This window comes from Bactrocera dorsalis, chromosome 4 (assembly GCF_023373825.1).
Source record: "Bactrocera dorsalis isolate Fly_Bdor chromosome 4, ASM2337382v1, whole genome shotgun sequence".
Lineage (NCBI taxonomy): Eukaryota > Metazoa > Arthropoda > Insecta > Diptera > Tephritidae > Bactrocera > Bactrocera dorsalis.
The window spans coordinates 35,237,368-35,309,456 of record NC_064306.1 but is presented as its reverse complement, the minus strand read 5'-3'; the positions used below and the strand labels follow the sequence as shown (position 1 = coordinate 35,309,456).

Genomic DNA, 72,089 nt, shown 5'->3' with positions numbered 1-72,089 from the left:
CTCTCAGCTACGGCTGCTATGAAATGTTTTTTACTAGCGTAGTGCTGCCATCTTATTGTTTTCAGATAATTAAGTATTTCACAGGAAATGACCCTAAGACTTATATAGTATACATATTTATTATATAGAAAATAAAAGCATAATGTCATATAATAAAAAAGTAATTAAAATTAACAAAACCTCATGATAATGTATAGATATTTCATATGTATACATCTCTACATATAAAAACAAAATTAAACATTACATATTTCTATGTTTTGTAGCTGCATAAATCAGAGGAAGTCAATAAATATTTAATACAATTTTTTTTGCCAAATCATTCATTGTTAAATCCGCTTTCGTCTGCTTTCTTAAAACGTATTGCTTTAAGTTTTATTGTTCTTTCTGTCGAAGCCGATCTTTCATGCGATTGAATGACGATCGCGCACGTTTTTTGACGCATGAGTATTCGCACCAGTGTATGTACAGTTGTTTGCCTGTAAATGAATACAGTGGTTCCAACAGCAACTAGTATAATATATATAATCAATAAATTTTGCGAAATTACTCAAATGTTAGCATCTTAAATCAATCAAACCGATTTTATATGTACGCACATTTATATGCTAATATATATATACTTATGTACGTATGTATGTATGGGCATTTAATATTACGACTTAAGTTCGCCAATATTTGTTTGTGGAAAAAATTATTATCAGCAGTCTCATTTCATTTTTCATTCATTCATTCATATATTTGTTCCGTTGGACATGAATGAATATAAATGGATCTTATTATCGGAGTAACGAAGAATTACGGTAGCGTGACATTTCACTTATATATGTACATACATACATTGTATATATTGTCATCTACCGAGCATATTAATTGATATAAGATTTGACGTCAAAGTTGCTGTTGATAGTTTGTCGTAGAACTGGGCATTTTTGAAACAGTAACATACCTGGTTTTGTTTACTGCCAATAAGAGTGATATGATCTCTTTTCAAAAACAAAAACAAAACACTAATTGTTAAGGAAATTTAAATGCTTTTTATTTAATGTGAAGTACAATCGATACAAGTTCTGAATATAACATCATTCAAGTGATTTTCACGACTTCTTTTGTAGGAACGAATTCAATGAACCCAATTTTCGGGTACTTTTTCCACCAAATCGAGTCGTATGTAATGAATGTCAGGTTCAATATTGGCTTCTAAAGCTTGAAGAGAGTCTCGTTTCTTGCTAAAAGCCAATGGCTTCAAATAAGCCCACAAGAAGTAGTCTAATGGTGTTAAATCACAACTTCTTGGAGGCCATTTAATGTCATAATATTTGAAATAATCGAATAACCAAACTTTTCTTGAAAAAATTGGGTTTTTGCACATGATGGGTGGCACGTAGTCCCGTGTTGTTGGAACTAGACCAACTTCTTCCAATTGCGGACACAAAAAGTTGACCGCTCTCCATTGACGATAATGGTGTCACAGACGTCATTACGAAAGAAGTACGGCCCGATGATTCCACCAGACCAAAAACCAGACCAAACTGGCAATTTAGTTGAATGTAATGGTTGTTCATGAATAATTTGGGAATTTTCTTCGCACCAAAATCGACAGTTTTATTTATTTACCGCATCACTCAGATGAAAGTGAGCCTTATCGGAGCAGATGATTTTCTTAAAAAATGCGTTATCGTTTTCAAGTTGTTCCAAGGCAAAATCAGAAAATTCATGACGTTTGTAGTGGTCCGATAGCTTTAATTCTTGAGTGAGAACAAGTTTATATGGATGCAAGCCCAAATCCGTTCTTAAAATTCGCCGGGTTGTGGTTTGAGACAGTCCCAATTCTTGAGAACGTCTTGGAATCGACAAATCGGTATTCAGCAACACTTGCATGAACGACGGCAATATTTTCATTACTTCGAGCAGTTCTTGATAATTCGACGAAAAGCGAGCACAGTTGGATGACTACTCCGATCATTAACGATTATTTTGATAATAAAATTGAATATTTTGTTAACGTTGTTCTTGTGTATATCTTTCCATCATTTAGTTATATTATATCCTTCCATGATGAATTTGTAAACATTACTGAATACAATGAAATAAAAAAGACATTTTAAAAATGGTCGAAATGACACTTGGAAATCATATCATCCCTATTGGAAAACACGATATAGGATATAAGAGCTAGTCGTCTTCGATTCTCTATTATTTTACTCGTTTTATCTGGACTCTTCTCTTTTGTCAAAAAATACCATACGAAACCACAAAAACAGTTATCTATTCAGATAACTCGTTGAAGTAGTACAATCTCCTTCTTTTCCACTTTTTTTTGATTATGGCAGTATATTTGATTTATGCCAGTTGTTTATTCGATTTGACACTATTTATATTTTACTGAATCCGCGGCAGTTATTGTTGGCTAATGGGACTTTCATTTCTAGAATTATTTATGTATATATATATATATATTCGGGGACAATACCCGCACAAAAATAGATCGCAGAAATTCCTTAAACAATTTAGAGGCAAGAGGTAAAATCTTTTTTTTTTAATTAATATAAGCATACAAGCCCCGAATTGAGAGAGTCAAACGCGGGCGAAACATCTAAATATTGTTTTTGTGTACTTTATATTTCAACATGGTGGCAACTCTGCCAATATTGCTAATCAATTCGTTAACGAATTTGTTGATTTCTTTTGTATCACTTCTTTTCTTTACTCACAGTGATTATCTGCCACCGAAGCAATACATTTTATTATTTGTTTTGTATTGTTTAACCTAATTAAGCAATTCACACGATTGAATGGTGAAAATTTGAGCGCAAAATCATCAATGAAATTAAATGGGTTATCAAGCTTTCGAAATCGCAAAGTTCACACCGGTTTTGTTTTGGTTATACAGTTGTACAGAACGTAATACCCTTTATAGGTACATTTTAATAGCACCAGAGCTAAAACGACTTAAATATAAAAACGTAACTAGCCAACGGTTTTCATCCAATTGAAAACGGAACGGAAAACATATCCTTTATGAAGATCTTTATCTTGATTTTGATGGGATAGTTTTTATGGCCGCTATGTGTATACTTTAGTGGTCGGAACTGAACAAAATTTGAAGATTTTAGAGTTGCCTTGGACAATGACCCATGTAAAATTTTGTGAAGATAATTTGTCGAATAAAAAATGTTTTCATAGAAGGACTTGAGCTGGATCAGATTCTATAGCGGTGGAATCGACAAGTGACCTGCCTCTGAAGAAAGAAACGATATGTGTAATCAGATTGATATTTGATCGCATACATACATAAGTATATAGAGATAGAGGACAGACGGGCATGACGTTTCCTTTGGATGCTACAAACTTCGTGAAAATTTAAGACTTGTTTATGAAAAATCGACCTACTAACCAATTAAAAAGAGTTCAACACTTTTTCAATAATTCAAACCACAAGTATTTTACACAAATAAGGTCTCAAAAATACCGTCAACTTATTGTCAAAAAAAGAAAAACAGCTTTTCACAGTGAATATCGTACTGACGATATTTTTCAGACATTTTTGTATTTGATTGACTCTATAAAGGCAAAAACGTCAGGCAGGCGACTGAAATTGACCGATCACGCGCAACTTCGGTTTCGTCGATTCCGTTTCAGTAATTTGGATGCCAAAGATATACCAGTAATTTGGATGCCAAAGATATACTGGTCGACAATATCCCAAAAATAAAGGATATCGTTGAACCCGACCGTTATTTCAGACTTTTTCGATTGTTTTTCTTTCTATCAATCGCTGCTGAATCCTAACAAAATCGATCAATCTCTGAAGCGGATGTTACTGGCGATGGGAAGTGAGTCATACTCTTAATTCGAACCGGTACGGTAATAATTTGACCGGCTAAAGGAAGTAATCACTCAAAATCGACCAGCTTTGGCCAATAGGAGAGGAATTGTGTTCCAACAGGACAACGCCAGGCCACACACATCGATAGTGATTCGCTAGAAGATAAATAGATAGTAAAATTGAGGTTATGCACTGCGACCGACGTTTAATTTTGCCCTCCCCCATATAACATATGGTCACCAAGGAGGATGCTGAACAATTCCAGGAGCTTGCTGGGCGCGACTGAGGTGATGTTATGCCTTGATCTTGCTTCTGCAAAATGCTGGACAATCCAGAATCAGGTGTTCTGAGGTTTTCTGCTCCATGTCGCAGAAACGTCAGTTTGCGCAAGAGATTGCGCCCATTTTGGAGAAGTGCTTTCTGAGCCCTATACTCGTATATAGCGCGACAACTAAGCGGAATTTGTCTCAGGAGAGGTTGATCACTTTCTTAAACCCTGCAAGGTTGTACCCTCCGAAAAGCAGCTTTGCATGGCGCATTCCTGCTGTCAACGCTGTTCTCTCCCCACTCTCTCCTCTTTGCGGAGCAGCTCCTTAAAAGTGTGGAACCCCACTGCAATGAAACAAAAAGTGTGGGGAATTTACTCCACAGGATACTAACTTTAATGGACCTCACTATCATGTTCCTTATTTTCTGTGTACTCAAAGCGAAATTTCTTTCTGTAAAATCAGGTGCATATGTGGTACTTATCTAGCATAATCAAAATCTATCCATTCTGATAAAAATCCCAGAAAACCCTCTCCTCATTAAGACCCTTTTTAACTATATTTATTTCATATTTTCATAAAAATGTTCTAAAATAATTAAAATTGCATGACATCACATTCATCTGTGAAATAAATAAGTTAGGTCGCAAAAAACTGCCTGCTCATTGCCATGAAAAGCTAGTTCTGACCGTTCTCAATTTCGTATGATGCAATCGTGTGCGCAAATGTCTGCATCGATTGGTGGTCCTACCTCAATGGCTTTTATCTTGCGCACACGCCTTGATGCCCGTCGTCGCGCTACTCGTTGTTGTGATGAATGCAAAAACAAAAATAAAACTCGAACGACGCTTCTGTTGTGGTTGCTGGTCTTCGGTACTTTTTAGCGCTTTATAAACACTCGTTCACCTTTGTTGTTGTTGTTTTGGTTGCTTGCACTTTTGGGTTGCATTTCGTCTTGCTGCATATTCATACTTGCATTTGTGCCTCAGTGTGAATGTGTGGTGTCGTAGGCATGCGCGTATTTGTAGAACTCGTCGCAACGTAACACACACATGCATATGCTATGCCCTTCGGTTTTTTGTGGCTGCATGTGTTTATCCTTTCATCCTTTTTGTGCTTTTCATGCGGTAATGTGATGCTTGATTGGTACTCCAGTTTCGACACTTCGTTTGCTTGTTAATTTTGCATTAGGTCAGTTTCTTTGCCTTCCGGTCTAAAACTTGTGGAACGCATGTAGCAAAGGGTAACTTGCGTATTGCTCTCTTTACAGTGTTTTGCAAGGGTTTCCTAATTTTTATATCCATATCAAGGTATATTAAGTTTGTATCATCCAGATGGAAACGTCGGATATATAATACCTTATATACGTATATGTCTATGAATGATCAGAGTGGCATGCTGAATCTATGTACATATGTATTTAGTCATACTCGTCTGTCTTTATATACGCGAGCTAGTCCCTCAGATTTCGATATATCGGTCTGAAATTTTCCTCACATTCTTTTTTCCCCGCTCTCATTTCTCGCAACTGCCATTATCGGACTACTGAACTATCTAAATAAATTTCTTGTTTGGAAACTTTTTTTTTTATTTGTGAAGGGTATTGTAGTTTCGGTGCATCTTTTTCTTGTTACTTGTTTACAATAAAGACATTAATTATCTTCGACGTGACAATTTTTTTGTATTTGAGTAATTGCTTAGAGTTTCGTTTTCCAAAATGACACTGATCTATTCGAGTATAAAGTTATCCTGCTCCTTAGATCCGACTAAAACTGGCCGAAGGTACTTAATAACTGATTGTTGTAGTTTAAGACCTGGAAAATTCCACCGATTTGAAATCCCACGATCGTGTTGTTCTGCTCACTATCTTCCTTGCGAAATTTAAAATAGATCTCCATTCAATTATTTACATCGCTGCGTTTGTTAAGAGACCTAACAGTACCACATATTGTATCTTCTACGTATGAGATTTGTACAAAAAAATATTGCGAATTCTGAATTTTCGCGGGCTATGTGTTCGATTTTCGATTGCGTTGTTGTGTTATGTTGGTACTTATGTATATACTTTACTTATTCTGACAAGGTGGGACATTTTGCATGTTTAGTAAATTTTTGACAACTCTTTTGCTTGGATGCGTTTTGGTTCGTTTTTGACTTTTGCTCACTTTTCATCAAAAACAACATCGCGTTGACATAGTGCGGGAGATGTTGGACTCAGTGCGCAAGGATCCAGACCTGCTCCAGAGGATCATAACTGATGATAAATCATGGGTTTATGATTATGACGTGAAAATCAAATCATCCTAATGGAAGCTGGCTCATGAGCCAAGACCGAAAAAAACGCGCCAAGTTAGATCGAATATGAAGGTTTTGTTACTATTTTTCTGCGATTCTTTCCAAAGGATCGTACGGCCAATAAATAATATTACCTGCAAGTTATGCGGCATTTGGGCGAAGCTTTGTGCAAGAAACGCTCGGATTCGTGGGAGATCAGAATGTGGATTTTGACCCATAATAATGCAGCTGCTCCCGCATCATTGTTTGTGCGCGAATATTTGGCTAAAAGTAACACACTAATGATGCCGCAGCCACCGTATTCCCCGGACCCTGTGACTCTTTTGTTCCCAAAACTAAAGAGGCCCAAGAAAGGACAACGCTACGCTACATTTGAGGAGATAAAAATGCATCGAAATAGGAGCTAAACAGTATCACAAAAATGTATTTTTTAAGTGCTTTAAGGATTAGAAACAACGCTGTCAGGAAAGAAATATATCTGTGGGTTAATAATTTGAAGATTTTTAAACTACGTATCGGTATTCCGAAATCGTGAAGCATGTAACGAGTTTTCCAATAAGAGCGCTACAAAAGGCTTGGGATATCGATGAAATTCTTTATTCCCGTGCAAGTACATTCCATGCCATTATGTATGGAACTCGATCTCTTTTGATTTTCATGGCCACCCAAGCACGCTTGTAGAAGTCCAGACGCTGAACCAAATTTTCGACGGATTTCATAAATCGGCCGATACTGCTGCAATTTCACGTTCTATATATGTACGTACGAAATTGATAAATCGTCGTTGGCTTGATGGTATATAGATCGCACGACCATGCGGTCAATTGAGTGGGCCATTTCGTGAAATAACACGTTCACCAAACTTATTTTTCAATAAATCGATTGTAATATTCGCTGTGTGGTTTGTGGCATCGTCATATGTGGTTCCAATATTGTCCAAGTCCATATCATCCAATTCGGGCCAAAAATATTCGGTTATGATTTGAGCGTTAGCGATCCCCATTCGCAGTAAGGCTCAATGACGCGGCCGGCACATAAACCAGTGACTCATAGAGTACCTGTGGATTGCTGCCTGACCAATAACGCATATTTTGCTTATTGACGAAGTTATTCGGCCAGAAATGAGCCTCATCGGCGAACATAAGACCATTCTGGTGTTTAAGAGGCGTCGATTCTTGCGGATGTAGGGAAAGATCTTTTCACAAAATACGCCACAAGGATGTCACAGAGATGCCCAGCGCTTGAAAACGACATGTGACAGGCTGATTTGGGTCTTCCTCAATTGATGCGCTAGTGGCAGCAATATTCTTGACTCTACGTACAGTTTCTTGTCTCACTGGCACGGGGACGCTCGTTGTATCGTATATATTTCCATGATGAAATGGCAAACTTTACTGGAAAGAAATGTCAAAAGTGCCTATTGGTCTACTTTTGTAGCTTGCCTATTGAAAACCCCCTTTATATATATGCGCGGGTTTTCGCCAAAAGTTAAGTTGAAAATTCGTTTTTCAGAACTACTTTGGAATTTGATACTAGCGGTCATATGCTACGAAATAAAAAGAGGCAAGCTCCGGCAATGTCAAATCTAAACTATCAAACCACATTTTTAGTTAAATGTCTTAAAAAGAATCACTAAAAGCTGCATAATGGTTGAGGTTAAAGCATATTTAATCAGTAAAAAAATTGGTTGGATATTTTCCGACCGGGCTTGCATGGAAAATGCTATATAATCAGCTAACATAGTTATCAATATGAAACAAAAATTTTTTCCCAACATGCTTTTTATAACTCCTGCCGTCAGCATAGTTGAAAATAGCACGCCTACTTCCAAACTTAACAACCTCTTTTATCAGGCTTCAGCTCGTTGATTTTCATTCTCCCCGTTATAAGCAGCCGTGGATTAAATAATTCATTCTAGAAAATCAAGAATATTTCTCATAACGAATGAATTTCTTCCCGTGAAGTGTTTTCTTTATATTGGAGGGCAGAAAAAAGTCGCCGTCTGCCAGATTTCGAGGAAGTGATAACAATTTGGAGCAATTTTTCCCGCATTTTTTACGCGGATTATGATACATTGTCCCTATTATATGTACACTGTTTTTTCATATCTTTAGTATATTGAAAACGCTAGCTACCATGATCAACTTCAACCTTCAAACTTTGTTTTTTGGAATAAAGATTTTGTGCGTAATGGCCTTATTATGAAGTGTATTGCGTTCATGGTCTTCAAGGTCTCATTGGCCTATTTTGTATCTAGCAAACCACTGCTTCGATAGGCGCAGACCCAAAGAAGTGTTTAAACCTTTGAGTCAGTGCTGTAGAAGTTCGTAAGCTTCTGTTGGAAAGAATATAAAGGGTGATTTTGCTTCTCCAGATCTTCTTGGAACTTTTCAAGAGCCCATAAAACGAAGCGATATCGTTTGAGAAGATTGAACTGCTTCAGTTCTTGCACAAGCTGTATTTTGTACGCTTTCAAGTTAAGATCTCGTCGTAAATCGCGCCAAATCGTTTCATACGTAAATCCGAGTTTCAGCAAACGGCACCGAATCGACTCTCCACGGCCTTCGTGTACACTCCCAGCTACGGCTGTTATATTTTCTTTACGTCGTGTTGGACGTGAACTATTCGTCTAGTTTCAGTTGAAATCCCATACATATCGAACTTCGCAGAAATCGTGTTTGAAAATGGGACAATTCTCTTTTGAAAATGGTCGAATTCGCAGTATAACTGACTATGAATACTTCCCATTCCTATGGCTGACTTTATTCTGTATGTATCAGTAAATATGTGTGATATTTCAATGAAATTAAGTAAACATGTCTTGACGCGAGATTATACGTTCACCGAAAGTTTCGTTCAATAAAATTCAATTATTTCGATGGCTGTATAGCATGTCTTGTATCTTTTTCCTTCGGGTGTTTTTTACGTGGCGGGTCCCAAACTCAGTGCACAACCCTAAGGAGGGATGATTCGTCTTCTCACTTTGATTTGTCTTTAAACGCATGTTTTTTGGATACCCAGAGGATACTTTGTCATGACCGGAAGTCGTGAACTGCTTGAGCCATATATAAAATAATTGTTTGTGGGCGCTCCCAAGTGAATGGTATTCAGGGAACTTTCCTCACTTGAGTGAACTTCTACACATGGCTCCACCCTTCAAGTCACTCATCCTCCCCGTACGACTATATGATGCAGAGGCAGGGACCATGACAACATCTGATGTGCCGGCATTACGAGTTTTCGAGAGAAAGGTTCTGTGGAAGATTTATGGTTCTTTGTGCATTGGCAACGGCGAATACCGCAGTCGATGGAAGGATGAGCTGTATGAGATATACGAAGACATTGATATAGTTCAGTGAAATCAGAGACAGCGGCTACGCTGGCTAGGCCATGCCGACCGAATGAAAGAAAACACTCTAGCTCAGGGAGTATTCGACGCAGTACTCGCCGGGGGAAACAGAGGAAGAGAAACACGTCCACATCGTTGGAAAGATCGGGTGGAGAAGGACACTTGGAAACACTGCACTTGGAATCCCCAATTCGCGCCAAACAGCGAAAAGGAAGAACGGTTGATTCCGGAATAAGTCTGTTCATCATGAAATGACAAATCAAACTGAGTATAAATCATGTATCCTCTGTCAGAAAGACCAACTCTGAAAAAGTGCTGCCCCATTAAAAGCCACACGCATGTATAAAAAACACCCATTGCCTAAATTTTTCACAGCACCTGAAAATATTTTATTAAATATTATTCCTTGCAAATTTTAAGAGTTTTTAGTGTTTCTATTGAAATTATGTACTCGAATTCTTATCACCAAATATAGCTGCTATTATTTTGTTTATAACTGTACTTATGTGTTCCTGCATTTCACTAGCGTCTCGATATCCATTCAGAAAATGAAATTTTATCCTCAGCCACTGCGACAGACATGTGCACTTTCAGCTCCAGCTGTCCTCAATGCGGACTCGCACTTCCTTTTTTCTTAACATGCGAAACCTACTCTCATTTTTTTTTCTTTTTTTTTTGTTAAATGCAGCTTACAAGTGCGTAGACAAAGCTGATTGCAGTGCGTGGTTGGTGAATTTATTGTTGTCTCGTCATAAACGCTTAACCCAGATATGCACGAGTGTATGAATGCATTTCACACACACACACATTCACATGAAACACCACACACTCACATGAAACACCACACATTCACACGCAACTTCACACATACACTCGAACCTCTGAGCTTGCGTGCATGTGTGGCGATGGAGGTGTTTGTCGGTGATTGCGTAAACAGCGAAGGGACGTTCTTTCTTTCAACCCTTTTCTTGATTATTGTTTTTTCTTCGATAATCATAGCTTGTAAATACTTAAATATAATGCGGCGCACAAAAAGAGTGTCATGCGTGTCGTAGGTTAGTGCCGTATTAAATTTCCTTTCACGTTCAACGCCCCGAAGATATTCAAGTTAAGTTGTTCATTGGTGTTTATTAACTTTCACACCTCCGAGTCCTTTTGAATTTCAACTTGTTTCTGGTAATTTGATAGTTTAATGACATTTCAATCGCTTTCGGTTGTCTTACTCGCACATTAGGGTAAGGCAAAAGCTTTGTTTTGGACATGCGTTAGTGCGGGTTCTGATTATAGGCGTACGGCAATAAGTTTCACTTAAGAGATATCCGAATTCGAAATTAAGAATCTGAGTATGTTTCCTTCTTAAAGCAGTGACGTGAATGAATTTCGTGGATCCCTACTTTTTTGTTTAAGAAAAAACACAAAAACTTTAAATTTAATAAGTATTGTTTATTATCATTTAAAAGAACATGCTTTGGCATTTAGTTTTTGAAAATTATTTCTTTCAAATGTTGGCCCCGGCTGCTCTCAGATGGTCCATCCGTTGAGTCAAATTTTCGCTGAGTCGTGCGACCATTTCGACTGGTAACTGGCGAATGACACGAGTGATGTTTTGCTCCAAGGCCTGAATCGAAGCGGCATTGTCCGCATAGACTTAAGACTTTACATAACCCACAGGAAAAATTCTAACCGTGCGATATCAGACGATCTTGATGGGTAATCGACTTGCCTAAAACGTGAAATTATCTGCTCACCGAAGTGGCCTCTCAATAAATCCATTGATTGATGCGCTGTGTGGGAAGTGGTGTCATCTTGTTGAAAACAAATGTCGCCGAGATCGCAACCTTAAATTTCAGTCGGTTTAATCGGTTATCATGGCTCGATAACGGTCACCATTGAGGGTTACGTCCTTACCGGCATCATTTTTGAGGAAATATGGACCGATGATTTCACCGGCCCACAAACCACACCAAAGCGTTAGCATGAAATGGCAGCTTCTGAATCTCTTCAGGTTGTTCTTCGTCTCAAATGTGGCAGACATACGCATTGGGCGAGAAATGAACCTCATCGCTGAACAAAATTTGGCTCGAAAATATCAGATTCTCTTGAAACTTTCCAAGAGCCCAAAGAGCGAAGCGATGTCGCTTGGGAAGGTCGTGTGGCTTCAGTTCTTACACGACCTGTATTTTATCGTTCTATAAATGAGTCCGAGTTGCTGCGAACGGCGCCGAATAGACTCTCCACAGTCTTAGTGTACACTCATATACGATCGAATATTATCCAATAATGAATGCTGGGTCTCAAGATGGGTGATGGTTATGTTGACGAAGTACGCGAAATACATTCTTTACAGAACGTGAACTCTCGTAATAAAGTTGAACGAAATGCCAAACAATACTCAACAAAAATAACATAGATGTTTGCCACGATTCACGCTTAATCTGTCTGAAAAAAGAGCCTCTACATGGATCACCCGTTATTACCTCTTGTATCTTAATTGTAAGCAAATCTAAAGCTGTCCTTTTTTTCATTTTTCTCCTTTAGTGTCCAGTTTTTGCAATAAAAATAAAATTTTTGCGGTCACGTTTGTGGTATTAATGGTTTGAAAGAGAATCGTAAGGAAGACGGATATTAATAATAATAAAATAAAAAATTTTAAATAATAAAAAACTAAAAAAAAAAAACAAATAAAACTTTAAACATGCAAAATAATAAATTGAAAATTAAATTAAAACAAATAATTAATATAAATGTAAGAAATAAAAACTTACTATACTACATACACAATCGCTCCTATAGCATTTACTCCCTAAACTTAGCCCTTTCTCATAATTATTAAATAGGAAAAACATTAAAATTTCATATTTTTAACGTTTCTTTTTATTTTCAGTTCCACAAGATCACGAAGACTACTATCGACTGGACCCCAGTAAATATAACATAGAAAATGCCTATGATATCTATAGAGCGCTGTGTTGCCGCAACACAAGCGATACAAAACTCCTATTTTTGCTTAATGGTCTGGCAACACTGTGCAAGCAGCAACAGACGGAGGCGCATAATCCAAAAAATTATTTAGGCTTTAACACAGAAGAGTTGCTCTATTGGTAAGTAGACGCCTATTATTTCGGTTTATTTTAAAAGTCTGTCGCCTTCATCACTAAATTTAAATTAAAAAGTGTTACTATTTCTTGCGCCTAGTAGAAGGATCTTTAAATACTATGAAAACTATTAGAAGTGAATTTTGTCATGATAAAATAAGGATAAAAACACAAAATTGGGATTCCTGAACCAGGACAGTAGATCGCATAACGCGAAAGAATTCAGTTTAATGTAATATCTTGCTGAGGGCTAGTAAAATCAAAGTCAAATTATCTAACAGGTTATGTTAGTCTGGTAAGCTCGTGAGCCAAGCATACACCAGTTTCGGTCCAGAGGAGGACCATTACAATATTCAAGGAGTCAGTTCAGGATGATAGCGCTTTGAATTTCAATAGGTTTTGTGTCTTCACTCTCGAACTCTTTCAGTGTTGCATAAGGTAAGGCTCTCAAAAGCGTAGTCTTGCCAATGCGGGACAAGTTCACAAGTGATGCACCATTATTTTTGGTAACTCGTTCTTTGCATTTTCTGCAGTCGTCTCTACTTGTCAGCCCCATTCTTCAGACAAGTGCGCCACCAGACAGTGAGTAGTGAGAATTCCAGTCATGTCCCTAGAGCCTCTTCTATAAAGAATGAGCAGTAACTTTGTGTATTTTTTATCTACCGCTTGCACTGTACCCTTGCAGTATGCACAGCGCAGCATTGAATTTGAACCTTTACCATTGGCTACCAGTAGGTGAATTTCCGTACATCTGTCTTTGCACCGCGGGACGGTCAAGAAGGAAGTGTTGAGTTGTTTCCACCTCGTCTTTTTCCATACAGCTTATGCAGATGGCGTCTGCTAAGGTTCCATGAACGCAAATAGGGCAATTGTCGCCTAAAACCCCCACAGCTAGAGCTCTGAAAGTATTCAACGCAGTATCCGCCGGGGAAGCAGAGGAAGAGGAAGTTCTCCACTCCATTGGAAAGACCAGGTGGAGAAAGATCTGGCTTCGCTTGGAATCTCCAATCGGCGCCTTGCGAAAGGAAGAAACGACTGGCGCACTGTTTTTTAACTTGGCTAAGAAGAAGAAGAAGAAGAGAGGGACTAACCTTACTGAGGGCAAACAGATCACTAGATCTTTTGCGATCGATCTTGGGCAAAAAGGATTTTGCGACATCGCATGTACCGAGGCCCAGCGCTGGTTAAGCTCTCGCGAAGTCCAGTTAGTATCTAGTAGTAGAACATAAAAGGATACGGGAGCACCGACCCGTTCCCATTCTACTGTCAGCGATTATTGGAAGCGTTTACCTGCTAGCTCATCAGCTTTACAATTTCCTGCGATTCCGCTGTGGTCTGGCTCCCATACCAGTCTTATCACAAAGAGATGCGGTGTTACTGATAGCTAGGGTAGGCATTTCTTGACCAACCATTCTGCACTGTTAATGAGTTCAAAGCTAGTATCGCTGTCCTGCTATTTGAGTGGATGGTCACTTTTCTGAAGGAGGAAGCACTCCGGAGCAGTGGAACTACTGCTACTTTAATGGCTGCAACGTCGGCTGGAAAAAACACTACAATAGTCAGGATGTCTGAAGCTGGAGTTGATAGAGAGCTCCTGACAGTAAATCCCTCCACCAACCTTCCGCCCAAGTTTTGACCCATCCGTAAAGAAACTCATTGGCCCTCTCCTCCTACGGCTTCTTCCCACCCACAACTCCCTCGCTGGTATTTGGGCAGTGAAGGAGCCGCCAGAGTTCGGTTTGTTCAGAGAACACGTAAGCGGAAACGTTCTCCATGAAGAGCGGCGCAATATAGTTGTTTAGGCATTCATTTTAACACATTGATGTCACATACCTCAAGATTGGATTCCATATTTATGTAAAATGAAAGACAATTTGCAAATTTCCTAGTATGACATCTTTATTTGACTTGATCGTATACTTTTTTCTCATTTCGAATTATTTCTGGTTAATTATTGTTAATATCAATCAGTGTACACTTTAGTAATAAATTTATGTGCATTTTCACTTTTCTAGTTTGAGCGTCTCGCTAATCCACACATTTACGCAAGTGCGTGCTGCCGCGTTGCGCACCATCCGTTATGTGCTGGCGACACCACGTGATGTCAAAATATTCAACTCAATGCAGCTGCAACATTTAGTATGCCGCTCCATCGATGTGCTACTGAAGAACGATGATGAACGCGTGCAAGCACTGAAATTGGTGGGTACCTACAAAATAAATTCATCAAATTAATATTAATTCTTACGAAATTTTTATTTCATTTACAGATTCGTAAGATGCTGGCCATTTCGCCGGTCGACATCAACCCGGTGCTCGTGCGTTGCCTGGTGTCACTGGCCGATAGCGGCATTGAAGACGGCGATAACATGTTGCGCGCCTGCCTAGCCACACTATGTGAGTTCGCGGTGTTGAATCCTGTGCTGTTGATCGTTTGCGGCGGCGTCACAGCAATCACACGCAACGTCCTGGAATGTCACAATCCACGTATCGCCGAGAGCCTGTGCGGGGTACTGCTGTATTTGCTGGAGTGGCCGCAGACGCGCAACATATCGGGCGTGCGGCTGGATTGTCTCGCGGCGCCCTACTGCGATTTCACATACCGTTTGGGCATCATGAACAAAAATAAGTATGCACAGACTTCTTTATGAAAATTTATTTTTTACTAATTGTTTGTACTCTACCTGTTGCTATTTTAGGGATGCACGTGAGCTGCGTTATACTAGTTGCCGCCTGGCATTGCTGTCGGTTTTGCGCAGTTGGACCGGTACAATTGAGTTCTGCAATCCCAGCAAACCCTCGGGGTTAAAAGCAATAGTGGATACGCTGTATCTAAATCAAATGGAAGTGAGAGTAAGTAATTGGATTGAGTTAGTGATTACCGTCTCCGGGTATTTATTGTTTTATGTTTCTTATGAGGTGATATTTTTATTATTTATTTTAACAAATTTAAAATTTCGCTTTCAGAAAGCAATATTGGATTTGCTTTACGAGCTTTTGAATGTACCACAACCGCCCTGGACGGATGATTACACGATAGCCTTGCAGACTGTCGATCCGTCAGACTTTCAGGTACTAAAACAATAAAAATAAATAAAAAGTAGAAATTTTTCACCACAACTTACTTCATTGCAGGATGCCTGGTTGCTCAGCAATGGCTTTGTTGCAATGGAAGGACGCTTTATCTTGCCGAGTTTGGCCGCACGTGCGCCAAATGTTTGCGAGCAACATTTGTCATTACTGTTATACTGTTTTCTAGAGACTGGACTCTTAAATGCACTCGTCGAGGTGATCAGATCGAGCGATACGCATCTGTCGGTGCGCGCCACTGTGCTAGTTGGTATGTTTAAATCCTTCTGAAACTAACTGTCCCGAAATTTTATATTTTTTACTACATTGTTGCTTTTGTAGGTAAAATTCTGCATTTAATGCATACACATTTACCGGCGGATATCTGCAGCACCAGCCCGGCACTGCCGACACTAATTTCGCACGCAACTCAGGGTAATCAAAACGCCACCGCCGCAATATCAGCTTTACAAAATTACCAAAAAATGCTACGCAATCGTCCTGCATCATGTAGTTTATTTTTGGATAGTATTATACAAGGGGGATGTAAGTATATTAACAGTGGTCTGTAAAAATCCCCTTCATCACAACTAATAATTGCCACTATTTCAGCCTTAATACAAACACGTCTGTTTCGTCGTGAAATCAACGCTCAGGATCATGCACGTTCGTTTAGTGGCAATGCATTGCAATCGCCACCAGTCGGCGGTCATTTGACCAGTGGCGGTACACTGGGTATTGCCACTGGTGGTGGTCTGCTCACCAGTGATCGGCAGCGTCTCGACTCGGTCTCATCCAGCGATGAGTCGAACGTGCAACCATCCTCATCGCGGCGTGCAAGCTTCCGTTTCAAGCGAAAACTATTACCGTTCTTCGAGAACCAACGTGTGGCTAAATTAATACGTGATTCGAATGTATTGTCGTCGCCGGACGATAGTGGTTGGGACTGGGATATTATTATCACCATATTACGCGTAAGTTGCGCCTAAAATTGTGGCATTATGATACACATTTTATTAATTTTATTTTTTCTGCAGTCGAACATAATGCGCAGGATCGACGATACGGTCAACAATTTCCTCAAATCGCTCTTGGACTATTACAAGCCGAGTAAAAATCGCTTTTCTCACCAAGACTTGGGCCGACCTGGAAGAACTATGCCAGCGTTCGTTATTGCAGGCTTGGATTTCATTGATTGGCTGCTGGCTAATCCGATGGTATAACAAAGAACTTTATAATAATAATTTTTTTTTTTGTTTAACACTATAGTCAGCTTAAGTAGTTGAGTCGACTTAGTCATGTTCATCTGTCCGTCTGTCTGTCTTGTCAGGCTTTGAGATATTGATCTGCAATTTGGTACACGCATCTTTCTCCTTAAAGAGCTGTTCATTTGTCGGCACCATCGACATCGGACCATTATATGATATAGCTGTCATACAAACAGATCGTTCGAAATTAAGTCCTTATATGAAAGCTTTTTCGGGGATTATTGAACGAGACAATGCTGCAAACTCTAAATATATTATATCGATCGGACTACATTAGCATATAGCTGCCATACATACTGATAGATCACAGTCCATCTTTGGCCACGACAGTCGGAACGGACCCGATTTTTTTATCACCGTCCTTAAACTGGGCAGAATTCTACCGCTACAAAAACCGATTGCAGACAAAGAGCTCGAGTTGCTCCCAGAATTTGGAGTGACCCTTGCCCAACTTCGTTTTGCATACTGTAGCAACTTAAACACCTACTTTTTTATTATACTTTACTGTTTTTTATTATATATTTCTGCATATATATATTTTTTATTTTTTGTTAAATTTTTTAATTATTTTTTTTTTTAATTTTTTTGTTTTTATATTTTTTTAAATTTTTTTATAATTTTTTTTTTATTTTTTTTTTATTTTTTTTTTATTTTTTTAAATTTTTTTAAAATTTTTTTATAATTTATTTTTAATTTTTTTTTAATTTTTTTATATTTTTTTTTTTTACATTTTTTTAATTTTTTTTAAATAATTTTTTTTTTTTATTTTTTTTTTAATTTTTTTTTTTTAATTTATTTTTTAAATTTTTTTTTTATATTTTTTTAAATTTTTTTATATTTTATAATTTTTTAAATTCCTCTATCCAATCATTGAAAGCTGTCATTTTAATGTATTCACCTTTTTCACCATAGATGGAGAACATACGCATACTCACCGATTACTTTTCGGACATCAGCAAACAATTGCTGGCGGTGAGCACATCAAATCGTGCACACGACTGCCTCTTTAGTCCACAACACATGAGTAGTACAATGTGTCAGCAGTATTTTTTATACATTGGCCGCATGTGTCGCGCACAAAACGGTATTCGTATACTAACCGACACGGCTGTGTTTGAGCAGTAAGTAGCGCTACCCGCTGCCAATACTGATTTTACACATTTGAAATTTTCTAATTAATTTCCCATTTATCTTCCAATTGCAGCTTGAAAAATTTGGTGCGCAATACGGATCATGTCTGCTATGTGAAGCTAGCTGTCTCCGCTCTAGATTACTCCTCAGAATCGGTGACACTTAAGGTGTTGGAGAAGGCTTTAACTGCGGCAAAAGTGCGTAGTGGTCGCCTGTATGCCACACAATTTTTGACCGTGCTACTGCGTGCACGTTTGCACAATTTCGAGGTCTGGGGCATACCACTGATCATACAGCAGACGAAAGATCCCGATCGTAGTGTCGTTTTGGCGGCGTTAGATGTGCTTGAAGAGGCTTGTCACGAAAAGGTGCGTTACATCGCCTGTTTTTATTGCTTAAAGTCTAATAATTAAATTCTTCAATATTCTTAGTATTATCTCGAGGAGATTGTTAGCTTATGGCCGGATCTAAAGGCACTTGGCGATGGCGGACGTTTAATAATGGCGCGTTACTATTCACTGTCGCGTGGTTTGAATCGTTTGCAGGCGCGCATACAAGAAGAGATTGAGTACTGGAAGAGCGGCTATAATAAACGGTGAGCAAGCCTTAAATGCGTACACTGAAAAGAAAATATGGTATAATAATAACTGTATTTATATTTGTAAAGCTATGTCCTGCTTGTCGAGGCTAATACACATTCCAGTTTAACATTGCACATACGCAATGAAGATGGGCACTATAGTCGTCGTAATTGCAATACCCGACCGATTATAATTCCTCCAAATATTCCACCTCATCTCTACGGGCAAATGGTACAAACGGCTCAAGGTACAACGGCATTGCGCAAATATGGCGATTTACCGCATTTGGTTGACGTGATTAGTCGTGGCAAGTGCACGGATGATGCCGAGTGTCTGGAATTGAAGTCGGCCATTTGGGCCGTTGGACACGCATCGACGCACTCGAATGGAATTGAATATTTCGTAGAATCGGGATCGAGGTAAGTCTGAAAATATTATATAGTTACAAAATTAAAATATTGTGTGGAAAGAATTAAGGGGTTACATGGGTTTCCTTAGGTAAAAAAAGCATGTTTTCAACATTTTTTTTTTAAATTCGGCCATTGCGACGCCATTTCTGGTGACACCTCGGGAAAAAGTTGCGCCCGCGCTGACAGGATAACTCCTTACAGGATCATCTAAAAGGAAAAAAATACGTGAAAATTGGAATTTTGGAGCAATTTTTTACAAAAAATTAAAATTTCAGTGAATAGTCCGCGACATGTTTTTTTTCAAATACAGGGTTTGTCCGGAAAGTGATAGGACTGATTATCTTCCGTCGCGACTGCACTACGGAGCGTGCGCGCATCGACTGGATTCGGTAGAGGGCGTTCCTTGCTAACGAAAGAACGACTGGCTAGTTGTCTCCGAGCACTTGGAATGTCAGGACAAACATTTTCGCGCGACGTGTTTCTGGGAATGGTACGCGATTAAAATCTGTGTGAAACTCGCTAAATCTGCGACAAACACGTTTGATATGATCAAGTATGCTAACCCAGAGGCTGCTTTAGCAAGAAATGGTATATTTCGGTGCCTTTTTGGAGGGCCGGGAAAAGGTGGCTGATGAAGACCGTGCTGGGAGGCCTTTTTTCTTTTATGACATCAAAGGCATCGTCCACCATGAATTTGTTCCTCTTGGACAAACCGTCAACGCCAAGTTTTATGCGGAAGTTCTCAAGAGGCTCAAACGAAGGGTAAATCGGGTCCGACAAGACATCGCAGCGATTGGAAGTTGCACCACGACATCGCCCCGGCTCACACCGCCTTTCTTATGAACAGCTACCTAACCAAGACCGGCATCCCAACGCCTCTACAGCCGCCCTACAGCTCAGGTGTGGCCTCCCGGACTTTATAAGTTTCCTTGCCTAAAAAGGCCGATGAAAGGCACGCACTTTGACATGACAGAGGGGATCCAAGCAGCATGCACCTCAGCTCTCAAGGCTATTTCGGAGAATGCTTTCCGTGCCTTCAACAAATTGGATTTTTTGAAACCTGTAAACCCCTGTACTCCTTAAGTTCACCCATGTTCTAAACTGTAGATTTAAGTGGTGAATTTGTCCCTTAAAAAGACCTTTTTGGATATTTCTTCAATTTACAAGAATTGCAATCGTCTTTTTAACAGGTTTACAGGTTTATCTTTTAAAACAACAAACAATGATTTGTTTCGCATTTCTTCCAGAAAAATCCTTCTTTGCATTCATAAAATTGATTATACTGGGTAGTCGAAAAAGTCGTTTCGTATTTATAATCAAATTCTTCAACTTCTGCATTGGTCGAAATAATTGGTAGTCTGATGGTGCAAGGTGAGGGCTATATGGTGGATGGATTAAAACTTCCCAGCCAAGCTCTCCCAGTTTTTTCCCCAGTCATCATATGTGTGTAGTCTAGCGCCCTGATGGATCAGTTCTAGCCGTTTTTTTTCGACTGCTTGCTTCAATATCATCAGTTGTTGACAGTAAAATGTAGAATCAATCGTTCGACCAGGTTGGATCAGCTCATAGTGAATGATTCCTTTCCAATCTGCGTCAATCCTGGCTTTACGACCATTTGTTGAGCTTCGCCACGCTTGAACCATGATCTTTTTCACACATTATTGTCGTATTTGATCCACGATATACGACTGCAACGACATCTATTGACAAAATACGAAAAGGCTTTTTCGACTACCCATTATAAACAATATTGGCATATTTATTTACCTTATTTTGATTCTTGGATCATTTTCTTCAATAATTTTTGTTTGTTGCATTGCAGAATCTACGAGAAATTGGTCATACTGGCAACAAAATGTGTCGTATACTCAATACGAGCCACTTGCTTCAATGTGCTGGGTCTGATTGGCGGTACAAACGACGGTGCTAATATACTCTACAAGCTAAGTACGTAATTTCGGCCTTTTCTATTAAATATACACATTGCTTTGAATTTATTGTTACACATACTCTTCTACAGATTGGTTGAGTGTGCGGCACGATCGCAACACAGTTTGGCCAGTGCATCAGCCGGAAGATTGGATGTCGAATAACTACACGCCGGTGCGGCATCATTACGAAGATATGCCCCCGTACAATTACACAGGCATTGATGATCAAATCGACGGCTCATATACGGGTAGCTATTGGAATTTGCTCTTGAGCAGCAGCAGTACGACGGGTCATGATGGCGGCGCCGCCAGCGCTAGCTCCGAAGCGCCAGATGCTAATACCACGGCGGACAGCAGTAAGACTTGCGATGATATAGCCACGACAAAGCCGCCTCAACCGCAACCACAACACCAGCCGACGCTGCAGCAAACGGTTAGCGCCAAATCGAAAACCCTACCGGAGAGCACATATATGCGCCATAGCAAACATCAGCGCTCACTGTCGGAGTCGAAAACCACGGATGTGATCAGTCTAATAAGCGGCACGGCCATCGGCGCTATGGGCGTGCAACATCCGGCGCATCGCATACGTTACAACTCGTGCACCGATTCGAATACATCGGGTGTGAGCAGTTGTGAGTCGGTGACCATGCGCATACAGAATGTGGGGTGAGCGCTTGTTTGCAAAGTTTTTCAATAAATTTTTGAAAAGTCCACACTATATTAATGAAATGTTCAATCTTGCAGCGATTTTCAGCAATTTCCCTTGAGTCCTATACCGAGCATGTCGAATCTGGTTGTCGATGTGCAACCGCAAAGAAGTCTCCTACTGCGTGGCACCTCCTTGGTTGGTGCTTCATATCTGAATACCTCACTCAGTCCGGCGGATATAAAAGGCTATGCGCAGCTACGTTCATTGCGAAAGTACTGCCGACCGATGGTCTCCGAGTCGGCGACAGACGTTTACGACATTATCGATCGCATCGAGTTTCTCTCGCTCGGTTCGTCGGTGATGCGTCCACGCAAATCTTCCTTTGGCGAATCGCAGCGTCGCATGAAAGTGCGCAGCTTGGATCGGCAATCGTCGCTGCGCATACCGTAAGTTGTATTTGGAATTGGCATCAAATATGCATGTTTTTATTTACTATGTGTGGACGTATATACTTTCAGGCGTTTGGATTTTGAGGAATTGCAGCAGGTACCGTTGCCAACACTGGCGGCACCAAAGTTTTTAGCACAAAACGATTTGAAAGGCCCTTGCTATGCAGGTAAATTAAACATTGGCGATTATTAAATATTGTCAATATTTATTATTAGTACAGTTACTTAAGAAACGAGTAGATTAAGTAGCAAAATAATTTTAATTTTATTAAAAAATATATATTTATTAAAAAATTATTTCTTGGCATTCATCTGAGTAAATTTTGTGAAACCTTTTTGGTTTTGTTTTTGTAATTTCATAAAAGGTTTTGAAATAATTACGAGTAATACCATTAACTTTCATTTGCGTAGTTCCACAGACTCGTATAGAACTAACTTTCTCTAACCTTAAATACTGAAAATTGGTGTGCATGTCGCTCTAAAAACTTAAGTTAATCTTAGAAATAGGGTAATTTTAAAGTAAAATATTAAACGAGTGTACTAGTTTACTTCAATCGGCTATCTTTTATTCCCGGTTATTTGTTACAAATTTCAGCATGAGCCAGTGCGATTGCCCTGGAAATTCCCTTTCATTTGACACCAAAATCATCAAAATCGGTGCAGATTTAACCGAGTTATTGCCATTCAAAGTTCTCTTGTCTCTCATACAAAGCAAATGCTCTGCTCTGCTCAGGTGGGCAGCGCTGCTTGGGATCTGCGATTTTTGTAAATCACAAAATCGTCGATTTCTACCAGGCGCCCATAAATGAGCAGCAGGTGGATGCCAAAAAAAAGTGGCTGGTACATATAAATATGTATGTTCATGGGTGTAGGTATGTAAGCATATATGTGGGTAAGTATGTATACATATATGCGGCCGACCAGCAAGTATGTATGCGCATATGTGGGCCAACGGATGCGACATGGATAACGGATGTGACCCAAGCGGAAGTGTATAAACCGGAACCGGAAATGTGCCATGCACCAACCCAAACCGGATATAAATTCCCGGATGCGGAAGTTGCCAACCGGAAGCGGAAGTGGTCGTCCGGATATTCATACAAGCGGATGTAATGTCTGGCAGGAAGCTGCTTGGTAATCGGATATTATGAGCCCGGAACATCTACTAACTTCCTGTAACCACGCACCCCCCACCGCAACTTCCGGTTAATAATTTCCACCTCCGGTTGGTCACTTCCGTTTCCGGTCATTCATATCCGGTTCGAGTTGGAGCATGGTGCATTTCCGGTTCCGGTTTATACACATCCGCTTGGGTCACATCCGTTATCCCTGTCGCATCCGTTGGCCCACATGTACACTTACATACGGCTGGTCGGCCGCGTGCATATGTGCATACATATATCATGCTTACATACCTACACCCATGAACATACATATCTACATGTACCAGCCACTTTTTTTGGCATCCACCTCCTGCTCATTTATGGTCGCCTGGTAGAAATCGGCGATTTTGTGATCTACAAAAATTACAGATCCAGAGCAGCGCTGCCCACCCGAGCAGAGCAGAGCATTTGCTTGGTATGAGAAAAAAGAGAACTTTGAATGGCAATAACTCGGGTAATTCTGAACCGATTTTGATGATTTTGGTGTCAAATGAAAGAGAATTTTCAGGCCAATCGCACTGGTTCATGCTGAAATAGACAGGACAATCTGATGAGAAATGGTTATATTGTTTATAGTTCCAACAAATATTGAAGATTTTTTGGGTTATGTATCGTATCAAAGCGAGGAGCATCTGTCAGCCTGTATGTATATACGCGCACATATGTAGGTCTCACACGATCTAAATGATCAAAATCAAGTTATTTTTTGGCATCTTCTGTATTTGTGCAGTGTATAGCATCGGTGCAACCGTAGTTTGATGTTTCTTCTTGTCTTTATTATATTTTGTAATTTTTCCATTCATTTTGTTATATAGAATACCAAAACTAATTCCGCCTCTTACTTACAGGTATTTGTCTTCCGAAAAATCTGCTTGATCTCTTCCCTACCCGCAATGTGGGACGCACCTACGTCTCACGCGACATACAAGATCAGGATTTGATGGATATAAATTTGCTTACGGCGAATCAACAGTTCCTCAACGATTCTCTGAACAATGAATGCGGCGATGAATCTTCGGTTATATCGTCGCTTTCGGACGTGTCGTCGGTGAGTAAGCGTTCGAAATGGCTGGGCGCCAAGCACGGACGCAACAATTGCCTCCACTGCTCACGTGCACGACGCAATCGCACACATACACAACGCCTGGATAGTGACGCCGCCGCCGCGGGTGCCGCTCTCACCACAGGCGGTGAACTTTATACCAGCAGTGGTACGTTAGTGGGTGCCACAACAACTACACACGTTGCGCGTAAGACCAACAAACAGCCACCAGTCGCACAACAACAACTGCCAAGCATACAACAGTCGAGTACGAAGTCACAAGCGCCGCAGCAAAACGCGCAAAGCTCCTCCACAATACAGCTATCGGACATCTCATTCAACTCACCGGAAAGCATACTGAGCGAGGAGAGCATGCCCGATCGCCTGACCGCCAACATATTGTTCAACGTGCAACGTCTGGCCAACCCGGTCAGTGCGCGGCTGACGAAGAAGGCACTGCTGGAGCTGAAGCAGAAGCATCCGGCGGCCTTCCAAGATATTTGCCTCTATTCCGAGGTGTGCAAAACGCTGGGGCGCAGCAGTTATCGCATGAATGCGCGTCGATTTCTACAGGAACTATTTCTCGACTTGAATTTCGACTCGTTCTATGCGGAGCCCTCTGATATTCTACTGAAAAAGGAGAAGTATATGGATTTCGAGCGCGACCGCAATGAAGTGGAGCGCTTGCATGAGCTGAGCGGCAGCTCGCGCGCAACCAAAGGTAAGAGTGGTGCGTCCGCTGCATTGGGCGCTATTGGCGCTGGTGGTATTGGTGCGGAAGTAAGCGGTGGCACTACGAAGGTATTAACAACACAAAGCATAGCCGGCTTGGGCTATATGCCGACGCACAAGACGGTAGCGCATCTCAGCGGCAAGCTGCAACCACTGGCTAGTGTTTACGAGACCAGCTGTGAAAACCTGCTGCAGGATGGCACAACAAAGGCTGAACTAAATGTGAAAACGAAATTAAAAGGTGATAATAATCGTGAGGACAAAATGGATGCGCGTACAAAAGCCAAAACGCACGGCAACACATCCGCCTCGGTGAGTGTCACTTCGTCGTTGGGTCGCGAAATGCGCAATGAGTTGCGCATCACCTCCGATAGCGATGAAAGCGATTATGAAGACACGAATCGTTCGACGCAGTGGATTGCGGCACCATCCGTGTTGACCAACGACGACGTGGACGAAGTGGATGGCATTGCGATACAACGGTGTTCCCTCACGCCTGCCTCGTCGACGACGGCGGCATTTTCATGCAATACGACCGGCACAAACACCGCCTCCAGTCAGCCGACGATCAGTAGCAGTAATTGCAGCAGCGAACAAACGACGAACAGCAGCAATCGGAGCAGTATTTGTACGATATCGCGACAACCGACGATGGCCAGCGGATTTTCGGACAACAATATGACGGAGCACATTAGTATAAGCAGCAATAGCAACATCAACAACAACAATAACAACAATGCGAATGCTAATGTGAATACGAGCTGCAGCAGCACGAATTTGAATGCGAATATAAGTACGAGCGTGAGCAGCGGCAGCGTCGGCACGAGCACAAGCACGGGCATCAGCAGTTGTGGCGCCGGCATCGGCATCGGTGGCGCGAACAACACGGGTGGAACGAGCATATTAGAAAACCAAAATAAAAAGTATACACGCGGCCGTTTTTATACGCTTGAATTGGACTTGAGTTGTACGAAAAATAAATTTCCCATTACAGATCGTAGCCGCAATAGTGCAAATTGGAAAACGGAAAGTGCTGTCGCCGCCGCCGCCGCTGCCGCTGCCACAATGCCCGCCGCCAACACCACCACCCACATTGATGGCGCAATTCTGCGGCGTAGCAGCTGTACGCAGCAAGGAGTTGACGCAAATGGTGGACCGTTCACGATGGGCGCAACAAAGCAAACGCCAAATTCACTAACAACAAAAAACACCGGCACCACGTCGACAGCAACTAGCAGCAGCAACGCCAATTTCCACTATCGTCTGCCCATCATGCGGCAATCATACACAGCGGGCATTACGCCACAAATGCAATACATACACACTGAAGAAGGCAGCACTGAAACGACACTCGGCACCACTACAACCACTACCACTACCATTAGCAACAACAGCAACGCTCCCGCTCCCGCTGGCGTCGCTGCGATTGACCCATTGAACGCGAAACACAATGTTGCTGCGTGCAATCAGCCAACAACGAGCGCGACGAGTAACGCTAATACACTAACAATAACTAAGAGCTTGGCGGCGTCGCTGGCGAAGCCCATCGGCAGTTTGTACTGTGAGAAACGCTTGCAGGCGCATAAAATGGACACAAAAGCCACTGACACTTAAATGCACCAAAACAAAAAACCAATCGACACTTCTCAATTCAATATTATTTCCCGCTTACCCACCACCCCACCCACTTTGTTGGTCTCCTGCCTGTCAACAGCTGATTGAAACCGTATTTATTTTTGAGTTCTTGCTTCTAGCAATAGGGATTGAATTATGCCTAGTATGCATGGGACTATAGACTAAGTTCTAAAAAGTGATTTCTTTTGTCAAGCTCAAGTCGAGAGCAGTTTTATAGTGTTTGCTTAGTTCGGTTGGCTTATTGAAGTTTGTGTAAGAGCGTACATTTATTACACGATTTTCGAAAAGTATCTGCAATTGTTAGCACTGTACATTTATATATATTTATAAGCGACTTTATATACTTCGCTATTAGATTTTTTCGAAACTGCTACTACTTTTCCGCTTAAGTTCAAAGTTTTTCATAAAATCACTAAGCTAATAGAAACCGAGCTTCAATTAACTGTGTAATTATAGCAAGAAATATATTTTCAAACAAAAATTAAATTAAATAGTAAACAAAATTATTATTAAAAGCAGGCTCTCCAGCTAGCACTGGGTATCACTAAATTGAAAATGAAAATGGCTTGTATTTTTCTTGAAAAATTTGCTAAATTTGTGTTGCAAACGTATATTCTAAAGTCTAGTATATGTAAATACATATAAACAAAATGTATCCGAAGCAATGATTGAAAAAAATTAAAAAAAAAGATATAAATGCATTGTATAGTTACAGTTATATAACAATTAAGACTACTTTGGTTGATGATATTTCTTTGATTACACGCCATATATTGCATTATTAAGCGCATACTTGCTGCTAGCGTGTGCAAAAAGCAAAAATAAATCGGATTTGTTGAGATGTTGGCGCCGTGAGTGATGTAGTTACAGTTAGAAAAAATCGTAGGAATAAATAAGCATAAAATTTTGAAGTAAAATAGGCACACTGCAGGAAAGTAGTGGGAGAGTACATATGCAACTGTTATATATGGTCCATTTAAAGCTACAAACTGTTAGGATTACAGACATAAGAAAGGTAGAACGTGGTTAGTAGACGTTTTATGGCTGATTCACATACAAAATTTGCTACATATGCTAAGTTCGATGCATGCTTTTATATGATTTCATTCACATCGAAGCAATGCAAAGCGAAGAACAATGTTGGACAATCCCAACTTTTTACGCCTTTCCAAGCACCAAGCAACTGGTCGTTTTTATTAGACAGAAGCACGGATTCGCTTTCTTCGCTGTTGTTGCAGCATGAATTGCTGAATTGTCAAACACAGCAAGTGAAGTTTTGTGTGAATCGGCTATTATTTCTGATATTAACATTATATTGTCATCATTTAACAAAATTTTTGTATGAAAAATTTAATTCCACTATCTGTTTGCAGGAAATATAAACATTATGCAACATTTAACGTTGAAAAACAATAATTTGTGAACGCATAATATGTGGTTAATTTTCTAGGTTGCCTATAATTTGCATAAAAACTATATTAATATTATTTTTGACTTCATCGAATTTTGTACTTGTAGCCGGACAATTCTAATTTAAATATTTTTTTCCAATATCCTGAACTCTCCTAGTTTTTCCTGTACAACAGTTGTTCCTCGATAATGTTTTCTAAAGCAATATAACTACATACATACATGCATATTTGTGTACTTTGACGGTGGCGAATAGCTATTTTCGAATTTATTTTGGGAAAAGCTAAGTTTTTTTTTTAATATTTAATTTCAATTAATGTTTAACGCGAATCGAACAGACAATTGGCTTAAATCAGATAGAGAAATGCAGAAAGAAAAAAACAATTTTATTTTTTTCTAAAATTTTTGTTTTTCTAAACTCAATTATTTTTCTATTTTTTTTTATTTTTTTTTTTTTAATCTTTCTTTTCTAAAATGATTTTTTTTTCTAAATTTTTTTCTTTTTAAAATATTTTTTACTAAAATTTTTTTTTTCTAAAATCATTTTTTTAAAACTTTTTTTCTATATTTTTTTTTTGAACATTTTTTTTCTAAACTTTCGATATTCTAAAATTTTTATTTTATTCTAAAATCTTTTTTTTGTTTTCTAAAATTTTCTTTTTCTAAAATCATTTTTTTCTAAAATCTATTTTTTCTAAAATCATTTTTTTTCTAAAATCTTTTTTTTCTAAAATCATTTTTTTCTTAAATATTTTCTATATTTTTTTCTAAACTTTTTTTTCTAAACTTTCGATATTCTAAAATTATTATTTTGTTAATTTTTTTTTCTAAAATCTATTTTTTCTAAAATCATTTTTTTCTAAAATCTTTTTTTCCCTAAAATCATTTCTTACCAAAATCATTTTATTTCTAAAACTTTTTTTTTTTAAAGCATTTCATTTCTAAAATTTTTTTTTTTAAATCATTTTATTTCTAAAATTTTTTTTCTAAAATCATTTTTTCTAATTTTTTTTTCTAAAATCTTTTTTTTCTAAAATCATTTTTTTTTTCTAAAATCATTTTTTTTTCTAAAATCATTTTTTTTTTAAATAATTTTTTCTAAATTTTTTTTCTAAGTTTTTTTTTCCAAAAATAAATACCTTCACTCAAGCACAGCTCCACCAAAAGTACACAAATATGCATGTACAAACATAAACTGGAATGTTAAGACTTTATCCTAACGATATACGAACAAACATACATACATACATGCATACTACATGCATACATACATGCATACATATATCAGCTCACACATTATAGTTCAATTCAAATGCATTTCTACAATAGTTAGTTACGATTTTATTACAGCAATATGCCGACAAACGAATTTCCTATTTAGTATATAAACAGTAAACAAACGCAAAAGACAACAAAAACACAAAATAATAAGCTAAAAAGTAAAATAAAATGAAATGAACTGCAGCTGGTGGCATTTTCCGAAACCTTAAATACAAAAATACATACACATACACACATACGTGTATATTGTACAAAAGCAAATAAATTGTAAAGAAATGTGAAAACTCATGCATACATACATATGTACATAAAAGTGATAGAGGCAAAGAAATTAACAGTTCATAAGTATTAAAATATGTTTAAATATGTTTTTTTTTTTAACACATTTGCAATAACTTACCACAAATATAGCGAAATATAAATAATACGAATTAATACATAACACCAAAACTCTCAACTGCCACTAAGAAATAATTTCAACAAAACTAAACAAAACAAATTGAAAAAATGTGCGAAGATATTTGCTTTAAGTAACAAATGTTTTTTTTTTAATTCCTACAAAGCTATAGCGCTAATGGTTTGAGAGCTGCTAATGCGCTTATATATCTGTATTTATATTTGTTCATATATACATTTATATATTAATGTGGCCACCCACTTTAGTTGCAGTTTTTGCTTAAAAGCAGATCTAGTGTAAACAAACTTTTTATTTTGAAGTTAAACCGCTTCTAAATCATTTTAGTGTTCCATGCATTTTACAGCGATTTTTTTTGCTTTTGCATTTAAATGTTTACCTCCTAAGCAGTTGAACCTAAAACTTTAAAATAGTCATATTTAAATACAAAATTTTCCGCTCTACAAAAAAGGTTTTAATAATTTTTTTCATAAAATGTTTATTTTAAAAGTTATACGCAGTTAAAGTTATGCTTCAAATGTTTTCAAACAGGTACACCATGTCGTATGAGTAACACAAGTGATTGCAAATAGTTTGTATACGTTGGTTTCTTTGTTTTAGTGTAAAAAGTAAAACTTCTGGCGATGTTTACAAAAACAAAAAATTAACTTGTGACATAACGGTCATCCTAATATATGTATATATACATATGTACATATGTATGTATATATATCGTATAAGCGCGTGCAGCTCTTAAACTACCCTTTTTAAACAATTTTATTGCCCTCGACTCTGCGCAATTATGTACAAATATTTATTCTGTTTTGCTTTTTCGTCTTCGAGTTACTTATATACATATACATACACATATATATAGTACTATTATATATGTATATATACATATATTTTCAATTAATTTTGCTTTTTACATATGAGTTCCTTTGAGCAACACGAACTAGTACCATAAAACATACAAACATACATGCATACACACACACACATGTACACTCAAGTGAAGCTAGCCTAGTTTTAAAGTAATTGCAAATCGTAAGTAAAAAAACAACAACAACAAATACAAAATAAATAAACAATGTAACTGCATTTTTGTTTCCTATTAAACTACATACTATAAATACAACAAATACAAAAGTAATAGTTAATTTACATATTAGTACGAGTAGCTAAATGAATTTAATTATTTATACGATTTTGTTTTATAATATTTGTTTTTGTTTTTGTTTTTTTTATGTATTTGCTGATTTATTAAGTTAGTATCCTACGAAGACGTCGAAATTTTTCGTAATTATATTAGTTGGAACGACAAAAAGTTGAAATTACAAACTTTTTGTGTTACTAGTTGAGTTACCGTTAGAAAAATATGCTTTGCAAAGAGCGGCTAATACGATGAAGGCAAGCACACGGTTTAGCACCGCCTGAGAATGGTCACTTCGACGGCATGTCTTTAAAAATTTCTTTACGCCACTACAACAACAACAAAAACAAGCGTATAACCGTGAAAAGAAATGCGATTTAGCCGAAGAAAATGCATTTCGGAATTGCAAGCGATTTGTTTTGTATAGAAATACAAAATATTTTGAACTCAACACACACACATACATTTTCACCTAATGCATACACGCGCTGGTGTTTACGTTCAACTGATTATTGAAATTAGCATTAAGTTTTTGCGTAAATTAAGTCTTAGCGTAAGCAAAACAGAATAAATGCAACTATTATTCATTAATATTATTGTTCTTGGCGTGAAGTGAGGTTAGTTTCTAGTTTGTTAGAGGCATACATACATGCATACATATGTATATGTGCAAATATGCAACAACATAAAACAACTGACAACAAGATTGTATATTAAGCAAAAAAAATTACAACAAAAAAAATACAACAAAAACAAAAAAAAACAATCGTTTTGCGTTAAGCGTCATTCGAACATAAATATGCAAAAGAGCAGCAAAAAATTAGAGAAAACAAAAAAAAAACGATTGATCGAATCTTAAACTTAATAATTAAAAAACTTATATAAATATGTATTACTATGTACTCCAATACATACATGCATATATAATTTGTAGCCTGCTATGAACGCCAGCGTAGGCCCAATGTAACAATAGTTTAAAGAGTTATCCTAATAGTTGATTAAAATGTCAAGCTGTATTTGTAGCGAAGCAAAGGCCTACAGTAATAAGTATATATATACATGCATATATATAAAGTGTATACATATATACATAAATAACTACCTAGTAATATGCTAAAAATCAATTCATATTTATTATTTCACAACTAAACTAACTGTACAATATTTAGGTGATCTATGAACTAAAGAAAAAAAGTAATAAATACAAACATACATACATACATATATAAATAAATTATAAGTGAAATACATTGCGTTGTCGCAAGAAGAAAATTACCGAAACTTTGTATTTTTCTTTTAATCGCTTGGAATATTGGCGGCAAGAAAGCATCACGTCCGCATATTGACTTTGCAAATGCATAATTGTTAGTTAGTGCCTTGCGATTTTTGCAATGGAAAAAAATATCGAACAAAGAATTTGTCTCAATTTTTGTATTTCTTACCAAATTTCAGTCGGCTATAACCGCGTAAGCGATTTCTACGCCAGTAAAGAAGAATAACCAAATTTCGAGTGCGGAATCGTTGCAAATGTTGGATAAGGCTTACGTTGATTCAGTTTTATCAAAACACAAGCCTACGACACAAAGACGGTCGAGAGATCGTTGAAGATCTCTCAAGTGTTAGAGATATAACAACAGAGCTCGATATCTCTCGCGAGTCGGTTCGAATGATTTTGGTAGATATTTTGGGCATGAAACGCGTTATTGCTCGGCTCGTCGCCATAAAGCTGATTTCTTTTCAAAAAAGAGTACTGTTAACCGGTCTCCTTGAACATGCTTGATTGTGCGAATTCCGATCCTACATTCATGGAGAGTATTATAACTGCCTATGAGGTATTGGTTTATGAGTCTGACATGCAAACAAGTCAAAAATCATCGGAATGGAGGGAAAAAAACGAGCCGAAAACCAATAAACCACACCAAAGCCGATGCCAAGGTGATGCATATTGTTTTTTCGATCCGGCCAGTTTTATGCAGCTTCCGACAAATGAGCAACTTCCTGGGGAGAAAAAGGCGTGCGCAAAATTTCAGGTCATACCTCAAAAACAGGTATACGGGTATATACATACATTTAAATAGACCGGCTAGGCTTAATCAACTCAGCTCGTCATCCTGGTAATTTATACGTGTATTTGAGTTTTATGAACTCCTTGCCAAACTTAATAGTATATAACTTAATATAACCTGCTCAAAGTATAATGAATTTGTGTATAGTACCGTTATTGAAAATCTTAAAATCATAAAAGGCACATAGGCTGAGTGACCATGTTAGCAACAAACACAGTGAACCAGAGAAGGGTCATTGGAACAAAATTGAATTCCCAGAAACTGAAAGTCGTGTCAATTCTGTAGTGAGCAAATTCTTTACAGAAAATGTTCGTGCTACAGAGACATAAGAAAATATTTGTTAGAACTGAAGTTTTAAGACAATGAACTAAGAGCTTATCAAGCATTTAACTAAATCATCTTGGACGTGTAATTTTACGTAATATAAAGGAAACTGTTCACATTAATGTGCCATTGGAGCTCGAAATAGTTACAAACGTTACAGGAATAAGTCCATTGGCATCAGCGGGGAGATTTCATGCAAAACTACAGTGTTCATCGCATCGAAGTTATAGAGAGGTAATGCAGTAATGCGTATCTTATGGCATCCGTCTTGTGGTACTAATTAGAAAAGCAAAGAATTGGTTAGAGTTGCAAATAGAATATATATTAGTATATCGGGGTCGAATCTGGATAGGTAGGATTTCGACCTGACACAGTGTACAAAGCGATTCAGCTTCTTACAGAGAAGAAGTGAGAACGATTCATGGTTCAATACATCCGCCCTTTGGGGGCGTAGAACAGCGGTCGTTGTTGAATTATTGCAGTTATGTTTCTTATCGGTTGCGAATCTTTGTTATGTATGTAGGTCAAATGCTCGATATAAATATAATAAATGCGGCATAAAGATCAATGCGTTGTATAGCCGGATCTTGGTTGATAATGGACGCTCCGTTTGGTAATCCTGGTTGAATATGCTGTTATATATAATAAGTTAAATTGTTGTTGGTGCTATAGACTGCTGTGAACTTAACAACTGTATGTTTAGTGAAAAGAAGGCGGAAGGAAAAGCTCCAAAGAAACAATTACTATTTTATGTGAGATGTTTTCTAATTTGGAAAATATTTTCGGTTAATAAAATTTTATTTCAATCAACAGTTGATATACACTAGGGTGTCAATTCCTTTTTAAGCTGATTGTTGTTTTCCAAACTTCCTCTGAAGTTTCAGTTTCTGCCCTAAAAAAAAGGTCTATAACGTAAACAAGCTATTTATTCCCACTTCAAAATTTTTGCAATAATTAAAAAAAAAATAAATCTACATTTTTTAAAGAATATATTGAAATACACAATTTTTTGCACAACAAAACATGTCTGAATGATAATTTTCTCAAAATTTCTGTATTCATACGTATAGTACACCATGGCGTATGAGCCACAAGAATGTATAAATCACATCAATGCTGAAAATATAGAGTTTATTATCAGTAGTTGGGGATGGTTAGAGTTGCAAATAGCATATAAATTAGTATATCGGGGTCGAATCGAGAGAACATTTTTTGGCGTTTATTTTCTGAAGACTCTCAGATTGTTCATCCGTTGAGTTCAATTTTCGATGACTCGTTCGAGCATTTCCACTGGTCACTATCGAATCACCCGCGTAATGTTTTGCTCCAATGCCTGAATCGAAGCGGGTTTATCCGTATAGACTTAAGATATATCTAAGGGGTTGACACGATCTTGATGGCCAATCGACCTGCCCATAACGTTAAATTATCTGCTCACCGAAATGTTCTCTCAATAAATCCATTGAGTGATGCAATGTGCGGGAAGTGGAAGATTACGAGCTTTCATTTCAGGCATCAAACAATCGGTTTTTATCTCGCCATTGATAGTGACGTGATAGATAATTATGGACCGATGATTCCACCGGCCCACAAATCACACCAAACCTTTGCTTTTTCTGATTGAAATGGCAGCTCTTGAATCTCTTCAGATTACTCTTCGTCCAAATACGGCGATTGTTTATTTACATACCCATTGAGTCAGAAATAGGCCTCATCGCTGAACAAAAAATTGAAAACGTCGAATCTTCTTAGAACTTTTCAAGGGCCCATTGAACGAAGCGATGTTCCTTGAGAAGATCGAGTGGCTTCAATTCTTGCACAAGCTGTATTGTGTACGCTTTCAATTTAAGATCTCGACGTAAAATGCGCCAAGCCGTTCCAAACATTACGGCTGCTGTATTTTCGTCATAACGTGCTGGACGTGGTCTATTCGGTCGAATATTATCCAATAATGAATGCTGTGTCTTAAGATGGGTGATGGTGTTGCGAATAGTACGCTCACTAGGACGATCATGTTGACCATAAGAATCACGCGAAACACATTCTTAAAAATATACTGAATAAAAATAACATGACAGCAAACACGACTCACCCGAGATCTGCTCTTAAAAAGTACTTGGATCACTTATTATATCGAGCTGCCAATTGACTCCAATGTCATAACGAAAACACAATTCTCTATTTATGCTCGGCAAAAATAGCCGAGTTTAATGTCAGTAGTAATTTTATTTTCCATACTATAATATTTTCGAAAGCGATTATCATCTCCTATGTCGGTATTTTATAAATATGTATTTCATTGCATGTACACGCTTATTGCCATTGAGCGCTTTTTAAATACAGAATACAATTTCATTGATTCGATTAATCAACAAAATCTACAGTTACACATTTGTCATAGCATTTGCAATATGCAAAATAATTGATGCACGAATGCAACATTTTTCTTAACACTTTTCTAAGATATTACAAAATTTCACTACGATAACTCTACACAACTTGTATAATAGAAAATCGTATCGTTCATTGAAAAGGGCTTATACATATTCATATGTATACATATACATATGTAAGTGTATTTGTGATTATCTATTTATATTTTTGTATGTTTTTTCTACATACATACGTACAGTTGTTTATTTAAATGTATATTTATTTGAAGAGTTCTACAGTATTATAAATACTATTAGTACAGTGTAAAAAAGGATATTTTCGCGCCTAAAGTCTTTGTGATTGTATTGTGCCATGGCATAACTTTACGATTAAGCTCGTACAAAAACGTCAGTATAAATTGCTGATAATTAAGTGCAATCCATACATTTGCGGTTCTAACTTATTACCTTCTAACGGCATTAATCGATAACAGCAACAACTACGCGAAATCCTTCCTTCGCCACGTCACAATTTTTGTTTCATAGAAACATCAATGGAAACTGAAGAAAAATAATATATGTATATGATAAAACTGAAACAAGGATAAACATTGCCTACAAGAACCTAACAGACAAATGTTTGGGAGATACATATCTGCGCAGAACATTCCTTATTCTCCAAATAATGAACTTTCTGCTTAATTTTGATCTGCTTAAAAGTGATTTTGGAGTTCAAAAGAGAAATAAAAGTGAAGTGGTAAAGTAAGGGTTAACACGATTCATTTAAATATAAAAAATGTCCACCAATTGCCATTGCAGCATTATAATATCAATGAATCTGTCTTTAACACCTTACTGAAAAATTAGAATCAAAAATCTAAACACATTGTTTTTCTAGAAAAATATTCTTTGGAGAGTTTTTGTATAGATTCTTAAAAAAGGACCGTTTATACATTATTTTAATTTGACTAACTTTAATTTTGTCCGATTATCTCAAACATTGAACTATTTCGAAAAAAAAACTGTGACTTGACGAGTTTCGGGTTTATGTTATTGATAAACTTCTAGATACTAGACATCGTGGAAAATCATCTTACAGTATAATAAATAGTTTAATAGATTAAAGCAAGACTTAAATTGCATAAAATTTAATTTTCAACAATAAATTGAAAAAATTAATACAAAATGTATAGAATTAACTTATTTAATTCAATAATATATAATATAGAGTATAGATATGTTTAATAAGAACGCATTATTTGCGAACCATTTACAAATGCCGCAAAAGTATTTTTCACATTGAAAAGTTATAAAAAGAAATTGCTATTGAGGAGAATCTCTTTGCATTTCCAAAAGAAGTTTCTTTTAACTACATCGTGGAGTAAGGTGGAACTATATGCTCCATTTGGAGTTTAGTTTCTTAATGTACATATATTTAAGAATACATCCAGAAATTATTCGAAGTTACATGCAAATTTGAAAAGGCATTTCAGAGTGCTTGGAAGTACAAAACCAAACTTTGAACGCGTTTTTTTCAAAATGGTGTTTTCGAAGTCGGTGACCAACATTACTTGAAAACGGCTAAACCGATTAATCTCAAATTTTAACACAAGCTTCTTAGGTATATTTTTTAGTAATTTGTCGACGATTTTTTCTCACCAATAAATATTTTTTAAAAACAATTTAAGAAAGAAGTTTTGGACAAGAATCGATTTGTTTAGAAAAGTCATTTTGTCAAAAAAAAAAAAATAATAATTTTGCTTTATTCCTTCGATTTAACATTACTTTAACGAAATCTGATTGGTTTGTTAATTTCAGAGCTATATGGGTCACCGCAAAACGTGTTTTTTTAGAGGATCTCCCGGAGATCAGTTGTAGTATATAAAACAAATATTTTTACTAATACTTAGCCTTAAAATACAGTTAAAGGATATCATAATATGAGTAAAAAAATTTGTATCAATAAATTTAAAAGTTTTCTTAGAAAAAATTCGCTTTTTCGACCGTCTAATTGTATATAACCCTCTAAAGTTAGTTTGGAAGGTTTGATAACATAATTTTTAGTAATTTTGAAGTACTTATAAACAATTAGTATATTACCAAAAAATCACTTATTCATTAAATATTTTTATCTTTAAGATTTTTGAGATCAGTTTATTTTCTATAAATATTTGTAAATGCAATTTTAATATATGTTCGTTCCACTCAGTGCTTTGTGATTAGTTAATTTTTGTGGCACTATGTTAATGTGACTTAAGTCGACTCAAGTTAATCGAAGTGTTTTTGAACATTTTACTGGAGACACCATATTATATCTCGGTAAGTAAATATGGAATAACCTTGCAAAAAAACCACCTTTTATTTTGAGATTTACCTAACTGGAATCCTAACATTTTCGTTGGATTATCTACTGAATACAGCATTTATGGAATGACCACACGAAAATTAACTCTTAGAAGATGCCTTTGGTACTCGGGTTCGTCTAGAGCTCATCAACTTTTCAAGATTGGCAATTTCATTGATTCGCAAATAACCCCACTAAGAGAAGTTTTTAGATCCGAGGGGCACATCAATATCAGGACTTGATAGTCATTGCCAATACGTAAAATGCCAAATACTCGTAGTATCCTAGGTTAGCCTTACTAAGGGCAAAGAGATCACTAGATCTCTTGCGATCGATCTTGAGCCTAAAGGCTTTTCCTACAGCGCATGTGCCGATGGTGGCCCAACGCTGGCTAAGCTTAAGCGAAGCTATACTCGTATAGTAGTAGAACACAAGAGGATACGAGACCATCCGACCCGCTCCCTTCCTACCGACCTTCCCTTGCTAGCTCATCACTGCAATAGTTAGAAAGTCTGAAGCTGGAGTTGATAGAGAGTTCCTGACAGTAAACTCCTCCACCAACCTTTGGCACAAAAACAAAAAAAATATTTGATTTAAGTCGACTTAGGCTGTTTTAACATATGCCCACACATTACTATTCGAAGAGCGTCTATCAAAAACGTACAGCTATCGTTTGTTTTCAAAGTATATAATAAATACAAATGTATATAATATGCTTTGATATAATATATATGCGCCAGATCTACTATACTTAATGATCATTACTACTACTATTACATTTTACATGTGCTTTTGTTATTAAATTGGAAAAAAGCCGAGCTTACAAAAAATATTCTCTACATAAATACTAAATATACTTTGGCTACAGTCTCTCTAAGTATGTATTTGTATATACTATTTTATACATATGTACGAGTATGTATAATTTCAATGCATGTATGTATATATTATATTGAGCCTAAAGGCTTTGGCGCCCTTTATTTGTGTGTGTGTGTGTAAATGTGCAAGTAAAATGAATGGAAGATCGCTTGGTCATTTGATTTATCTACCTCTTAATATATATATATATAACTAGATAGAGCTTAATCTAATATTTTTGTTACTTTTTGTAAGTATTTTAAATAGCGAAAGTAATATTTTTGTAAGTAATATTATTGCATTTTTAGGTTATGTTTATATGAAAAAAGCTCCGTTTTGATTGGCATGCATGTAAACTACTATTTTATGCTAAATTTATGTATATGTGTGCGTGTGTTTGTATTATATTTCGCTTTAAAATCGATGACTTAATTATTTTTATTCACTTTTTTATTGTATTTGTTGTATATACTCAATATTATTATTGTTGCTATTGTGTTGGTTGCGTTGGCTTCGTATCGGTTTTTGTATTCGTACTTTTTAGGCAATTGATATCGGTAGTACATATGTATTATTAAAATGCAGAGAGCAAAAAGGAACTATGATGCTTGATAAATAGTGTGCGAGAATAAAGCTACAATGTTTTTAATTTTCGATTTTATTTTCTTTTTGTTTTTTTTATAATGACTTGCAAGTGAATTATTTATGTGTTCGAAGCATGACTTGGAAAAAAGTTGTGCTTTAAGAAATGTAGTAATGCCTTCATACCGTTACGGCGAAATTGTTGAAGAAGAGGTGGTTAAGAGTCCTTCCCATGACAGTCGGGTCTAAGTAACTGGGACGGATCCGAATTTTTGAGGACTGCCAACTCGGCACCATTACTCGAAATTACTTCAGGGATGTTTTGAGCCGGTACAACAACAGCTGATGTTTAAGAGGGAGGATAGAATAAAATAGAAAATAATCGTGACTTTGTTCCCTCTCCTATATCACATATGGTCACAAAGATCCAGCACTCTGAACAATTCCAGGAGTTTGTTGGATGCGATTAAAATGATGTGATCCCTGTCCACTTAGATGGAACCTAGGGCATTCAGCCTGCTTCTACAAATTGCTGGCAATCTAGAATCAGGTGTTGTGGAGTTTCCTGTTCTATGTCGCAAAACCAGCAATTTACGCAAGATACTATGCTCTCGTTGGACAAGTGTTTCTTTAGCCTGCAGTGCCCTCTAAGAGGGTGGATAGAAGGGGGAGTATACTGTGGCGCTCTCCATCAACTCAAGGTTTCTGGTTACCCGACTATTGTCTTTCAAGCGGAAGTGGCTGTCATCGAGGTAGCGGTACATATGCTCCGAAGTGCAGCTGCCTTCAGAAAGTTGTGCATTTATTCCTATAGCCGAACAGCTATACAGGCTTTGAGCTCGCTGACTGTGCGCTCCAAACAAGTCAAGAAGTGCATGATCTCATTAGTAAAAGTTTCAAACTTTTCTCATATTATACTTGATTGTCTGCCTGGAAACAGCGGAATCGCCGGAAACTGCAATGCCGATGAGCTTGCTAGAGAGGGCACCCTTACATCAATTTTATCTGACTGAAAGGGAGTCGGTTTTTTTATGCTTTCTACACCGAATCTATTGACCCCCCGAGAGTTCGGCAAACGCGGGCCAACAATCAGAACTTGTGCGACTGCGAGATCCTTTCTGACCTAAAGAGAGTCAAAAGAGGTTCTAACTGAACCCTGACCAATAGGTTCACTCGCGGTGATTTTTATTGTTTTGTCAAACGCTTTTTACCAAAGCTATATGGAGGAAGGCAAGGTTGAACGGTTGAATTATCCTTTTACTTTCTCCTCTATTTTGCCAGACTAAGAATGATATGTCCCGGTAGACACAATTTTTGAGCACAAATCGAAGTGGCTGGGATTGATATTAATCGACTTAATAAATTTGTGGTTAGTTTAAAACGCATCGTCTATAAATGAGGAAGGACAAATATATGTATGTCAAAGTGAGATATATCGATATCTAACCTAACCTATGTACGGTTGCCATTGCTCGTTGTACTTGGTTGGTCTTAAAGCTTCATAAAATATAAATTATTGGAGAAGTAGGTTTTTTATTGAGCATAGTGCTAGTGAGTGTACCACCGGTAATACCAAACTTCCAACTTCGTTGTACCACATATATAGAAAGATTTGTCTCTTGCTTCGAGGACTTAAGAGGACTTAGTCTCGTCGATTTTCTATTCGATGTCGCTAAACTTTTTTCTGCAGTATGTATACTCCTAAGGTTTGAGTACAGGAGAACGCTGCTGGCACCAGATCCGGAAAATACGGTAAAATTCTGAGCTTTCATGCACTTTCACCATTGTGATCATTATCTTGTGAGACGTTGTGGATTATTTACGATTTCGATTTTTAAAAGTTTCAATAACAATCATTCGCCAGTAGGAAGTTATACGAAGATATTTTAAATAGCTAGTTCTAACTATAATAGATGAGGCTCCTTTTTTGAGAAACGATAAACACTTTTTGGACTGTCTGATATGTAAATTTCTTTGAAACGTTATTCGAAAGGTTGCGAAATGTTTAATTTGGAAAGGCTGATGGTAGGGGAATAATCCAAGCCTGAACCAAAATCTAATTCATCTAAAATCAGTATACTAAGCTGAGATTATATAGCGGGTACTTAAAAAGTCCCTCACCCGTTCAGTGTTCAACATCTAAAGCAAAGAAAACGGAGTATAAAAAGTTGCTTCATCTCAGCGACTACACTCCAATCACGACCTGTTTCGAACGCCGACGTAATTTCAGTTTGATTTCTATAAGCTTATATGAATTTAATGTAGATTCCTCTACGATGATACGGATATAAAAATAAAGCTTCAAACATTTAATACACTGGGAAAGTTACCACATCGTCTTCCAAAAAAGTTGTGAAATAGGACATATGAACCTGCGACTAACCCTTTTCCACGACTGTCCAGTCTATGGAACCAAAACCAACCCAAATTTTTGTCCGGCTAAAGATTGTCACTTCGGCCGCTCGGAAGTAGGACTAACCCGTTCCCACGATAGTCTGGTTTATCCAAACGGAACGTACCTGTATTTTTATTCCGCTAAAGATTGTCTGTTCAGTGGCTTGGAAGTAGGATTATAGGTCATTATGCTAGGAGACATCTCGAAATACTTACATATATGTACATACAATAGTCTTCCTTGAATTTGTGAAAGTGTCTAATATCCGCCCTCAACTGAACTTGTTCAACTTTCTCACTTGTTATAATTTTAACAAAGAATTTTCGAGTTTGCGATAATTCAAAAAATAGACCTTAAAGCACAGCCTTTTTTCGATCATATCTAGATACAACTTTAGATCGGTTTGAAGACGAATTTTGCAGAATTTTTTCATAAAAATATTTATATATGAGTCCAAATTAGATCTGAGATCTGCAGATTTTGTTCAAACTTTCCACCCTAATGTTCAAAAACCCAGATATTTGCATATTAAATCGATCTACGTAGTTGATTATCGCATAAATTATATAGTATATCGATTCACTTGCTAAGATATTGATTTCATTTATCATTTGGTGCGTGAAGTAATGATTTTTCGCGCTTGCAATGTAAATGTATTATATTTATGCTAGTATTATTAATACCTATGTCAGTATGTATGAAACGCTTACGCTAATGATCTACGATTTGTATGTATGTAATTCGTATATGTAAACTAGGAGATTGCAAAGTTCGTTTATAAAGTTTTGAAGCAAAAATTGTGCATTTTCGACGATCATTCAACAAACGAGTACTTAACTACTCGCTCGTTATCACTTAAGAGTACATACTGAGTATGTGTGTATGTAAATTTGGCTAACAACAGCATAGTTGATACCACTTTTATATGAATGTATCTCAATACATACATAGATCGTAAATATGTTGACGAATATCGTAAACATTTGCGACGAACATCGTAAATTGTCCGACAATATCGTAATTTCTAACTTCGTTAAACGCTTTCAAAGCGCTTGTAATTTACTTCCACTCAATATATACAGCGACTTGACTTCACAAGACGCTTGCGCGTATCCGATTTAGGGCCAAGCGAAATTGATGCCGGTCATTTGGTAAAATTTGTTGTTGAACGGTCGATAGAATTCACGCAAACGTTCGATGGCAGCTTCCTCAATGTGCGGATGATTGCGTCCTTTCGTCTTGCCCAAACAATGTGGCGTGGAACGCGCTTCCGACTTGAATAGACAAGGGAAACCTTTGGTGGCGTTAAAGTAAAAATGTTTCTCAGTCACGACGCGTTTAAGACCCAAGAAGTCTTGTACACGTCCAATCTCGTAGGCAGGATCCATAATAAGTCGTTCGCCGCTTATGAAGAGCAATTGCGAGAGCGGAAAGTATTTCAACCACTTCTCCAGATAACGCGAGTATACACCTATTTTGACGGGTCCCCAAGCGGTGTCCACTACCGCGAACGAGCCGTTGACGAAGGCTAAATCTTCGAAACGTTTCATATCCGACTTCTTGCTGGCCGCTTGCGTGTAGTCGGATATGGCTCGTGTCACAGGATCGCGCACGACAATTAACAGCCTGTAGGTGAGAAAAGTAATGTGTAGTTTTGGAATTTAGTGAATTTAATGAGAAGCAAATCAAAGCTTTTGTTGCATTGATGTATTATGTTATTTAGGTTAGGTTAAGTTGATCTGGTAGGCCAATAAGCCGGGACCAGTTTCGTCCTTTGCTATACTAGATGAAGTTACTTGCTAAGTCCAAGAGGAGTAGTCATCGCTTAGAATGCCTGCGCTTGTCGCGAATTTTAACAGACTCTGTCGCCTCACTGTCGATACCTCCTCCAGTGTATCATACTGTGGGGACCGCTTACAGCGTTGTCTTGCCAATGCGGGACAATTGCACAAGGGATACTCATTGTTTCCCTGGAGCCCTGCTCTAGGTATTTCCTGCAGTCTTCTCGATCTGATGGTTATTTAGGTAGTTTTGTCTCTCCATTGATTTTTGGATGGTCAAACTATTAATAAGCTTGGTAAGCAGAAATCGCATTAACTCTCCCTGATAGTACCAGAGGTCTTTGATACTTTATGGTATGAGATGAGCTTTTGTCCTCACTTTATACGGTTATACACCGCAATTTATGATCAGAAAAAGAAATAGTTTGAGAAAGGCTTCATAGGGATGCTGATATTACACTTTGAATAGCTGATCAGTTCAAGAACAACTTTATAGATTTCGTGGATAGATCAATGTCGTCAAATTTCGCTATTTGGCGGATCACGGATCTGGAGTTAGACACCCTACAACCATAGAGTAAGAAAAGTTGTTGTCTGGTATGAATGGACCTTAAAAAAAAAGGATGGATTTGTGAAATGTTGGACTGCGTTTTAAGAGTATAGACGACTTAATCTTCATCCTAAAACAGACAAATGAGTATTATGATCAGTGAGGTTCTCGAAATCAGACGAAGTTCCGGATTTATCCTCCTGCAACGATATCCTTTGAACTTGAAGTCCAGAGTTTTCGAACATTTTCGGGTTCGATCGTACATAAATTGGAAGGGATGCTAGGGTAAATGCGTTCCATAGATGTAAGAACAAAATATTACCAAAAGGCTTGTGATAATGAATCAAGCCGGTTTCTATTATAATTTAAAATTATAGTTTTTCGCTAAACCGGGCAGACATTTTGGGACTATGATTAATATCAGGTCAAGTGGCAGGAATCGGACTGCAAAAAGATGTGATTTGGTGGTGCTCGTCCTTATCCTCACGGAATTTTTAAGGAGGCAAGATTATATCAGTATTTTGCTTAGCACAATAAGCCTAGGCTTAGCCGTGGCCAATTGTGGTCCTCTTCTCAGTTAATCAGCAAAACATTAACCCTAGATATTAGCACACACGCTTTGAGAAGCTGAGGTGAAGATAGTATTTGAGGTTAGGAATAACATTCTCAAATAAAAAAAAACCCAACTGTCCGTCCTAATCCGTCATACTATATTATAACTTTGTTTTGTCGCGCCTTTAACTCACTTTGTCGCCGCATTCATTTGATGCACCCGCTGCGGCACCTCTTTTGTCACAAAATAGCTCGGCGTCTTCTCCATTGTTATTTGACCCTCAATGGTGTAGGGCATATGGTGACGATACCAGCGCAGACCGCGTTGATAATGACGATCAAAAAAATGCACCTCACAGCCAGCGGCGCGTACATCCGGATGCAGACGTATAAATTCAAGTAGCGCGCGTGTGCCGCTCTTCTTCACGCCAATAATGAGCGTGTCGGGCAGATGACGCGACGGATGCAAACCTTGTTGACGTAGGAAACGATATTTCGGTGAACCGTCGGCAGCTTCCTGTGGCGGATTGCTCGCATTATTATTGTTGTTGGTGTTGTTATTTGAGTCACTTAACGGCACAATATGTACAACGGATGAACCGTGAATTCTTAAGCTTAATGCTGCCGATGTGTGTTTCGATGCCACACTGACGACATTAACGCTGTCATTTGAATTGTCTAGCTTTGTGGGTAGCGGTGTTGCAGTAGTAACGGTGAGCTCGTCATCGGAAAAGAGTAGGCCGCGAAATGGATTCTGTGAGATGTAAATTTTATTAGTTACCAGTCATAATATGTGAGATGTTTGAGGAGAGCTTTAATTTGTGTATAACATTTGTAACGAAAAGGGTGGCCCATAAATTGTGAATTTGGCAAGGATTATTGTCCAGAGTAACGCTACAACCACCGATAAAATTGTTTAGATCGGACCACGATCGGAAACAAGTCCTTGTCTGCGAAACTTTTTTATTTTCCTTCTATTTGATGGGATATATTCATGATTTGGCATAGATTACTTTCCAAAAAACGACAACACTTTCGGAGATATTATTCAGATCGGACTATATCGTATAGCTGTCATACGAACTGAATGATCGGAATCAAGTTCTTATCTGGATAATATTTCATTTGACTATGTATCTTCTAAAATTTGGTATGGATTTTACCCAAGGCAACGGCACAATCTCTGAAGAAATTGTTCATTTCGGACCACTATAGGATATACATAGTGTTGATAAAACTGATCGATCAAAATTAAAATCAAGTTCTTCTATGGAATCTTTAGTATTTACGACTACGAGCAAAAAGTAGTAAGACTTTGTTCATAATTTTAAAATTCTCAATTTGTTCTTCAAAGTCTATGTCGTCCCCCTCAAAGTAATCCCACTTGGCAACAATATTTTTTTCAATCCACGAATAATTCTTAAGGCACAGCTTTAATTGTTGTTTACTCAAATATAGTGTTTTCAATAAGAGCGCTACAAAAGTTTTTTCAAATAGATCAAAAACGGTGCAGGATATCGATGAAATTTTGTATTCCTCTGAAAGTACATATGATGCCAGTAGTCCACTCGCTGAACCCAATTTTCGACGGTTTTCCAGCTTAAATCAGCCGATATTGATGCTATTTTACGTTCGATATTCATACGAAGTTCATTAATCGTCGTTGGCTTGTTGGCATAGACTATAGAGTTGACGTAGTCCCTAGGAAATTGTCTTACGGCGACAAATCACACGACCGAGGCGGCCCATTGACTGGGCCATGCAGCCAGAAGCGAGACTCCTCACTGAAGATGATTTTTCGAAGAAAATCCGGATCCTTATCAAGCTTCGCCCAATTCACGAACATTCGACGATTCTGGTGGTCAAACGGCTTCACTTGTTGCGTCAATTTGATCTTGTAAGAATAGAGGTCAAGATATTTTCACAAAATTTGCCACAACGACGTCACAAAGGTGCCCAATGCTTGAGAACGACGTGTGAGGACCGATTTGGGCCTTCCTCAACTGATGTGCTAGGGCACTACGGGCACTTCTTTCTCTCACTGTAACGGGAACATTTTGTACTGTGCCTGTGGATTCAAATTTTTCCATTTTCTCCACACACAATTGTTTATCTGACAGGACGATGATGACGACCATAAATTGGGCGTAGCGCTCTTAAATTTGAGGCCACGAACTCCAAATTTCGGTACTACATTTCCATAGTTTCGACTCGATGTTGGATCGTATATCCTTCCATGATGAAATGACAAACCTTACTGAAGGGAAACGTTAGAAGAACGGGGAAAAATATGGCATCGTTGTCTGTCCTTATCTGTCCTATAGAAAAAGTACGTTAATATTCCTAGTTGACAGTTTCCTGAGACCGGAAGGTCAGAAGGAATTCTGGGTGCCCCACATCTCGATAATCGAAGAAAACTGTCAACATAACCTTGATTTTTGACCTGCTTTCACATGGTTTTTTCGGCTTCGGCTTACCTTTGCAACGATATTTGGCCGATGGATTGTCTGTTTCTGGGTCGTAAGCATAGAAGACTCATCCACAGTAACAATACGTTTACGACATCGGAAAGCATTGTTTCAGAGACGTTAACGTGACTCTGTTTCTCAAAAAAATTTAGTGATGTTGGAAGCAAACGTGATTTCACTTTTCTTAAGCCCAAATGATCTTTCAAATGGTTTTCACTGATCCTACCGATATACCAACGATGTTAGTAAGATCCCCCTGACTGTTGCCGAATGCACTTTATGCAAATCAGGGTGACAAGCGTAAGCACCAATGACTATTTTGATGGGACATTTGGCACAGGTATCACTGACAGTCAAGCCAACCAAAAATAAAAATATTTCCGAAATTTATTTTAAAAAGTCTTACTATTATTTGGCCACGGTGGTGTAAGGATATTTAGCTTCCGTGCCACCGAAGTTAACGTTTTCTTGTTTCACAGTTAAAAGCCGGTGACTATATGAACCACCCTTATGTGTGTGTAGCATCTGCAGCATAGCTGGCTTACAGTCGATTAAATGTAAGAAATCTCCTTGCTGTGTAAAATAATATCAAATTTGTGTCGCTAACCACGCACCTTTTGGAATGTCCGACTAATGCTTGTTAATAGGCACGAATTAAATGTATATGATACATATATTAGGGATATGCAAATTAGCAGCGTTATCGCCAAACTGCGATTGCTGAGATTGTTGAACCAGTTCATGACAAACATACTGCTGCGGCGCTGCCCTCGTTGCTCGTTTTCTCCATCCAAATCACACAAAATGCACAATTTCGGTCGATTTGACGATATTAAATGCGCTCCGAACAACTACCGTTATAAGTACACACATCACAACTTGTTCAACTTAACTATGGCCACTACATTTTGCTAAAAATCAGCGATTTTCTGATTTTCGATAGTCACTACATTGCTGTGTGTTGCTAGAATAATTGCACAATTGCACTAATTTGACGAAGAGGAAAATTTCCAAAATTTCCTGCAACGATTTCCCATCGAAAAGGGTTGATTTCGCACAGCTCGGCTTGATTGTGTGCGTTGGTGTGTGTGTGTGGGTGATTGAGCGTTAAGGCGAATGAGGGCAATTTACAAATACATATCCATATACTTGTATATACATATATAAGTCGATAAGAAATCAAGTCAAACATTTCTATAATGTTTGTATGTGTGTGTGTTGGTGTGGGCGCAATAAATGTCAAATATCCGCCATGAAAGTGGCGAGGAATGTTTGCTTGCCTTCCAAACTTCACGCATTTCGCCAAATGATAAAGACGAATGACGCACAAAAACAGAGCATGAAAAGCAGAACAGCGGCATACAAAAACAGAAGCCGCTACAAAAGCGCTCCAAAAGTAAATGTCAAAAAGGATAACTGACAGCTTGCTTTATTGGTAGAACGCCGCTGCCGCTGGGGGTTGTATATTGGCAGCGAAGAAGAGCGGTCGCTCTAGCATTTTCCGACACCGCATACACATTCACACAACATTCAGGTACTACTTTACGCACTGTACGCCAAGCGATTACGTCGAAGTTCGACAAAAATGCGCTCTCGCCGTGCCGAAGTGCGCTCCTGCTGCGCGAAGTTGGCGGCTTGTGCCGTAAAAATTTACAGCGGATGTTGAAGGGTGAAATGCCGCTATCAACCCTGCGACCGCTCGAGCCGGCAGTTTCATTCATGAAATTCGGCGTCTTTGCCGAATTATTTGTACTTGCGCAGTTCGTATGCTGCTCGCAGTAAATCGCTGCTGGTTCGTGATTATACGGAGCGTATGAGTTGCTTTGGCTAATTGAAAGTTGTTTGCACAGTGTGTTTAATAAATAAAAGGTAAACTGGAAAAAAACTGCGATAACAGTTATCCATTGTATCTGTTTTTAAATGTAGCGTATTCAAAATTCCACGGTCTTCAATAAATTTTAGATTTTTTTCTTTCTTAGGTGTTTAGTTCAATTATATTGCACAAAATTACCACTCAATTATAATGAGATTCATTTATCGCTGGAAATTCAATTTCTCCTCATAAATTATCACTTTTATCACTTTTTTGCGCTTCTGCTTCGACTTCCCTCCTCCATGTTTCGGCTAGCAACTCGCGTCGTGATTTTCTCAAAGTATCCAAGTGCATTTATCCTGCGTCTGCAGACTGACATGCTGTCAATTAGCAGGTGTTCCGGAGTTTCAAGCTCCCTGTCGCAGAACCGGCAATTTGCTCAAGAAACTAGGTCCATGTTATATAGTTGTTTCTTCAGCTTACAGTGACTAGTTTAAAATGCGACAAGTTGAGTTTGATCCTAGGGACTTTGATTACATAATTAGACTTGCCGAGGTTATAACACCCCATTAGCAATTTGGGATGCCGCATGGCTTGAAGTTGTTGCCAATACCTTCTTTCTACCATGTTGGTGGATATTGCGGAGTGGACGAGCTCATCAGCCAGTTCATTCCCAGCACTTAGTTTCATTCCGTTAGACTATTCAACTGTTCTATACACTTCTGCACCAGTAGCGATTTGATCTCATAGGCAGAGATTGCTTTAAGTGCCGCTTGACAGTCGCTTCCATAGCAGAGTGGAATTCAGCGTGAGACCAATGTATTTGGCTCCAAAGAATTAAATTCCTGAGGTCGGGCTGGGACCTAAGTCTCGTATACAGGACGATGGTCGCCTTAGAGGGGTTGGTGTTCAACTCGACACTACTGCATCATCCTTTAACCAGGGGTAAATCCCTTTGTAGTAAGTCGCAGGCAGTATCCTCGAATGTGATTCTAGCTATAATAAGAATGTCATCCGCATATCCTTGATATCCGGATCCCATTATCGATAGCAAAACTAGTAGGTCGTGCCCGGCAAGGCTCCACAACAACACTTATACTACTTGGCCAGAATATCCGGATAATCCATCAAACACATCAGTTGAGGAATTATTGCAGCGTTTGTGAAGCACTTAAAGCCTACTAGACAACGGACTTTACTCTTGAATTGATTATGGTATTCTGGATAATCCAGAGTTCACAGATTTCTTCCGATTTAAGTTACAAAACACTAGCTGGTTGCCTTACTACAGGGTAGGCCATTTAAAGTTGACCCATTTGTTTCTAAAAAAAAAAGAACAAAAGAAAACAATGTTTTTTGTTCATTTCAAAAATAATTTATTTTGGTCCAAGGGGATTTGTTTCAGCTAATATTTAAAAATTAGATCGCGTAAATGGGCACCTTTAGCTTTGACAGCTAAATGCACTCTTTTTTCGACATTTTCCATGACTTTGGCCAATGTTTCGGATGATATGGCGGCTGTTTCACGTCGAATGTTGGCTTTCAGTTGAGCTAAGGTCTTTGGCTTATTAGCGTATACCTTGGATTTCAAATAACCCCACAAATAAAAGTCTGGTGGCGTCAAATCTGGTGATCTCGGTGGCCAGTCAACATCACCATTTTTCGATATCAATCGCCCGGGGAAAAATGGTCGCAATAAATTGATTGTTGGTCGAGCTGTATGGCATGTAGCCCCGTCCTGTTGAAACCAGAAGTTATCCATGTCATTTTCGCGAATAATGGGTATCACAAAATCCGTTATCATGGCTCGATAACGCTCACCATTGACTGTTGTCGTGGCTCCATCATCGTCTTCATCTCATCGTCACCGCACCAAACTGTTACTTTTTGGTCGTAAAGAGGCTGTTCTTCAATTAATTGAGGATTTTCGGTGGCATAAAATCGGCAATTTTGCTTGTTTACGCCTCCATTCAACGAGAAATGTGCCTCGTCTGACATGATGAGTTTTCGCCAAAAGCTGAATATAAAGCTGAACAATTTCAGCGCGTTCTTTTGGAGTGTACTGTTCCATGGTATAAATTGTCTTCGAATGACGCTTCTAACGCGGTATGACATTAGCCGATTTGTCAGCGCTGTTAAAAGTTACAGCGTTGCCAGATGGGTCAACTTTAAATGGCCTACCCTGTAGATACACTTAAGTTGGATTTCCGACATTAATTCGATTTTTCACCGTTTGGTTCGACTAGTTGAATTTAAAAAAGCCGGCACCAACACAAATCAATGCAAGCCGGAGCATTTTCATTATTGACCTGTACACGGTGTTCTGTTCTGAGAACGGAGCAAATAGATTCGATTCGACGTCGTTCGCAACAAATCGGACTGACTTATGGAAGGTCTTGGCACATTCTACGTCGCGATCTTGAAAGCATACAATATACAGCTTGTGCCAGAACCGAATTCGCTCAACATTCACAAGCGTTCGCTATGGGTTCTTGAAAAGTGCCAAGAAGATTGAACCTTTTCAAACTAAACTTTGTTCCGTGGTGAAGCCCATTTTTAGCTCAATGGGTATGCAAGAACGACCTGAAAAGTTTCAAGAGCATTTCATAAAAAAAAAAAACAACAATATATGTCAATGGAGACGTTATCACGTTATGATAACCGATTGCCTGAAAATGAAGCTCGTGATCTCGGCGCAATTTGTTTTCAACAAAACGGTGCCACTTAAGAAAACATTTCGATGAGCTGATAATTTCATGCTTTGGGTCGCTCGATTGGCCACCAAGATTGTCTGATATCAAACCTTTCGATTTTATCCTATGCGGATATGTAAAGTATAACGAGTCATCGAAAATTGGACTTAACGGATGGGCCATCAGTCGTAGCCGCGGCCAACATTTTAAGAGATATTCTTCAAAAAATAAATTCCAAATAATGTTCTTTCGAATGGTAATAAACATTCACCATGAAATTTGAAGTTTCTGTGTTTTTTCTTTAAAAAAAAAGCAGAGAGTCCCGAAATGTATCACTCTTTGTAAAGAACCAATTTGTGTTAAGTGAAACTCTCACATAACTCTCCAATCACATTATTGTCTCTAATCAAAGATAACTTCTGTAGCACAACACTTTTTATCTCAACGCCTAAGATACCTAGCAATTCGAAGAGTGTGTCATCGATGCAAGAATGCGGAGATAGCGTAGTAAATCAAACGTTTCGAAAACCTACAAGCGCGCAGATGTAAAAATAGAACAAAGTGATCAGTGACTATAATATTCTCACACCGAAATGTACCATTTTCCGGATATTTTAGGTAAACTAAAACAAAAAATTTGTGTGAATATTTTCTTAAGCAATTTTATTTTCCACAGTTTTTCTGTGCTTATTCGCGAGTGGCTGCTTCTTCGGCTACTACTGCAAGCATGCCTACGTCTACGACAATCTGTGGGTGCATTGGCACGCCTTGCTAGGGGGCGTCGTAGCTGTGGCCTTGGCGGGCGGCTTAACTTTGCGCAAATATTTGAAACGCCAGCAGAGTTACGATCACTTCTATGTGATTTTCTACGGCTTGATATGCTACCTTATCAGCTGTTGCTTCATGCTAACGGGCAACTTAAGTACGTAGCTTACAAAAGAGCAAACCAAGAAGTCGCTTTTATTAATATTTCCAATACCATATTATTTGCAGATATTTGCTTTTACTTCGGCTTCATCGGCATGGGCACTACGCTCATTCCCTGCTATAGCTACATTAGCTTGCGCAGCTCGTCGCGTGGCCTGCGTCCGGCGCGCATAGCGTTTGGGAATGCACTGCACTTCGCCGGCTTTACGGTGGGTTTTAGCGTATTCAACGAGTTCGAACCGATCTACTGCGGTTGGATCTATTTGGGCATTTCGCTCTTCATGCTCGCCGGCGTTGTGGTGAATGAGGTGCTCCAACATTTGGGTGTGCACAACTATAAGGTATCCTTCGATCTGGCCTTCAATCTGCTGAATGAGGAGAAACTTGTGTTCCTGCCGAACAAATCGATCTATGCGCTTTTTGCGGGTCGCGATGACTACTATGTGCAGCGCAATCGTCAATGGTGGGTTGTGGGCGTGGCTGCGGTTTTGATGTTGGAGCGCGCGCTACTATACTCTGCGTCGTACCAGCAGTTGGCTTGGAGCTCCACTTTTGCGTATATGGCAACACAGCATTTGTACGGTCCATACGCGCTCTACACGTTCGGTTGCGCGTTGGGTTGTGCTTTGATGGCGCGTTACAAGCCGAAATTGTTGTATCTAATGTTTGGCGTTATCAAAATAACGGCGCTCTCTGCGTTGCTGGGTGTTTATGACGAAGATGCCACAGAGCAATGCTTCTACTTTCTTTGCTTCTACTATACTTGCATCGGCGTGTATTCCAGCGTGGTTTTCCAACTAGTGCTCGAGTGTACGCCATTGCTTTACACCGAATTGGCGCTCGCTGTGGCTTACGTTATAGAACTGCTCGTCTTGGAAGTCTTAAAGTACGAAACGTTGGCAGATGACAATTGGCAAGAGTTGCTGGGGATCGGTGTATTTAATATTATCTTAACTGCAGTCTGCATAGCACTTGTGTGCATTTTTGTGCCGCGCTCACGTGGTCTCATTGAGATGCGTAATAAGCTGATGGGTGTTAGACGGCGCCGACCTTCGACACCACCACAATCCAAGCTATGGAATACGAATTATTTTGTATACCACGATCTACAACCGGACGATGTGCGTTGCGTGAAGTTGGACGGTAATCGTGTGTTTCAGCAGTACCCGAAAGAATCAGATGTCAGTGAGGAGCCGTCTAAGATAGGTGAGCGGCTTGCAAGTATTTGTTCAGGGAAGGGAGCTTTCTATTGACGGAAATCCGGAAAGCACTCTGAGTTGGTTTTAAAATTTCTATATTTTATCTATTGTTATAAAAATGTAAGATTTAATAAAAATAAAATAAAATTGACTAATAGAAGTTCTAAGTTCCGGTTTTTTTGAATTTTCAAGAATTTTGTAATGTTACTTACTCAGTTAGTTTTATGTGAGTTTTTCTCTCCATAAGGGAAGACAAAGTTGCTGGGAAATTAAATTCGGGGAAGTTCAAAAAAGTTACGTTCACTGTTACGCTGTTCAAAAGTCAATCAAAATAATGAAGAATTTCGCTATATTTGAAATTTTTGGGAAAAAGGGAAGAATGCCACCCAACCCACCAATGAAATTTGTGAAGTTCGCGAAGACGATGCTGTATCAGTTCGTGGAGCACAACAATGGTTCGCTCACTTCAGTTCTGGAAATTTCGATGTGAAAGATTCACCCCGCTCTGGTCGACCTGTCGTTGAAATTGTCGATGAAATTATGGAAAAGATTGACCACGATCGTCACATAAGTGGCCATGACATCGCCAAGGAACTTAACATTCATCACCAAACGATTTTGAAACATTAAAAAAGGCTGGCTACAAAAAGAAGCTCGATGTTTGGGCACCACATGAAGTGTCTGTGAAAAATTTAATGGACCGAGTTTACATCTGCGATTCTTTGCTGAAACGAATCGAATGAATGAAATCGAAACATTTCTGAAGCGAATGTTAACAACAGACGAAAAGTGGAACTACTAGAACAATAATGTGCGAAGAGGATCATAGTCCAAGCGTGATGAAGCTCAACAAATGGTCGCAAAGCCAGGATGGACGCCTCGAAAGGTTATGGAAAGGAATCATCCACTATGAGCTGCTCCAGCCTGGACGAACGATTGACTTTACATTTTACTGTCAGCAACTGACGAAATTGAAGCAATCAATCGAAAAACAAAAAGCCAGAACTGATCAACATAAAGGGTTTCGTCTTTCATCAGGACAACACTATGTAGATCACACAAGTATTTGATGACTCGGCAAAAACTGGGCGAGCTTGGCTGGGAAGTTATGATGCATCCACCATATAGCCCTGACCTTGCATCATCGGATTACCTTTGTTTCGGTCAATGCAGAACTCCCTAAATGGAGTAGAGTTGGCTTCAAGAGAAGCCTGTGAAAATTACTTGTCACAGTTTTTCGTCTAGAAATCAGCAAATTTTTACACTGAAGAAATAATATCTCTAGCGGAAAATGGCAAAAAGTGGTCGATCAAAATGATATGTACATATTTGATACATTAAAGTTCATTATAAAAATAAAAAAAAGAATAAGTTGAAGTTTGATTCGAAATACGAGAAGACTTTTTCGACTACCCAATACTCTCAATAACATCGAGTATTCATCTGCGCTATCTTAATGAGGACTGGTTTTAAGTACATCGTGGTATCGCAACATCATTACTTGTATCTTTTTTCTAAATTAAAGTTATAAAAATATAACATTAACACTTACAATTATCAGCCAAAAAATGTTAGAACAAATCTCAGAAGTAATGCCAGTCAGTTCTTCGAACTTGCCAATATGCTATTACGTCTATTTCTACGCCATTTATCAAATTTTACATCCTGATATCACTTAATGGTGTGACCTGTTTCGGAAATTGACTTTAACAAATTTTTCGAGGATTGGACAAAACGTAGACAAAAGCGTGTAGGGGTCAAAGGGAATCACTTTGCGGGGGCCGCTATAGATTTTGAAGAATAAATTAGGAATTTTACAATTATGAAAAAAGTCTTACTATTATTTTACTCACAGTAGTATGACTACCAAGTAAAAAAGCTATGAAAATTGAACTTCACCACCACTTCCTCCTTACTCGTATAAGAGAGTGAACGATATAGTTATAGGGTTGGAATTTCCTTTCGAACAAGTACTTGTCTGTACCCTACATATGTATATATTTACATACGAGTATATTCCAATAGGAAAATGATTCACGGAGTTTCAAAGTTTTTGCAGGTGCAGAACAATTACAGATACGACAAATATAATTTTTGTTGTGGTATCATTTGCACATAGTAATCACCTGCGACTGCGTTGTGATTCCCGAGTAATATCACCGCTACTTGGATATATAGAAAGTGATACTGATAGATATAGAAATTTTGGTAATTATTGATGAGTGTACAGCCGCGTGCAACTCATTAGAAATATTATGTACTAAGTGTGTTAAAAAAATTATGAGAATTTTTGTTTTTTTAAATAAATATTTATTCTCATTCTTCTTCAAAATATTTCCCATTCATTTAGGTCAATGCTTATTACAATTTGAAACACTTCTCAGACACGATTTTTGGTATAGTTTTTAGCTCTTTCAGCAATGCGCTTTTAATATCATTTAGGCTTTCAAAACCAAAACCCTTTAAGATGTAGCCAATATTTGAAAGAGATAATCTTCAGAAAATAAATGCTAAATAAAGTTCTTTCGAATGATAATAAACATTCCCCATTAAATTTGAAGTCGGTGTTTTTACTTAAAAAAAAGTAGGGAATATCGAAGTGAACCACCCTGTAAATAAATCTGATATGTAATAGTTTTCTCTAAAGAAATCACCTAGTTTTTTGGCGATCACATTAGGTGTGCTCCCAAAATTTATCAGAGAATGGTGTGACTCTTATTTTAGGGTGTTGCTAGCAATTGTTATGAGTATAAAATAATCGGTTTAGTTTGAATGTAGTAGACCTTTTATGGAAAAATATAGATAAGCATTTTGTCGTCATTTATTTAGAAACCCAGAGCAACCCTGACAAATAATGGCTTATGGTAATGGTTCTCCTAATTAGCTTCACGCTACTGTATATATGAACTTTTTGATTTATAGTGTTGTTGACTTCTATTATCTACGTAAACTACCCACCCGATTACTTGTTGAAGGCACTGTACTACCTATGCATATGATTAATAAGTAAATGAAATTATTTAATTTTCTTGACATTGACATTTACTATTATTTCTAGCAAATAATCAGTAATTAATTATATTTTTGGATAATAAAAACGATAGAGAAGCACATTACAAATAACTGGAAAAATATCAAAGAATGAGTAGCTTATCAACAAAAACTTTATTTTCCAAGTTGCCGATGCTCAGCAGCTCGCCCGACGGCCAAGCGAGTATGCCAAATCGGCTACTTCATGCGCTCACACATGCTCACTAACAAATCTTATCTTATCGCGTTTGGTAACGGACTTTATCAGAGATTTTTTCAAGGCAAAAACAAGAGGTTGGACACAAAAATGAGTTAGCGCCGATCGGGCCTATACGGAGCGTGTTGCAACTCAGTGCGGGTCGTCAGACTGCGAGCGACAATTCATTGAAACGGCACTTGTGTAACGTGGTCATTGTCCGGGGACGTCGACGATTTTTTGTAACGGTTCGACGGGGAGTTTTTAGTTAGATTTATTAACTGTATTTTAATGCGGCTATGCGTTGAACTGCAACTACGTTTTATTTAAGTTAAATTTTTTTTTCTCGATCTGCGACTGACACCCTGTAACCGAACTTGTGGCGAAGTGAGCGTGTGAAATGGCGAATAAAATTGCAAATTTGTGGGAGAATTTCGTCAACAAATTCTTCCTCTTCGCACCGACCTTTGTGGGTACGTTGCAATGAATGAAAAGCAATGAGTAAAAGAAAGGTGGAAAAATAGTGTGAAAAAATTGATGAAATTGCAAAAAAAAAAAAATAAATAAAAAAAAAATAATAAGTTTCCATTGCATTTTTCTAGTGTGTTTAACCTTCCTGCCATGCGGCCTCATATTCGGCTACACGATATGCTCGCTGATCGCAGAACGCAACGTCAATGCCGGGCTCATCGAGTACGGTCCAATGATATTTGGCGGTTGCACCGGCTTCGTCATTGCACTCATCATGTTTATGGTGAAATTCCTTAAGGGACGCATCATATTTTGGCATATTCCGATTCTGCTGTGCGCGGGTGTTAGCAATTTGCTGGCCAGCTGTTTCTACTTTGCTAATGACATGGGTAAGTCGTTTGTGGCGAGTGCTGACTCATATGAAAATTATGTAAATATGTATGTGTGCGATCAATTTGTGCGTAAATGTGTAGATTATGGTTCGAGGTCTAACAATATGGAATTTGCTAGTACTTTTAGTATGTCATCGAAAACGCATATGCCGTTATTTAACTACTCGTTGTACTCTTAAATAGTCGAGTATTTACAACAACACCATTTGGCAGTTAATCTTCCGTTATCGGTATTGTTGGCTTTAATTGATTTCGACAATTTTGCTGCTATTTCTATACTAGGGTATTTTTCGAGCCTTTGTACTTATAGTAAGACTATAAATTGTACAATTAATCCACTTAATCTATGAATGAGAGATGACAGCTGTGCTGTTTGTCGTAGCACAGACAAAAACGTGATAATAAATAGAGTGAAAATAGAGTAAAAATGCGGGGAACAACTGCTTGAATATGAAAACTATGCTGTCTTCAAGGCCGTATATATTTTTGACCAATTCTATTTTGATTATTTCTAGTTATCAGGAATGATCGTGACAAAATTGCAATACGCAATTTCATAAATGAAGCGTCAGGCTTTTAATATTTTGTCTTTCATTACGTTTTTCTGTCAAAAGTACGCCAAAGAAGGTTGTGGGGCGAAACTATCGTTCTATCATTCTTGGGTTAGAAACGGAAAGTTCTTGAAACAAGTCAAGTTAAAAAAAGTGTTCAAAGCCAAAAGAAGAAAATTTGAACGATATACTAATGGCCAAGTAGTACTTATTATCTTCATAGGGGCAAGACATAGTAACTTTTAAGTGGAGTACTAAGTAAATTGTAGGATAATTCGTGCAACGGGTTGGCTCGTTCCTTGGAAATGAAGAGAATGGATCCAGAAAGAGTTATGGAGATTAGAGAAAGTTATTCTTAGATTAAGATAATGGATATAAGAGCTTTGATTAGTCAGTTTGTATAGCAGTTATATGATATGACACTTGTTCGAAGAAACAACTAACGCAAACTTTTTGATTATTCATCAATACTTGTTTTGACGGCTTCAAAGTAGTCCCCAGCATATGTAATATACTTATGCCAACGATTTTCCAGTCCTCAAAACACTTTTCATAAACAATTTTTAGAATGGCCTTCAGCTTCTTCACTGAATTTTGTTTTATCTCTTCTGAAAACTGGTTCCATCCCAATGATTGTTGACTTGTTTGCATATCAAGCTCATAAACCCATATAATGCTCTACGTGACTGTGAGATCGGATTTGACGATCAAGTATGTCCAAAGAGGCTTGTTTACGGTACTCTTTTTGTGGGGTGTTAGGTTTTTCAAGGTAAAAATGACTTTTATTGTGAATTTATTTCTCAAATCTGGATTGAGTAATTTTATTCGGACTTTTCGTACATTATAGAGCACACTTTTGACAATGTAAGGTAATTTTTTCATGCAGAAATATTAAGGCATAAGCCGGTAACAGTGCTTTCCCCAAAACGTTTTGACGTCTGAACTTTGCGGTGTTCACCGTAACTCGGCTGGAAATTATCCAAAAATAAAAAACCAAGAAAAATTAGTTAAACTATAATCAAATCTTCCCACCAACGTTCTCTGATAATTTTTTTTGTATTCAAAAATTTTTGGCGCCCATCTAAAGTGTAAACTGTTATTTTCCACTAAAAATTCCGCCATTTTGTGGGTGGAAAACACCCTTAATGAAAAAAAAATATTTAATAAACGTTGGGGGCGGTATTTTATATGTTAAAAATGTGTTCAAAGTTTGAAATGAATCGATCAAGTAGTTTTGAAATGACAGTGAACACGGACTTTGAAAAAGTAGTTTTGAGAAAAACTCGTCGGCAGCAGCACTTCTATCCCCCCCGCCCTCAGCTGTTAGAGTTAGAGCGTTAAAGGCCAGGAGACTCATAAGACGATAACTCTAAGAATATTACTTCTATCGACTTAAAATTTTAAGGACATATTCAAGACAAAAAAAAACTCGATTTTTCGAAAGTGAAAAAGAAAAAAAATTGTAAAAATAGTAAAAACAGTTTTTCCCAGAGTTTACCGGATTTTTATCATGATTTCCTCAATTAATTTTTGTTTAAGTATTGTGATATTTTATAAATTTTGAGGAAACTTAATATTTAGTCCAATATATACAACAGTTATGGATCACTGTATAGTTAGTGAAGGTGTGTAGGTGCGACAACTGGGAATTTTTCTTATCACTAAACCGACTGTTTGTAGCTGATAGACTTATAAAGACATAAAAGGTAATTTCGAAGACAGTGGGGGCCAAAACATGTTTATAAATAATAACAAATATTTTACAATAATAATATTGCATATGCTTATTATTTACTATTATTATTAGACAGGAGTGGATAAGCAAATAACAAATAAAACAACTTGATGGCAATGACTTTGCATAGAAAGTTATTAGTTATAAGCTGAGCAGGGAGTATACCAGTAGTGTGTGTAGTGTTTTTTATTATATAATTGAATAAGGAATATATTTTAAACACCCATGGTAGGAAGTTACTAAGTATTGAGTATTACTTTTTCAACTTTCTGGCTAAAAAATGTCTCAGGAACTTGTATGAATATTTTTCAACAGGAACCTAGTATTTCAAACTAAACTAACAACTAACAAAAAATACCTTGAGGACTTCACTGTATAATAATATATCTCATTAACCCATGATTTTCAAAAAAATTGTTTCTTGGGTTTTTTTGCCTCCTGGAACAAGCTTACAAAGCTGTCTACTAAATATGCCCGCTACTGTTCTTATAGAATATATTCACAATATCAATGCTGATCCCTAATAAGACTTTTTATTCGTCATAATAAAATTGAACGACTTTTATTGCCGGTACTAACATTTATTGTTTTTGTGTATAATCGATCTAACAGACAGTATAGTATATATGATTAGGAATTATCTACTATTTGTTTGTCAACGATATTCTTCTATTAAATTGGTAGTGAAAAACAATTGCGTGAAATGAGGATCTATTTAAAGTATCGATTTTATAACGATCATCACGTGGTTACCTATTTGTGTGTAATTTGACCCATATTCAATTAAATTTATTTGTACATAAGTTCCAAAGTCTGTCATTATATGGCTTGTTATTTGGATATACAATAACCGACCTGTTAATTTTTTTCTCGGAATTAACGAATCGGTAAACTGTGCACACAATGTGTCTATTTTTAGACGTGAAACATGAGGCCGCGCACCGTCTTGTGAGAAATAGGAATCTCTCGCGTCGATTGCATTAAATTCCGGAAAAAAGGCGGTCTTGTTATAACGCTCGCTACTGATGATCACGGTGTTTTCTGCTTAATTTCGAAGGAAATACAGCGCGATATTACCGGCGTACCACAATAGGCATCAAACGGTCCACTTTTGGGAATGTAATTTTGTTTGATGAATCACACGTGGCTTTGACGCACCGTAATACCGCAAATACTTTTTTGTTGACGAACCCAATTAAAGCAGAAATGAACGGAGAACTAGATATATGACTAATAATCTTGGACAATTTCCAAGGGTTATACCAAAGTAAAACGTGACACGACGAATTGAGAAACTTTACTAAACACACTGAGAAAATTCTACACAAATCCGTAAAAAAATGTTCCCATACGAGCTGTCGAAATCTCGTCCTCCCTATTGGTAGATGCTGTACATTTAAACCAATAAATTTATGCTTCTTATTATGGTCAAAAGAATGAGTATGGGCTAAAATAAGCAATAGCCAATACAAAATAGCTCATTAAAACTTTAGACTGATATCAGCTAAACGATAAGATAGTTTATAATATTGGCAACGTCATTTTCATTATAAGAATCATGTGCTGTATATGATTACATTCATTTATAAGAACTTGTGTCGGAATAACCAGGGTGTACGTTTTTAATCCTGGACGGGCATTGTGTTGCTGTTTGCAAAACACGATGACTGTTAGTCGAATCCACTAACTAAGCACGTCCAGGGTAAAACTCTCAGAACATGTTGTTACAGATACTTTTGTTTATCTAACAGTTGTTTGTATCACCTAAAACTAATGGAGATAGATATGGAAATGAAAACCGGGTGACTGTCTGTCTGTACGTGCAAGCGATAACTTCAGTAAATTTGAGATATCTTGATTAACGTGTACCAAACACGTGCTCGATGGTTCCATCTGTAGAGCGGACTAGGAACATTGGTATCTCCATTATATACCGTTACGCAAAAACATATAAACGGTGCAAAACTATTATTTGGTTTCAGGCATCCTTGAGCTAAAAATGTTTAAAAAGTTGGCATGGTCTGACCCTTTAATAGGTTAAATGAGCATATCTCACAGACCAGTAGAGCTATTTCAATCAAACTTGAAGAAATTAAGTTCTTTAAATACTTCTTTACGTACATACAGACCTATGTTAAAGGCAATTAGAAAAAAGATATCTCAGAAACCACTCGACTAATTTAAACCATATTTGGTGCATGACATTGTTTAAACATTTCTATATTACTTTGCGAAAATGGTACAAATTGGACGACAACCACGCATACTTCTTATGTATAATATTTTTAAATTTAATATGAATCATTCATTTTACAGAATATAAACCAAGCACCAGAAAGGTTATGGGAATATAACCCTGAGCAAATAGTGCCTAAAAAAAGAAAATCGAAATAAGACCCTATCTTTTGAAGTCTTGATACATCGAACAATAAAAGTCTGAGCTGTATTATTGATATTCAGAGAGAATCTCTTCATGATAATAGTGTGTCGTTGAGTCAAAACTAGGTAAGAGACTTACATTAGCCCCCAAAAGTTTTTGAATTACACGAATACAAAAAATATAAAAAAAGTTAAAAATTTCAAAAACCAACAACTAATGAAGTGGGGGTCCCAAAAAATTGAACTGCGGAAAAGTTAAAAGCAATTTTTTCAGGATTAAAAAATATATTTTCACCACTTTTTTGACTGCTCCGAGTTTTCTAAATATAGTAAAAATTGAAATTTGGGTATGTGGCTAGTTCCGGACATCGGCAAATCTATAAAGAAGACTTTCTTAAAATTTAGGTTCAGTAAAACTTGAGAAATCGTGTGTATCGTTTTGAAAAAGACAGTTTCGAGAAGAACGTGCTTAAAGTTTTAAGTTAAAACTAAGCCGTTCCAGTTGCATTGTCACTAAAACGGTTATAACCTTGAATTTGAATAATTTTAATTTTGAAAAATCCTTTTGGAGAAATGTTTTTTAATATCTACAACAGAACTAAATATCAAAATTGAAAGTATGCAAGAAAAAAGATTAGATATTTTAAAGAGTATACACTAGGATAGCACCTAAAGAGGGGAGCCTGCTTTAAAAGCTTAAAAAAAGCGATTTTTTTTTGCTGAAACCTCTTTAAAAATTATCTAAGAATATGTCCCCAAAGTTATAGCTGTGAATTCGAAATATTGTCGAGACTAAAAGGAAAATAGTGGCCGAGCGTCTAACAGATATACATACGAGTATGAGCGCTTGGGCAAAAAGCAAAATTTTGACGCGCGATTTCACGGTTTTTCATTTTTACAATTTTTCTTAATTGGCGGGCAGGATAGAAATAAAAACTAAACGTAGTATGGAGCTGAGGCAAAGTTTATTATCTTTGGCATTAAACATTCACCGATCCAAACGGGGTTAGATCGTCGAAAAAACAGCCCTTGGTCGGATGAAATCCGAGTCAATTCTGGTACGTAGAACCGGCTGTCGTGGGAATCGCCTCACCCACTAACACCTTTTTCCCTTTGGTCCGACCCCGTCGAAACAGCACGTTTCCTGGGCCTCCCGTTAGATGACGTCGACGACAACACTGATAGCCTTCACCATCCTAACAGGGACTGATAACCGTTAAAACAACAACAAAAACAACATCTTTGGCACCAAACTATCTTCTATTTAAATTAAAAAAAAAACTAAGAAAAGTCAAGTTTGAATATATTTTGAACAACATAAAGTAAAATTTTTTTGGGCAAAACCCACTTTTTTCAATTTTTAAAAAAATTTAAAATTTACAATTTTTTTTGGAATTTTCTTAGTTTAACTAGAAGATAAGCTATTAACAAATATGAATCTCTTTGAATTTTTTGTTTCCGATAGAAATTGCGAGCTGCATCCTACCCACCTTCCGACAAATGCACATGTGAGTTGCATCGGGTAATTGCTTCCCAAAGGCAGAATATCAAAGATTTTGTATCCAAAAAGTTTTTGGATAATGTTTAAATATATAACTATAAACCCTAGAAATTTCGCTTTAATAAATTATTTCTTTCCTTCTTAAAAAATCCTCAAAAACCTCGATTTTTTCAAGCCTCTAAAGCAGGCTCACCCCATAAGCAAATTCAACGAACGTCTCTCCTAAAATGGATAAAATCCAGTCAATACTACCTTACTACAAATTTCAAACTGCAGATTGAATTTATAGCGTATATATCGGTCAATATGTCAGATGTCTTAGCAAATTGAGTAAACGTATATTATTGGACATATCCTTTCCTTACTTGTTTTAATTTATTATTGTAAATACGTTTTTTTTTTTCAAGTAGCTTTAATAACTGGTGCTGGGGTAATATTGCCTTTCGTTTTTGTCGTTCTAATTTCTTACTACTTTAGTTACTGGTCAGATTATAATCACTCCATTTATCTAAACCAACTCTTAAATATTCGTTTTTGCTTCTCTTTTCAGACACAGCTGGCGCTTTCATCTCCTACTTCGCGTACAGCTTGAACTACATAGCTGGCTTGAGCTTCCTGCACACAACGCTACATAAACGCAGCCGTTCCATAATGCTCGCGCTTGCATTTTGCATCTTTTTACTTGGCACCGCCGCGGCGATCAGCCTTATTGGCACTAGTTACACGAAGCCTGACAACACAGGCAATACAACCACCAATGAAGTGCCGGATGGACTCTATGTGGGTTTCGCCGGTCTCTACTTATCTATTTCGATTGTGATTTTGGGCGTACTCATCGGTTTGAAAGTTTTGGATTTTTATGGCGTTGTCGATTGCCAGAATATTTTGGATAATGAATTTCGTATTGCCAACTCGAATGGCAGCATTTTCGACAAACGTAAAGATATCATTAAGCGTGTCAAGTTTCTTTATGTCACTAAAAATCAACAATGGAACGTCACGCTGGTGGTGCTGTTCACCGAAGCGATACAGTATGCGCTCTTTGTATACTATATCTTCTGGTTTGTTATGAATCCAGGCATACGTCTAACGCCGGTTGACAATGTCGACGCTATGTTGTGGGTGGTGTTCGCCGGTTCAGCTGTATGTGTGTTGGCCATGGTTTTCTTTAGTGTGAAAGTCACGTTTGTGGCAAATGAGATTTGTCTAATAATTTTAACCATTCTGAGCATGATCATATGCTCATCGGTGGATACGAAATTACCGCTTTGGTTCATACTACTTTTCTTTGGTTTATCATTTTGTAATTTGCAAATTTCCATTGTGGAAGTCTCGCATTTTCGCTATACAGAATTGCTTTTCTTCGTCTCGTATTTGGCGAAGTTGATCAGTACCAGCATGGTGTATTACTACTTCGTCTCCAATTCGAAAAATTCATTTTTCTACGCAGACGATCCGAGCACGATTATGGCGCAGGGCTTTGTGTACCTCATAATCACAGCACTAGTTGCTCTCGTGGTGGGCGTAAAGGTGCCGCGTACTTATTGCATGACACTGTTTGAAATACAATACGATTTGCTGGGCGTTATATTCAAACAGCACGAGATTGAGCAGCTGGATGTGACGTGCCTGCACGATGGCTCGATCCCGACTATAAGTGCGCATGCACATTATTGAGCCGAGACATACATATATTGTACATAAATGTAAATATGTATAAAATTTAAATGTAAACACTTATTTTAGAACGAGATTTTATGTATTTATACTTAATTATTGTGCTAGACTAAGTTTACCAATTAAATAAAAGTATTGTTTTTTTAATAAATGCTTGTACTGTTTTAAACCACTATTTAATAATTAGCTTTTACGTGTGATATGAAAAATTTTTACAGGTGTTGTGCGATCCCAATAGAAGTTGCACTTGTTTAACGGTATCACATCCTTCTCCACATATTGGAAATCCAATGTAGCTGCAATTAATATGCACTTGGTTAGAACATTGCAGCAAAAACACTTTTAAAATAACCGCAAACACAATATTATTTAACAATTAATACTCACAAAGCAAATTTAAAAACTTGTTTAGCGTGTGTTCGTTTCGTACTGTGGCAGCAAGTAACATTTCACATTTGTCTTGTCTCTCTTTAAAAACATAATCAATAGCGTGTGTTAGAGAATCGAATACTGTGTCGTCGTACACCACGTCCGCAGCCAATATCACATCCGTCAAAAATCGATTTGGCCATTTCATTTGGTCAATAGCGCCCCATTCCAATTCACACAAATTCAATAAATTTCCTTTTATTTCATATCCACCATCAGTAATTTCATTGGCTGCGCTGAAATTTCGCAAGACGTTCTCCTTCATCAGTTCTATGCATTCGCGACTTCCATCGGTTAACAGCATGTGCCGCACATCACAACACTGCAGCGCAATCATGCCACACAGGCCAGTGCCAGCACCTAATTCTAGTACACACTTCTCACGCACAAATTCAATATTTTGCACCAGATAGTCGGCTAATGCTATGGAAGCCTGCCAGCTGCATAAGCCAGTAGTGCCTTCTGCCACAAAGCTTTTGGACTCGCGAAGTGTAAAGGAGACATTGAGTACCGGTTGCACATAATGTTTGTAAGCATATTTTTCCGTTGTGTCCTTAGCTACACGTTGTTGTACAGCACAGTAGCTCTCGTACACAATATCATGCACTTCGTCACAATGCTTTTCCAGCTGCTCCAATAAGCGCTTCAGAAAATTTAGTTGATAGCTTATTTTAATAGGAAATTTTTTATTAAGTGGGTGCATCGCCGTATTTTCTATAAGTTGCTTGTGTTCTTCCCATGTGAGTTCTTTTGGTATAGCCTGTAGATTGAAATGCGATTTCAAGTGCAAAATTTATTGTGTTAAAATTTTAGTACCTACATCCCAGTCGATGCAGTGAAGCGGATAGCAGCACAGGAATTGATACTTAAGCGTATCAATGAAACGTTCGATCTCTTCTTTCATAATTAATTAACTATTAAATTCTCTAAATTTACTTGATAAATTGGAATAGCGAAGAAATAACATTTCTTTTGTATAATGTGGTGGTAAACAACAAACAGCTGTTTCGCAGACGCCAGGGATGTTATAAACACGTGTGCGCGACAAGTGTTGCATCTTTATAGGAAAACATGAAACAGGGCCGGAGGTTGCGAGTTTACTTCTATTCAGTTTTATTTAAGAATTTTAAAAATTTGAGATTTTTGAAAGTTGTTAGCAGAACTTAATTTTGAAGTTCTTGCATACATAACCTACCTTTACCTAGTATTCTTGTGTAAAAATTATAAATGAGTACATCAAAAAAATTGTATTTGAATATGAGTATATGTAAGATACTAATAAATTTTTTGCATGTCCAAACAAACCTATTCATCGAACCCCCCTATCCCTGTGGTAAGGTTTCTTTCCTCAACTACATCGACGACATCAGGCAATATTCCGACCAGACTTCGGATGCAACTAACTTCCGACAAGTAGTGACCGCCATTCAAAGTGAAGCCATCATTGGTTTAAGAAAAGCGCATACCAAGTTTCATTAAGATATCTTGATTTTTGCTCAAGTTCATAGTCCATACAGTTACAGGAATTTCAATACATCATCATATCTGATCATTTATTGTATATATTGTTACGAATTTACTGCTTGCTAGTTCACTTTGTTAGGTTCGTATCTCTGGATTGACAAATAAAAACCAAAGCTGTTTAAATTTAATTCAGCAACTCTTTATTTCACAACTCGTCTACACTATAGCAGTTTACTCTTAGCACTGGTTTATTACGTTGGCGCTGCTACGGCTTATATAGCCACGCACTTCTCGCTGATGCCGACGTGTCCTTCTAGAATATCGCGTCTGGAAATTACCAGAACATAATGCTATACGGCGCCAGACGCAAGCAGACAGTCGCGGCGCCAGACTCTGCAATTGTTCAAGCAGACGGCTGTGGCGCCAGATGTCTATTGTTTCGACAAGCGGACAGTGTGGCGCCAGATGTCTACAACAAGACAAATGCTATTCCATATACCTACAGCTATTGTTCATAATCAGGGATGCATATAGTAATACAAATACAACTTAATACTACTTTTGTAACACTGCCCTCCACTAAAGCCTAATCGTCCCGATTAGGCACAAATCCTCTTGAACCAAATGGGGCGAGCCTCTCCAAATGTACTACTTTCATTTTACATCGTGCTTTTCCATTTCTTTGTATGCGGTATACCACGTCATTAAGTCGTTTCATCACCATATAGGGTCCTTATCAGGCTGTCTGCAGTTTCGGGGACAAGCCTTTCTTTCGAAGTGGATTGTACAACACGACCAGATCACCTTCTTCAAAACCTGTTGAATTTGCCGCTTGATCGAACCGGTCCTTCATCTTATTGCTCATTAGATGCGTATGCTGTCTTACCATTAGATGCAATTCATTCATTTCTTCCTTTAAGGCAGAACAATAATCTCCATCATTTCTTACAGCTGTAGGATTCGTTCCAAACTTAAGATCAGCAGGGAGTCGAAGATCAGATCCGAAAATAATCTTTGCTGGCGTGTAACCAGTTGTCTCGTGCTTCGCTGAACGATACGCCAGCAGGAACATCTGGATGCACTTGTCCCAATTCCGTGGATCTTTATCGACGATTTTCCGCAGATGTTCTTCGAGCGTTCGATTGAATCTCTCTACCATCCCATCTGATTGTGGGTGTAACGCTGTTGTCCGTGTCTTGTGGATGCCCAATAATGTACAGACTTCTTGGAAAATGGAAGATTCGAAAATTCCTGCCTTGATCTGAGTGTAATTCGACGGGCACTCCGAACCTTGTTATCCAATTTTCTACAAACGCTTCGGCTACTGTCTTCGCTTCTTGGTTTGGTAAGGCATATACCTCTGGCCATTTACTGAAGTAGTCCATGACAACCAGTAGATATTTGATTCCGGCCGTACTGGTTGGGAACGGACCTGCAACATCCATTGCGACTCGTTCAAATGGTGATCCCACGTTGTACTGTTGTAGCCTACCGCGACTTTTGGCTTTAGGACCTTTAGCTGCCATGCACTCTACGCAATTACTTATCCATTCTGCTATGGAATCTCGACAACCGATCCAGTAGAACCGTTGTTTAATCTTCTCTATAGTTTTTGTAATCCCAAGGTGCCCTCCACTAGGTCCATTGTGATATTCTTTCAATACTTTCGGGATCATGGACTTCGGTACTATGATCAGCAGACGAGACTGTTTGCCATCTTCGCTTTCCCAGGTACGATGAAGGTATCCATTAACGAGGTTTATGCTGTTCCATTGGGCCCAATATGCTTTTGCAGTTGGACTCTCGTTACTTATTTGTTCCTTTGGTGGTCGTACCCCATTTTCTTTGGCTGTTATCAGCTTTGAAAGATCAGGGTCCTCCAGCTGATTGATTCTGATGCGGTGAGGAGTCCAATCATCTTCAGGTTCTATATTCAGTAATCGCACGTCGATTATACCTTCTTTTCCCTCTGATTTGGAGCAATGTTTACATTCCAGTGGACAAGGGCGACGTGATAATGCATCCGCATTTTTGTGGTGAATCCCCTTTCGGTGTTCTGATGGTTGTTTCCGTTTTGATGGGTTTACCTTTATATTGCAATTTCGGGCAAAGTGACCCGCTTTTCCACAGTTGAAACATCTGCCTGTTGTACCGTTATTTACTCGCTGTGGAGCAATTGTCTTCAGAGTCTTCAATATTTCTTCCATCAGCGCCGGTTGTTCCATTTCAACTCTTTGTACTTTGTGTGCTGGCTTACTTAGTAGCGAAGCTGTTTCCTGTGTGTGGGCGTGCGAAACCGTTTCAGCAAACGTTCTTTTTGGCAATGCATATGTGGCGCGTTTGGTGTCTACATCACGAATTCCATTTATGAAACTTTGAATTTTCACCCTCTCAATGTAATCCACAGGTGCATCAGCATTTGCCAAATGAGCCAGTCGTTCGATTTCAGTGCCAGACGATTTTCTGCCTGCACTGCATTTTCGGCTATTTGCTGTGCCAGACGATTTCCTGTTTGTACTGCATTTTCTGCATTTTCAGCTATTTTCTGTATAGCCACTAACAGCATGTTCATGTCTACACTTGATGTTCGTTGTTCTTCTGCTTTTTCTTCTACCTTTGTAGAAGTTTCTGGCCCATCAAATTCGAACTCGTCCACATTAATTCCACCCGCTTCCATTGCTTCACGTAATCGTGCCTGCAGATCCGCCTTTTGCCCGCTTATCGGCAAATTACGCTCCTCCAGTTCCTTTTTTAATTGCTGAATTCTCAATTCTCCGAATTTAACCATCTTGAATTTGAATTATTTGACAATCCCACTTCTGACACCAATTGTTGCGAATTTACTCTTTGCTAGTTTTACTTTACTAGGTTCGTATCTCTGGATTGACAAATAAAACCAAAGCTGTTTAATTTAATTCAGCAACTCTTATTTTCACAACTCGTCTACACTATAGCAGTTTTACTCTTAGCACTGGTTTATTACGTTGGCGCTGCTACGGCTTATATAGCCACGCACTTCTCGCTGATGCCGACGTGTCCTTCTAGAATATTGCGTCTGGAAATTACCAGAACATAATGCTATACGGCGCCAAATGCAGACAAGCAGACAGCCGCGGCGCCAGACTCTGCAATTGTTAAAGCAGACGGCTGCGGCCCCAGATGTCTATTGTTTCGACAAGCAGACAGCCGCGGCGCCAGATGTCTACAACAAGATAAATGCTATTCCATATACCTACAACTATTGTTCATAATAAGGGATGCATATAGCAATACAAATACAACTTAATACTACTTTTGTAACAATATGTAACCCTCTGTCTATCTCGATTAGTTTTAGGTAATCCGTACAACCGTTATTATACTCTGTAGCAACATGTCGTTAGAGTATAAAAATTGATATATTCCATAATTCCGATTAGTTTGACCAAATTATTTACTTGAATCCAAAGCTCGGCATGATTCAATCCTAAAAGGACTCCTCATAAGCGAACCTTTCGAAAGTGACTCTCCGTTTCTAAAACCTCTGTATACAGTCACTTAAATGAAAATGTTTGTGTAACAAATTTGTCATTATACCCTGCACAGTGTATATTAAGTTTGCGAAGTTGTTTGTAATACTCAAAAAAAAAAAACGACATACCCACTAAACTATTATGTGACCTGGTCTACGGAAAGGGGGCTTAGGTGTCAAAAAAGGAGAACAATTAATGAGATAACGAGAAACTGACGAAACGAGTTTAACAGCTGTTTCCCAGAAAACTAGTTTTCGCACGTTAGCTCCCTTTTCGTAGACCAGGTCACATATAAAGGAACAGCGCGACGAGCTAAGTCGATTTAGCCATGTCCGTATTGACTTGAAATTTTGCACACGTCCTTTTCGCACTAAGAAGAACGAAACTGATATCGGACAACTATAGGCAACAGTTTGTATGGAGACATTCTTTATTGGACATAGTATCATATGCAAGGCATTGCTACAATTTCCAAAAAAAATTAATCAGATTGGGCAAGTAATGTAGCTGCCATTTAGAGTATCTGATCAAAATGAAGAAAAAGCGGAAACACATACATAAATACTCTGATATTGCGAAAAAAACTTTACTTGATGGTTAAAAAATAGATATCTTATAACATTCTTTTTATCTCTTTAATATATCTCTCGTTAAACATATGCCACCATTACCAGCAACTGCATCAACCGAGTG

The 72,089-nt window shown here is 37.9% G+C and overlaps 5 protein-coding genes across 5 annotated transcripts; 3 read left to right on the top strand and 2 right to left on the bottom strand.

The window, feature by feature from the left end:
• The first annotated feature begins 12,604 nt into the window (after positions 1-12,604).
• On the top strand, positions 12,605-32,416 carry LOC105227271 (uncharacterized). The gene is made up of 18 exons (XM_049456311.1): positions 12,605-12,840; positions 14,850-15,036; positions 15,105-15,463; positions 15,534-15,687; positions 15,802-15,906; positions 15,970-16,174; positions 16,246-16,449; positions 16,516-16,877; positions 16,941-17,120; positions 18,084-18,292; positions 18,376-18,670; positions 18,734-18,897; positions 18,970-19,302; positions 21,116-21,240; positions 21,314-21,893; positions 21,972-22,322; positions 22,395-22,492; positions 24,337-32,416. Exons 2-18 carry the CDS (start codon positions 14,956-14,958, stop codon positions 26,874-26,876), a joined length of 6,345 nt encoding a protein of 2,114 aa, XP_049312268.1. The 5' UTR covers positions 12,605-12,840; positions 14,850-14,955; the 3' UTR covers positions 26,877-32,416.
• Positions 32,417-41,181: 8,765 nt separating this feature from the next.
• LOC105227272 (heparan sulfate glucosamine 3-O-sulfotransferase 6) lies at positions 41,182-48,895 on the bottom strand. The gene is made up of 3 exons (XM_049456326.1): positions 48,042-48,895; positions 45,154-45,713; positions 41,182-43,702 (listed from the first exon to the last, which is right to left on the bottom strand). Exons 1-3 carry the CDS (start codon positions 48,177-48,179, stop codon positions 43,195-43,197), a joined length of 1,206 nt encoding a protein of 401 aa, XP_049312283.1. The 5' UTR covers positions 48,180-48,895; the 3' UTR covers positions 41,182-43,194.
• A 3,507-nt stretch (positions 48,896-52,402) lies between these two features.
• On the top strand, positions 52,403-54,148 carry LOC105227273 (uncharacterized). The gene is made up of 3 exons (XM_049456324.1): positions 52,403-52,551; positions 52,610-52,855; positions 52,927-54,148. Exons 1-3 carry the CDS (start codon positions 52,527-52,529, stop codon positions 54,111-54,113), a joined length of 1,458 nt encoding a protein of 485 aa, XP_049312281.1. The 5' UTR covers positions 52,403-52,526; the 3' UTR covers positions 54,114-54,148.
• A 3,242-nt stretch (positions 54,149-57,390) lies between these two features.
• On the top strand, positions 57,391-66,136 carry LOC105227263 (hypothetical protein). Its single transcript, XM_011206508.4, has 3 exons — positions 57,391-57,758; positions 57,888-58,145; positions 64,865-66,136. Exons 1-3 carry the CDS (start codon positions 57,686-57,688, stop codon positions 65,989-65,991), a joined length of 1,458 nt encoding a protein of 485 aa, XP_011204810.2. The 5' UTR covers positions 57,391-57,685; the 3' UTR covers positions 65,992-66,136.
• LOC105227262 (protein-lysine N-methyltransferase EEF2KMT) lies at positions 66,129-67,423 on the bottom strand. The gene is made up of 3 exons (XM_011206506.4): positions 67,241-67,423; positions 66,379-67,180; positions 66,129-66,287 (listed from the first exon to the last, which is right to left on the bottom strand). Exons 1-3 carry the CDS (start codon positions 67,322-67,324, stop codon positions 66,175-66,177), a joined length of 999 nt encoding a protein of 332 aa, XP_011204808.3. The 5' UTR covers positions 67,325-67,423; the 3' UTR covers positions 66,129-66,174.
• Positions 67,424-72,089: the final 4,666 nt, after the last annotated feature.

What these genes read in the sequence shown, in the direction of transcription:
- LOC105227271 (XM_049456311.1), top strand. Translation starts at nt 14,956, where the DNA reads ATGCAGCTGCAACATTTAGTATGCCGCTCCATCGATGTGCTACTGAAG. An exon ending in GCGCGCCACTGTGCTAGTTG is followed by an intron (nt 16,175 to 16,245) that starts GTATGTTTAAAT and finishes TTGCTTTTGTAG; the next exon opens with GTAAAATTCTGCATTTAATG. An exon ending in ATGCGCATACAGAATGTGGG is followed by an intron (nt 21,894 to 21,971) that starts GTGAGCGCTTGT and finishes TCAATCTTGCAG; the next exon opens with CGATTTTCAGCAATTTCCCT.
- LOC105227272 (XM_049456326.1), bottom strand. Translation starts at nt 48,179, where the DNA reads ATGTTTGTCATGAACTGGTTCAACAATCTCAGCAATCGCAGTTTGGCG. An exon ending in TTAGTCGGACATTCCAAAAG is followed by an intron (nt 45,714 to 48,041) that starts GTGCGTGGTTAG and finishes TACATCTCACAG; the next exon opens with AATCCATTTCGCGGCCTACT. An exon ending in CAAATGAATGCGGCGACAAA is followed by an intron (nt 43,703 to 45,153) that starts GTGAGTTAAAGG and finishes TCTCACCTACAG; the next exon opens with GCTGTTAATTGTCGTGCGCG.
- LOC105227273 (XM_049456324.1), top strand. Translation starts at nt 52,527, where the DNA reads ATGTACCATTTTCCGGATATTTTAG. An exon ending in CCATTTTCCGGATATTTTAG is followed by an intron (nt 52,552 to 52,609) that starts GTAAACTAAAAC and finishes TATTTTCCACAG; the next exon opens with TTTTTCTGTGCTTATTCGCG. An exon ending in CATGCTAACGGGCAACTTAA is followed by an intron (nt 52,856 to 52,926) that starts GTACGTAGCTTA and finishes TATTATTTGCAG; the next exon opens with ATATTTGCTTTTACTTCGGC.
- LOC105227263 (XM_011206508.4), top strand. Translation starts at nt 57,686, where the DNA reads ATGGCGAATAAAATTGCAAATTTGTGGGAGAATTTCGTCAACAAATTC. An exon ending in CTTCGCACCGACCTTTGTGG is followed by an intron (nt 57,759 to 57,887) that starts GTACGTTGCAAT and finishes GCATTTTTCTAG; the next exon opens with TGTGTTTAACCTTCCTGCCA. An exon ending in CTACTTTGCTAATGACATGG is followed by an intron (nt 58,146 to 64,864) that starts GTAAGTCGTTTG and finishes TTCTCTTTTCAG; the next exon opens with ACACAGCTGGCGCTTTCATC.
- LOC105227262 (XM_011206506.4), bottom strand. Translation starts at nt 67,324, where the DNA reads ATGAAAGAAGAGATCGAACGTTTCATTGATACGCTTAAGTATCAATTC. An exon ending in TTCACTGCATCGACTGGGAT is followed by an intron (nt 67,181 to 67,240) that starts GTAGGTACTAAA and finishes TTCAATCTACAG; the next exon opens with GCTATACCAAAAGAACTCAC. An exon ending in CAAGTTTTTAAATTTGCTTT is followed by an intron (nt 66,288 to 66,378) that starts GTGAGTATTAAT and finishes TATTAATTGCAG; the next exon opens with CTACATTGGATTTCCAATAT.